Source organism: Neofelis nebulosa, chromosome 14, assembly GCF_028018385.1.
Source record: "Neofelis nebulosa isolate mNeoNeb1 chromosome 14, mNeoNeb1.pri, whole genome shotgun sequence".
Lineage (NCBI taxonomy): Eukaryota > Metazoa > Chordata > Mammalia > Carnivora > Felidae > Neofelis > Neofelis nebulosa.
This window is the reverse complement of record NC_080795.1, coordinates 33,481,771-33,553,859: the sequence shown is the minus strand read 5'-3', so window position 1 is coordinate 33,553,859 and position 72,089 is coordinate 33,481,771. Positions and strand designations below refer to the sequence as shown.

Genomic DNA, 72,089 nt, shown 5'->3' with positions numbered 1-72,089 from the left:
TTTCTCAACCTTGGCATTATTGACATTTTGGGCTGGATGATTCTTTATTGTGGGAGACAGGGCTGTCCTATGGGTTGAAGGATCTGAGCAGAATCTCTGGCTTCTACCCTGTAGATAGCACCACCCATCTCCAATCCCGATCATTTGTGACACCAAAAATGTCTCCAGATATTTCCAAGTCTTCTTGAACATTTCCAATGTCTTCTCAATCACCCCTGATTGAGATCATAAATCACTGATTCGGAAAACCTAATACATTTGTAATTATATATTTATTTGTGTGATTATAAATAATTATTGCCTCATCCACTTGGTTAGAAATTCCACAGGGGTAGGGACCCACACTTTTCTAAAATATGACCAATTTCTGTTCCAGACACATAGTAGCCACTCTTTAAATATACATTGATTTAATTAATATATAATGATATGGCTAGTTTTGAGTTGTTGCAATAATTCTAAGAGACCCAGGATTAATTAATGTCTATGTCACATTTCATGAGAAAAATGATTATTCTGGCTACACAACAAAAATGGTATTTACAAACTCTAACAGTATCTTAAAACATGACATTTTGGGAGACATGCCATAACTTTTTTCTTATATTATGACTTGAAAACTTACATACGTAAGATTTTTATATTATTTCAAAACTTGATTTGAACTTTAATCTATGTTATATTTCTCCATAAAGTATATCTAAATATTTGTGGCTGTTAATGTTTGTTTATTAATGCTGGTGTCAGATAGATGGCTCAGTTTTCTTAGCGCATTTTATTGTTAAATTTAATACAATTTTTAAAAATTTAAATTGCAAAATTAATACTTTAAAAAAATAAAAGTTCAAACCATACAAAGGAAAGCTCCTTTTCTATAAGTCAGTGCTCTCACCATAGTTAAAAGTGATTGCTTAAAGATTATATATTCATTCATGGACACACACACACAAATATGTATATACATTTGTTTTGTTATTGTGTTTAAGGAATGTTTTTGCTTAGGGGCGCCTGGGTGGCTCAGTTGGTTAAAGCGTCTGACTTCAGCTCAGGTCATGATCTTGAGGTTCGTGAGTTCAAGCCCTGCATCAGGCTCTCTGCTGTCAGTGCGGAGCCCCCTTTGGACCCTCTGCCCCACTCTCTCTCTGTCCCTCCCACTCTTGTACATGCTCACTCTCTCTCAAAACTAATTTAAAAAAAGGAAATGTTTTTGCTTAAATGGTATGAAACCATACTTATTATTTTTCTGCAATTTGCTTCCTTCACCTAACAATATTTCCAGGATCCACATAGACTTACCTGATTCTTTTAACCTGATGCATACTAGTTTGTGGTATGGACTCCCTGTAGTTTTTCGTTGTTCTTGTTTTTTTGTCACAGTGATAAGATCAAGCATTCAGATATTATCAAAGTTTCTTCCCCTTACACACAAATTTCCTGACACTTCTTTCCATTTAATTAGCAACATCCAATTCCTTGGAGGAGTGCTAATACATCTAAATGAACCAAACAATCCATTTCTTGAATTTTAAGTTTCTAAGTAAGCCTTGGAAAATCATGGCCCAAAAAAATCATTTTAGAGGTCATTTTTTTTCTCTTGGCAAAAGAAAGGGTGTTTCGTTTTTACTTTTGTGTTTAGTTTTGATACCCAAAGGTAAAATTGGACCAGAGCTGAGGAAAAGAACAAAAAGCCATAAGCGATAGCCTGGAGAGAGAAGAACTGAAGAGTCAGAATGTCCATTCCGCCTCTATCCCCACTCCCAGCAGCACAGATTATGTGGCTAGCACTGGGAATGGAAGGGGTTTGAAGGTCAGGTGTCCATGTAGGTCTTTGAGAATAGAGCATTTCGACTAAGCACTATTAAATTGATGGAGGGAAGAAAGTTCCAATGGTCCATTACCTCATAACAAATTACTATGAAACTTCAATGGCTTAAAACCAATCTCTGTTATCTCTCACAGTTTCTGCAGATCAAGAATTCAAGAAGGTTTTGGGTGGATGCTTCTGCCTCAGGAACCTCCTATTTAGCTGCAATCAGACAGTGGCTTGAGTGTAATGGTCAGGTGTATCAGCTGGGGCTGGCCAGGTACCTGGTCTCTTGTATGCAGTCTCAGGGCCTCCCTTTATGGTCTCTGCTACATATGTGCTAGTTTGGGCTTCCTTGAAGCACAGTGGCCTCAGGTCAACCAGACACCTTACATGGCAGCTCAGAACTCCAAAGGCAAGTAAACGTCCAGAGAGAATGAGGCAGAAATGCATGACATTTTTATAACTTGGCTCGGAAGTTGCACATGGTATCATTCTTACCACACTCTCCTGGTTGAGGTGGTTACAAAGTCCTGCCCAGGCTTAAGGGGAAAGGACAGAGACCCACCTGACCACTTAGTGAGAGGAATGTCAAAGTCCCATTGTAAGTAGGACATGTGAGTTGGGAGATATGGCCCAGCCCGTGGTTATCTTTTGAAAATGCAACCTGCCACAGGGGAGAACAATACAGCTGCAGGCGCTCCGATAAATTTTGTGGCATCTGAAAGTGGAGAGAACTTGCTCCCCACTTCCCATATGGGACCTGAGAGGCAGTAAGCCCCTCTCAGCTCTCTTCCCTATCACAGCAAATGCAATAGCAGTTGGGTAAAAATGATAAGTGTAGTTCCAGGAAGAGAGGGGGCCTGAGGTAGCCCCCGTCAGACCTCCTGCTGCCTGTAGTGGGGAGGTGAAAGAGCTGAATTTTCACGTTCCTCAAAAGACAGGAAAATATGCTAAGACGGAGGGAGAGAGAGAGAGCATGAGCACAAGAGAGAATTCACATTGTAAAGGGGCATCTTGGAGTGCCTGGGTGGCTCAGTCGGTTAAGCGTCTGACTTCGGCTCAGGTCATGATCTCTGGTTTGTGAGTTCGAGCCCCGCATCAGGCTCTGTTCAGACAGCTCAGAGCCTGGAGCCTGCTTTGGATTCTGTGTCTCCCCCTCCTCCACCCTCCCTGCTCGTGCTCTGTCTCTGTCTCTCATTAATAAATAAACGTTAAAAAAAAATTTTTTAAATAATAATAATAAAGGCGCATCTTGGTTGTGAAGAAGGAGTGGCATTCTCCACAGAAGGCAGTTCCACCTTTAAACTAGAAGCAGATCCAGTCACAACCATCTTTGGGAAGGTTAGTGTGCTGGGGGCGGGGGAGGGTGTGGGAAAAAGGTGAAGTTTGAGAAGCAGGTATATCAGATTTGCATGCCTTGAGGATGGTGTCACACCCTTCGGCAGATGCCAGTGTATCAGACACCAAGCCATGGCAACCCCACCCCCATTGGGAAGCTCTCTTAGTAGCCTGGGAATTTACACAACATTCCAGTGAAAAGAAAAAAGTCCTGAGTTGACCAAGTTTGTGTGAAAATGGCCAGATTAAGTTTTCTGCCATCGGACTAAATGGGAGTTCAATGTATACTATTTATTTTGAGTTATAGAAAAATAAAGAATGCTACCAATTTTGTTTTCATATCTGCACTCCTCGTTCACAAAAATCATATCCATTATAGAAATATTCCAGGGGCACCTGTGTGGTTCAGTCAGTTAAGTGTTCGACTTCTGCTCAGGTCATGATCTTACCACTTGAGAGTTCAAGCCCTGTGTCGGGCTCTGTGCTGACAGCTCAGAGCCTGGAGCCTGCTTTGGATTCTGTGTGTCCCTCCCTCTCTGCCCCTCTCTGACTCTCTCTGTCTCTCTCTGTCTCTCTCTCTCTCTCAAAAATGAATAAATATTAAAAGAAGTTTTAAAAAAAGGATATCAGTTCCATCGCCAGTAAAGCAGCAATTTTTTTTTACAGCAGATTGCTGTAGGTTTGGCTTTCTATTAAATGCTCTCAGTGGGTAAGTCTCCCCCACTCATCACCATCAAAAATTTTGGCTATGGTTATCACTGATAATTTAAACAGGGACTGGCAGGAACAAATATGATCCATTTTAATCAAGAGTTAGAGAAATAAGGAGGCCAGGAGAGAAGAAGCGACACCAAGGATCTCATCACCTCCAATTGTGATTAGAGGTAACACAGTTCATCCTTACAGAATTTCAGTTACTTGACAGATTTCATCTGCCAGTATCATTTATCCTCTACTTCTCAAGTGTGAGTTTACACATCTGTCAGTCCAAGTAAAATGAATTCACCTAATAAGTGTTATACCTAATTCTACTTGATGTATAAAGCCTATTTCATTATTAGATGTCAGTAAGGTTTAAATAATACCATGATATTGTCATTGAAATGTTCAGATTTCACTTCTTTTTTGACTCAGACCAGTCCTGGGGAATGGAGCAGTATTGCTCTCTCAGACATGAAATAGCACCACAGTAGACATTGAGTTTTAAAAATCTTGAACAAATGATGGTAACAAAAAGGGAAAATGCACACCAGCATTTTTCTCTAAGGAGTACTAAAAATCTAGATAATTTTTTCATTGAATCTGAGATTTAAACTTAGAACTGAATAAAATTAAGGAATAGATACACCTTGGAAGAAAAAGAGATGGGAGGAAAAAATAGATCATAAAAGTATCCTCAAGGCTGTTTGAGACTGTTGTGATTACAAAATGTGTTCTGTTTCGCTAAATCATTAAGCATAGTAAAATTTTCATACACATAGTCTCACAGGGGAAAAAATGCAAGACTAGTGAAATAAATGAAAGGGAAATCCATATGAAAACTTAAATTGTTTTTCATTCTTATTTATTTCACATTGGCAATTGACTAATCAAAGAGGATGAGCATATTATAGTTTCCTGCCAGACTAGTAATTTAACTTTTTTCTGACTTTGTATTATGTGTGTGTTTCTAATGAGGGGGGCTCTTAGCATTGCAAAAGGGTATTAACAATGCAAGACCTTATCAGATTGAATAGACCTAGATGATCCCTTCTGTTCTCAGGGCTCATTCTTAGACACTCTTCAGCTCTCAGTTGAGATGTGTTCAGTAGCTATCGTATGTCAATGTGTACTGAGCACTCACTACTGGGTTCGTAATTTACATGTGCCATTGTATTTAATTCTCATGACAATTTTATGACTTGGGCACCAATATTAACCCCATTTTAGAGTATAGTAAAGAGTAAAGAGTTTAGAGTATAGAGTATAGAGTATAGAGGCATGATTTGCTAAAGTCACATGTCCTAATCTGTTACACTGTATGTATGGAATTAAAATACAGGTAGCCTGGTTCCAAGGCCAATGCTGACCCAGGGTGTGATTAATCCTAGTCCAGGTTATGGCCTTCTTGCATGCCCATATGAATCCTAGGGCTTCCCTCATCCTTGCACTTTCAATATGGCACCATGGCTGCCTGTTCCATTGCCCATCTCTCACTCTAGATTGCAAGCAACTTGAAGGCATAATTTTTAAAATTTTTTTATTTTGATTTTTATTTTAATGAGCAAACCTAACTCACAGATGTTTCCTGAATGAAGAAGGCAGTACACCAACATAAAAGAAATATTAAAATTCTATTGCTAAGAGTCCATTAAGATTCAAAAGAAGACCACATGTTAATAAATGAAAGAAAAGAATGACATCTTACATAACATATGAATATTCTTCGCAGTTTAGCTCTAGCAGAATTTTACATACTTGACAAATATCTTTTGCTATAACTTGGGCTTTAGAATCGTGATTATTGACGTCAGAAAAAACTACCTATAAATCTCAAAGCATTACCTATGACAATGCCTCCTCAGAGTACTACTTCTGACAATGCCTCCTCAAAGGGATCATAAGAATCACCTGGGAGCCTTTTAAAAATACATATATTGGGGCACTTGGGTGGTTCAGTCGGTTGGGCGTCTGATTTCAACTCAGGTCATGATCTCACATCCATGAGTTTGAGCCCTACGTCAGGCTCTGTCCTGACAGCTCAGAACTTAGAGTCTGCTTCAGAGTCTGTGTCTCCCTCTCTCTCTGCCCCTCCCCCCACTCACGCTCTGTCTCTCTCTCTCAAAAATAAAATAAAATCATAAATATTTTAAAAATACGTGTATCCTACAGACACTTTTCCAAAGAAGACATCCAGATGGCTAACAGACACATGGAAAGATGCTCAACATGACTCATCATCAGGGAAATACAAATCAAAACCACTATGAGATACCACCTCACACATGTCAGAATGGCTAACATTAACAACTCCGGAAACCATGGATGTTGGTGAGAATGCAGAGAAAGGGGAACCTTTTCACACTGTTGGTGGGAGTGCAAACTGGTGCAGCCGCTCTGGAAAAGAGTATGGAGGCTCCTCAAGAAATTAAAAATAGAACTACTCTACAACCCAGCAATTGCATGAGTAGGTATTTATCCAAAGGATACAAAAATGCTGATTTGGAGGGGCATATGCACCCCAATGTTTATAGCAGCACTATCAACAATAACCAAATTATGAAAAGAGCCCAAATGTCCACTGACTGACAAATGGATAAAGAAGTGTGGTATATATATACAATGGAATATTACCTGGTGATCAAAAAGAATGAAATCTTGCCTTTTGCAACAACATGGTTGGAGCTACAGGGTATTATGCTAAGTGAAACAAGTCAGTCAGAGAAAGATAAATACCATATGATTTCACTCATATGTGGAATTTAAGAAACAAAACAGACGAACATAGGGGAAAGGGAAGGAAAAATAAGATAAAGAGAGAGAAAGAGGCAAACTATAAGAGACTCTTAAATACAGAAAACAAACTGAGGATTGCTGGAAAGGTATGGGGGGGGGGGTGGGCTAAATGGAAGATGGCCTAAATGGGTGATGGACATTAAGGAGGGTGCTTGTTGGGATGAGCGCTGGGTGTTATATGTAAGTGATGAATCACAAAATTCTGCTCCTGAAATCATAATTACATTATATGTTAACTAACTTGTATTTAAATAAAATTAATTAATTTTTTAGTAATAAAGATTTAAAAAATAAAAATACATATATCCTGGCCTTACCTTCAGAGATTCTGATTCTTTAGAAATGAAGTGGAACCAAGGAGTTTGCATTTGGGGATTAGTTGTGTTGGCTGATTTAAGAGAGTTCTACCCCACTCAGTTACATTGTGCTCCTTTCCCTCCCCTAGTTTTTAAGGAATGCTGAGGAAAATCAGGCCAAGCTGAAAGATCATCTGGCTACTGACCCTGTCCTGGCTTATATTTGTAATGTTGCTCTTTCCCTGTGCAAGGATTCCCAAACAACCACAGTTAGCTCCTTGTGCTGAGGATTAGTAAATGCTGAAAAAATTTTAAATACTATATTGAAATGTATTAGGAACCTAATATTTAATTTTGTAATTGATTAAAATTATGGTTGAGATTATTGACTCAAATTAAAAGACATGTTTTGGTAGCTTTTTTAGCAATTAAATTAACAATTTAACAATTGCTTTTCAAGCAATTAAATTAATTAACACTGTAGCTTTTTAAGCAATTAAAACAAGTTAAGTAATTAATTTCCACTAAATAACAAAGATACTAACATTATGGAGTTGGTCTCAGACACCAGCTTATTTTTTTTCACACACATTTGCTCATCATAATCCTGTGAGCTAGGCATTATTATGACATTTTGTTGATTAGAAAACCAACTTTCAAGGCAGCTGAATAACTTAAGATTCTGGCCAGGGGAAGGCACAGCTTAGGTGTGGGTCCAGATTTCTGATTCCAGAGCTATTTTCCTTTACCAGACTAACGGAGACATTTCTCTCTTCTTCAGTGAAAAATGCATTACACTCAGGGTTTTTTCTAATGTATTACCAATTTTTCATAACATTTTCGGTAACCTTACTTTTTAGTAGACAGTCTTTTTTGTTAGAATTACTCCACAGCCCCCACACTGAGTAGGCAGTGAAAATTGGCAGCACAGTCCGGAGTCTGATTTAGTCAAACATCAATCCACTTGTAAAAGTCCTTGGAAAAGAAAAAAAAAAAAAAGTCTTTAACACTTTGCCAAGCAGTAGAGAGGAGACTGGCTTAAAGGTTATATGAGCTTTCTCATATAGTTCAGAACATATAGTTCCCATAGTTCAGAACATTCTAGTTCACAGCTTCAAACATCATTACTCATTTTTTTTCTCTCGTTTGATCACTTTTAATACACAGGGAGATGAATTTTCCCCCATAAGACACGTTAAAGTGCTGAGTAGCTCTCCAGGTAGCCCTCAGTTGCATGAGTCCTGTCATCTTGGGTTAAACATCCTTCTCACCTGACTCAGGATGCTGCCACCAGAAAGGGGGACATTTCTAGTCTCTGACCAGGCAGCTTCTCTCTCATGACAGCTATGGCCCCTCCACACCTGCTTCAGCCCCTCTACCAATCCTCATTTAAGAATTCTCTTGGCTGAGCAGACTTGAAAAAATGCTCTCAAAATATTTGACTAAGCACTTCTGACCAATGTTATAAAATCTAAATGGTATGAGGTGGCTTAGTGACAAAGTCCTTTTCCAGCTTCACCCCATTTTCCATTTGCATTCACTCATTTATGTACTCATTCATTTATTCAACACATGCTTTTTCAAATTTTAAATTCCAGTACAGTTAACATAAAGTGTTCTTTTCAGATATATAATATAGTGACTCAATACTTCCAGACATCACCGCTCATCGTGCTCATCATGACCAGCGCACTCCTTAATCCCCATCACCTATTTTACCCATCCTCTCAAACACATGTTTTTTAAGAGGCAGCTGTGTGCCAAGCACAAACATTAGGAGGATTAACTATTTACTGTCTGCCCTCAAGAAGCTGCCCGAGAGACAATTTGTAAAAGCAGCCTGATCAATCCAGTAATTCTGCCTGTGCAGGGTACCGGGGAGGCACAGTGGAGGTTCCTCTACCCCAGCGACGGTTGGGGACCGTTGCTGGACAAAGAGAAGCTTCCTGGGGAGGTTACTTCTTAATTGATTCTGGTAAGATGCATGGAGGAATCAGAATGAGGTGAGAGAGAGTAGCAGAACAAGACTTGCTGAGAGGTATTCTCCACAGTGAGGACATCATGAGCAAAGACTTTGAAGAAGAAAACTGCGCACATGTGCGTATGCATGTGTCAGTACATGTGAGTGTGTCTGCGTGTGTGCATGTGAGTGTGTGGGGATGTGTGCATGAGATAGGTACTGAAGTTGACCCAGTGTGTCATCAGGGAGCAGAACATAAAAATCTAGAATAGAGAAACACATTCACAGCTCCCGTTTCTTTCTATTTACTGATAGAAAATCCTGAGGTGTACAAAGATGTGCCCACTTCCTAAAGGCTGAAAATAAAGAACAACACTACCCAAATCCTTGGCCACTCTTAACCAAAGGCCTTTCCTTTGGGCTTTTGTTTATTTAGTTGTGAAATCAAAAAGGTAGGGCTTAAGAGTAGTGGAGCATAAAGGCTCTTGAGATTAAGTGCCTTAGTCTGGATCCTGACCTTTGGCGAGTTCTGTAAACTGAGGCCAGTTACTTCACTCCCTGTGCCTCCGTTTCTTTGTAACATGAAGAAGACAATGAGTTATATCTCAAAGCTGTTGTATTCATTAAATACACATAAAGAACCTAAAACCTTACCTTGCAGGAAAGAAGCACTCAGTGAATCTTATCACTATAGTTACTATTGTCATAAAGAACAATAACCTAGAACTCTCTAGTGCTCTAGGATATTTACTGCTTGATTCACACTGTAATGAGGTTTAACACAGGTTTAGACAAAGAAACAGACTTTTAGGGTTAGGGTATCCTACATCTACCAAGTATAGCTACGTAAGCATTTTGTGTCTGTTTTCTTGTATTTAAAATTTTAAATGTAATTCATAATTCCACAATTCATAATGCCCATATGTAATCCATTCAGTTATTCTCACGGTTAAATAAAAAGAAGTACTTAAATGGCCCTGGAACATATGGTACATGTATCTGATATGAATATTGAAAAAAAAATTAATTACATTGCCTTTTTGTGCAAATGTAAATGCTTAGTATTTACTTCAGAGGAGAGGAAATACAAAGATAGAGCATGTGGGACTTTTTGATGATGGGGGGACAAGAAGTTAATAAGCATTTTTTTAAAGCAAGCAAAGTGAAAGCACTTTTACAACCTCTTGTGAAATTTGAGGTTGTTATCTAGATATTTAATAACAGACTTAAGACTGAGGGTTTTATGGATATTAGTGACATCAAAATTATGCATACAGAATGCAGGAATAACGATATCAAGACTATCAGACGTGATGCCTCAGGATGTACATCTCGGGGTGGAGAAGACATCCTCTTCCAGTACAATGCAAGAGTATGAAAAGGTGCACAGTAAACTAAAAAGAGGGGTGGCCAAAGAGATACTCTTAGAAATATAGGGACGTCTGGGTGGCTCAGTTGGTTAAGCGTCTGACTTCAGCTCTGGTCATGATCTCAGGATTTATGGGTTCGAGCCCTGCGTTGGGCTCTGTGCTGACAGCTCAGAGCCTGGAGCCTGCTTCAGATTCTGTGTCTCCCTCTCTCTCTCTCTCTGCCCCTCTCCTACTCACTCTCTGTGTCTCTCTCTCTCAAAAATAAATAAACATTTTTAAAAAATTTTTAAAGAAATACAATACTAACCATGATCCAATAAACATATTAAGAAAAAGTCATTTTGTAAATAGGATAGAATTATCTATTGAACTGAACCAATGCATGTACTTATGTACATGATTAAGCTAAAAACAGAGTCTTTTAAGCTGGGTCTGAGTAGAAAGAAAAATAATCATGACAAGGCTTTCCCTGTGCTGTCACTGAGTGTGTGTGGGTGACAACATGCTGGAAGGATGATGACTGACAGCATTAATTGCCAATCTGTTCCATTTCCATGCCTCAGTCTTCTCTTTACCCTAGGCACTCCTTCCGTTCCATTTCCTTGCTTACCTTTTCTTTCAAGAGGCATACAACCAAGCAGACTAGGACAATATTATCCTGTTCTCTTACACATACATAGAGGTAGCCTCCAACCTGCCCAGCCACAACAACGGGGTGACTTTTATGTTTAATCGATAAAAATCTAGGGAATAAATTAATAAATATTTTCTGTCTTTCCAAGAAGTTTAAGGGCTGGGACTCATGGTGACAGCAAAGAAATATGACATTTCCTTGACTTCATGATGCTCTCACTTATAAAGAACATCATAATTTTATGTCAACTGAGAAAGGAGAAACACTTGCAACTAACCAATGAAACAATGCCATACTGATTGCATGAATGAATGAGCTGGCCATACCAATTCTCATTGCATTGAAGTTTCTTTCATCTTCTGGGAGGGAATTGGCAATGTCTCCTTTCTTTGATCGCCTTGCTTGGCATATGATAAAAGGTTCTTTGGCCCACAATTTAGTACAAAATATAACAAAACTTCAACCACTTGTCACCATCTTTTTTTCCTTAGATCATTTAAAATGCTTCACTGTTGCTTTGTAAGAAAATATGAAATTGTAGTCATCACTCCAATCACTAATATCTATTTCACTGCCATTAAATTTATGTCCTACCTCTCTATTTCTGTGCATTTCTACATAGACATAATTTTTGGTTCATTGCTGAATTATAATGTCATCTTTCTATAAACATTTTAAGTGACAATTAAATGGAACATCTGTATTATTAACCATGCTATAACTATGTGTATTAATAACCATTAACAATCTCAGCTAATGTGATAATACCGTCAGAAGCTGCAACCAAGTTTATCCATGTGAGCCCAAGTTCACCAATCACAACTCTGCCACACCAGTGATGGTTGATGGCAAGATGCATCCAGCTTTCAATGATGTTAAAATATAGGGGCAAAAGTTCCACCTTAGAATAGATGAAATGCAATAATAAGTCTTTATCCCTGTCTTCCAAATGTTTGTGTATCATAATTTGGAGATAAGACATAGAAATATAGTAAGATAACCACCAGTATATGACTCATATAACTGTCAAAGGACCGTCACAGACAATAAATACTCTAGGTCTTCAAGGCAGAAAGATAATACTTAGTGTCATTTCAGTTTCCTTTCAAAAGGAAAGATGAAGACCCAATTCTCCTTGATATCAAACCTTGCAGTTTTATCCCCACATGCTAAAATATTGTATAGTAATGATTTATACAAGGAAATCTGAGTCCTCCGCCTTAATTCACAGGCATTCCAAGAGGCATGGAGAGTTATAGCACAGTTAAAAGGACAGCACACATTGACCGTACAAGCATTAAAGCAGCAAATCAAGAAGAATGGGGAGTGGACATCCCGGCCTGTCTTCGCATAGACCTCAGCCACACTGGCCCTGGTACTATCTCCCTTATGCTTGGCATACATGTGGATCTGCACATATTTATGCTCAAACCATTATCCCTACCTCAAATAATTTCGCCAAGCCTCAAGCCACCAGTATTTTAAAGGCTCAGCTCAAATTCTTGATAGGAATAATGAGGTTTGAAGATTATTGGCTGACAGGGGGACAGTCAGAAGCACTGGAAGAGAACGGGTTTCGAGGGATGGAGAACTGACTGATGGACTATTACTGGTGTTATCAACCAGAGGACATTTGATATTACGGGGGGGGAGCTCTGCAACTATCCTTCCTCTTCCTATTCAAGTCCTACAAACTGTTTCCATAAGTAGCGAACGTTTTGAAGATGTAAACTAAAGGTTATACATATTCCTTAAATCTGAGCATAGTATCTTGTGGGTCACAATTATTCAGAAAGATGTATATAGATGGCACGTGTTATGGGTTGTATTGTGTTTCTCCAAACAATATGTTGAAGTCCTAACCTCACTTTATAGCCTTACTTGGAAATATGATCTTTACACAGGTAACCATGTTTATATGAGGTCATTAGGGTAAGCCCTAATCAAATATGACTGGTGTCATTATAAAACAGGGAATTTGGACACAGAAATGGACACACCTTGGAGAGATTACATAAAGACACACTGGGGGTGCCATGTGAAAACAGAGGTTAGAGTGATGGATGTACTTACTTCCTGAGGCGTGTCAAGGATTGCTGGCAGACCCCCAAAGCAAAGAAGGACAAGGAAGGATTTTCCCCTACATTGTCAGAGGGAACATGGCCCTATTGATGTCTTGCATTCAGACAAAAACATCCAAAACTGTAAGACAATACTTATCTGTTGTTTTAAGCCACCCGGTTTGTAGTACAGCCCTAAGAAAGAGCTCAATATGATGTCTTTTACTCAGTGGGTTCTTAAGAATGAGCAAATGCCAACACTTCATCATTTCCTCAAAATATTTTTAAACATAGGGGAAAAGTGTGGAAAGGAAGAGTCAAAATACATCTATTTCTTTTTTATAGGCAACAAGCACTGCAATAGACACCAACATTTTTGCCTGTGCTTAGTTTCCAATAGCTACCATAGGAAGTGTTGATGTAAATTTGGCTAACTGACTGTTTCCCATTGGAATGCGATCAAAACAAAAACAATGCTGGATCACACAAAGTATCTCAAGTGTTGCTCCAGCTTTCCAAGGGAGAAAGTTGATTTGTCTTTCAGTGGTTAAGGGGCTCTTTCAAACGTCTATAATTGCTAATGTACAAAGATCAGAATCATGTAGCAAGAATTCTGTGTTTGGGAATCCTGGATATGGCCACCTGTTGGCCCTCTGGAAATAATTTTCTTTTATTTTAATTGAAAAGCTTGTGTCTGAAACCAAACATCCAACCTCTAAAGCTACTGGTTTTCTTCTTAAGGTATCTGTACACTCTTATTATTATACTCAAATACTTCTAAAGTTTCTGAAATCAATCCAAAACTCATTAAACATTTCTATCCTCCAAAGAAATACAACATCTGAATCATATAGTTTGCAAATCACAGAAATCACTATGCTTAAAATACATTCAAATGTAAAGTTTCATTTTAATCTACAGATAACCAATTTTTCCAATGACAGTTTCAAGATCTATTGACTCATACACTCATCTCCATAATTAACTAATTAACTGAGCACCAGTTTCTTTTTAAAAAGGAAATATTATCATTCAAATATTTGTTAAGATGACATTTTAATCAGACTTCCTGAAAAGTATTCCAAAGTCAACTGACATTATTTGTTAGCTGACATTTCAAAGTAGAAATGTATTTTAGTGTTACAGAATTACTTGGAATAGAGTCTTTATTTTTAAATTCTCCTATTTGATTTTTTGAGTGATCTAAAACAACCGGAGCTACTTCTCTATGAGGTTTAACAGAATGCTAAACAAAATTTAGCTTGTGTTTTAATCCTGATTAAAAACAAAGTGGCAGTCTGTCTCTAATAGTCTCAATCCAGGGCCCCTTTTGGTTCCTCTCAAATTTGTCACTATTCAGAAAATTAGAGCTTTCATTTTCTGTTCTGTTCTCACCTAAAAAAATCTCCTGAAATTTCTAGATTACTATTACATTTGAGCCCACATCCTTTCTCCATTCAACATATTTGCCTTTGTTCCAAAAACCCCTTGTGATATGGAAGTCACCTAGACACGGAAGCCTGTAGACACGGTTAGAAGGGAACAAAATAGTCTGTAATGTAACAGATAGTAAGAAAGTCTTCTTTATCCAAAATTGCCCCTTTACTCCCAACAGCTCTTTTTAGAAGTTCTTGTAAAGTAACAGAGGCAATGTGTTGCTACTTGGCCCTGTGTCCTCTTACAGCTCTAATAAATATTTCAGTGATGCAGAGGAATGGGGTGTAATCACTTGCTTTCTTCTTATGAGCTAATTTGTAGGTCCTCCTTCTATGCTAAGTACCTTTCAGCAAATACTGCAAGATCTGTGCACAGGTTTGCATCTCGTGGGAAATTTCACTTGTTTCTCAAAAGATAATAAGCCTCCCTGAAAGACCCCTCCATTTGGAAAGCCAGGTTACCTGTACAACATAAACATAGAGATAGTATTTTCTAAGTTGCTGACTCAATTTTTAAAGGTCATTGGATGGGTTTTAATCTTCGTGATTTTTAAAAAAAATTTTTTTTTTTAACATTTATTTATTTTTGAGACAGAGAGAGACAAAGCATGAACAGGGGAGGGTCAGAGAGAGGGAGACACACAATCTGAAACAGGCTCCAGGCTCTGAGCTGTCTGCACAGAGTTGGACGCGGGGCTCGAACTCACGGACGGCGAGATCATGACCTGAGCCGAAGTCGGCCACTTAACCGACTGAGCCACCCGGGCGCCCCCTTCGTGATTTTTAAAGTCAGTGGGTTGTAAGTAATTCAGATGTGTTCCGTTTTGAGACTGTTTCCACATTCATTAAAATTGATTCTCCCTCTGAGTCAGATTAGTACTTGCTTTGTTCCTACTGAAACCAACATTTTGGACTCAGCGAGTTTTCTTTCACCTTGTCTTCAAGAACTTTGCGAGGAAACAGTTGCCTGCTCTGTGCCCAGCATTCCAATTCCACAAGACTGTGTGTGACACATTGCTTATGTGCATCTGTCCAAGTCAGGATTAAAGCTGAGATCTGAAACTCATATCACAGTTCAAAATGTCAGTTTTCCCCAGAAGAGTGAAGAGTCATGGTCTTGGAGAGATGGACACAAGGGAGGCAGAGGACTAGGGCTCCTTCTCCAGAAGTCTCGAGTTTTATTCCAACAACAGCCAAACTCTATCCTGGACAGGTGAGTAAAGTTAACTGCAAATCGGAACAAAACAAAATTTTTGTTTGCCACTCGCCCTTCCTTCTTTATGAGTGCCTCTACATTTAAGCCCTATTTATAGACTGACCATAATGGCAAAAATTATCAAACAAATGAATACTGATTTTTATCCAACCCATCTCTTCTCTGAGAGGCTTTACTATTTAGCTATATTGTTTAAAATTGGATATTCTGTGGCTGCCTACCTGTGAAGTATTTCTGTGACCACATGAACAACGGTATAACTTTTGCTTTGAAACATGCCCAGGGCAAATTGTTAGCAGTCATAATGTATGGCCCAGAACTTTGGAGACTTAGTCACTACTGACCCACACATTGGAACAGAGGGAGAGCTGTTTTCTGAGGAAGATTTGACACCGCCTCTGGTTGGTGGGTACTTCTGTTGCCCACCTTTCTGCTACCATTCTGTGGGGTGGTAGCCATTCATGTCAGGTATTCCTAGTAGTGAGAAAACTTCACCCCTACCGTCTGCCTCTTGATCAATAATCAATTACCTATCTGCTCTTCAGGATCTTGGCAGAGATGACAACTTCAGCCTTCACTTGCACAACTCCTCAATAAGAGCCTCATTATGAAAGTTAGTACTTATAAAGAAAGGCCTGAAAGCTAGTACTTAGAGAGAAATACCTGGCAGACATATATTCGATTCTCTAGTTATTCTGTTTTCTCTGGACTAAAACAGACAATGTAAATAAAAACAACCAATCCTTGAGCACTCAGGCATTTACCTAATTGTGTGTTTATAGCAGTGTCATATCTTGCTATTGATTATTGTCATTTTACAGAAGTGGCACATCTAGTACATGAACTAGGATTCATATCAATGTATCTGATCCCAAACTAAGTTCCCTTTGTAATCACAGTAAAGTGTTCCTTACCAAAGAACTATATGCTTAAATTGTGTGCTTTGGACCTTTATGAATTATTTTGCTTCACTGTAAAACTGGCAATGTTGATGATGGTTGTTATACAAATGAAGACCCATCAGAAATTATTCCCAGTTCTTTTGTTCAGAAAAGACTGAGACTCCTTAGACTAATTCTTTTTGTTTTATCTCAAGAACACCGAATTCTACGTAATTGGTTCTGTTTCCTTGTTTGCTTTGGCCACTAGGAAGCACAGAGACAACCTTTAGCAACTATACATATGCATTTTCATACACCGCTCTTACCACATATTTATTTTTTTCCTGCCTACATTTCCCTTGCCCTCATTCTCTCATTCATTTATTTTAGCTACTTTCTATTGGGTGTATTTTTTAAACCTGCTCAAATCCTTGGTGAAAATAGACAGAGTATGTTAAGTAAGTAAGTGCAATACATTCATTGTGATTCTAATTAATTTATTTGGCAAGAATTCATTAAGTGCATGTTATATTACCAGAACTATTGTAGGTACTGCATATTTACTGAGACCTCCAAAATAAAAACATTAACATTATCCCAGTGTTTGAAATATAACTTCTTATTCTACTATTCTATTTCTTATTCAGCTAGCCAGGCAGTGTCTAGCCCAAAATATAAAACTAAGACTCGCAGGAACATAGTGACTCTAGTATTCTGCTTTCTTGTACTACAATACTCAATGGCCTTTCAGTCTATCTCTTAACTATAGAATATTGTCAGTTTGAGTAGTTTCATGCATGAGACATGGAGACCAGTTACAAGCAAAACATATTCATAACCACAGCAATAGTAGTGCAAACCACCAACAGTTTCTTCAGCATCATTACAGATATTAATTAATCCTCAAAACTAATTTTTATGCCAGCACCCTTAGGCCTGAGAGGGGGGATGAGTTATACTTTATAGAACACTTTTCATTAGACAAAAATGAAATGCAATAACAACACACAAATGAAAGCCAGAGTTGCCTGTTATGACTACGAATCCAATTCTACAGAGAAAAGAAGAAACAAACTAAGATCAGTCAGGATTACCCATAACACACACGTCTGCTTCAATTTTGTTATCCTTCGAGTTTATCTCACTCGTTGAGTGCTCTGGCCACTTTTGAAAAGGTGAATTAATTATTAAGCAATTTCTGTAAAGCTACTTAAGTCAGCTTTTTCTTTCCACCCCAAGAGTAATGATGCAAGCAAATGCATTCACAGAGTAGGATGCAATTGAAGCTTCAATTGATTTCAATTATTTGCTATATTTCAGCTAAAGTAGCAGTTTAGGATTCATTTTCCCGTTTAACTTTAATTTTCTACACAAAGGAGACATAGATATTTTAAACTTGACTATTTACTTGTAAAACATACATTCTAATGTTTTTACACCACAGCAACTATTATCCAATGTTTTTCTCTTAATAGAGACCCTTCTAATTAATGTGCTTATTGATCTTTCATAGTTACTTCCCGAGAAGATTGATACTTAATTCTGTCAAGGCAAAACAAAGTTCCTAAAAGATCTTGAATTGTTGCTCTCTGAACATATATTCAATCATTTTTAAGTGTTCTGACTGGTTGCCTGGTGTAATTATTTTAACATTGGATGAACTATATATTTATGTTAAGAAGAAACCTGAGATACACTTATAAGAGAAACTCAATTAAAAATCTTTTTTACTGATGTGCAGAATCCTGTGTCAAAGTCGTTGAATATTAAATTATGGCCCTGCTTAGGTTCTATTCAAGGTAGATTTGACCTTTCAAACCAAAGAATTTCTTTGCATGAATCATTTGTGCAACTCTGATCCATGTTAACAATAAACGAAAATTAAGAGAAGTATCACAGTTAATGTATATGCCATCTAGAGTGTTTTCTTGTGAGTCACAGACAACCCTTCCCAAAGTGGCTTAAACAGTAACAGCAAGTTGAATCAGTCACCAGGTACTGGTGCCTTCAGTGTTTCTATTCCATTTCCTGTTCTCCTTCATCTGTGTCTTCCTCTATATTTTAGCTTTATCTTCAGATGACTCCCTTCAAAGACGCAAATGGTTCATGCATTCCAGATGTCACATTGGCAATATATCACAATATTCAGGAAGAGATAATTTCTTTGAGTTACTCTCTGAAAAGCAAGCAAACCTCTTCTTCAAAAACAAAAAAAAACAACTTAAAAAAATGTTTATTTATTTTTGAGAGAGAGAGACAGAGCACAAGCAGGGGAGGGGAAGAAAGAGAAGGAGACAGAATCTGAAGCAGGCTCCAGGCTCTAAATTAGCACAGAGACCAATGCGGGGCTAGAACATACCTGAGCCATTGGAAGCTTAAAAGACTGAGCCACCCAGGCGCCACCAAGCAAATCTCTTCTTAATGAAAATTTTAATTGGGCCCCTTGCCCTTTGGGAATCAATCCGCGGGGTACAGAGAAATGTCGTATTCTGATTGGCCTACACCTGGGTTCCTTAGCCAATCATTGTGGCCAGAGGGGTGGGGCTGACCTGGGTTTGGACCAATCACAGCTCCCCACTGGACCTGGTAGAAAGGTAAACCCCACCTGAGCACAGGCTACTATGCTGAACAGGAGAGGAAGAATGGATGCCAGGGTAACAACCAGGTGACCACGTCAATTCCTAAACTTCTTTCAGAGTTCTCTTTTATTCACAGGGTAAGTGTGGGAGAATCATGTGAAACCCAAGAATGCACAAAAGCAGTTTTTAAAAATTGTTGTGGATAGAAGCCTAAAGATTATGGTGAGTCCCATTTTCCGATTTCTGAGACTTTATCCAAGTCTCAAACACTGAAATTTGCTTGAATTCTAGATCAGAGTAAATGTGGCTTTTCATAGTATTTTCTCACTATTTTTAAGAGAAATTTTGCATACAAGACTTTGCTGCAGACTGGCCCTCAGTCTGCCCGTTATTCCAGAAAACTCAGCAGGCCTGATGATTCCTACCTCCTTCACGACTTCCTTGAGGCAGCTGCTTCTCAGTGATGTCACTATGTGAGAATCCAAGGGCAAAGAGGCTGCTAAGTGAGCTGGAGTCTTCTCCCTGGCACAGAGTCAGGTAATTCATCCTTGTCACAAGCATGGAGACAAAGAGACCTGCTAAACTAGCAACTCCTTGTCTCACGTGGTGCTAGAAAATAAAGATAGATATGTTGAAGAATGCATCTGAGCAAATGAATAAGACTGGCGTCATGAGTTCATACGGGCAAATTATTTCTGATACAGAAACAGAGTCAACTGTACCACTAAACTCTATCATTGAATTTTCCTTCTTTTAATGATCGTCAGAAAAGACTGTAACACTAAGCATCTAGTGAAGGAATTCTCCTGAAAGGAAAAAAAGATGTCTTAAAGTAACCAAAATAGTCAATTTAGGAATTTAGAAATAATTTTATTTAGTGTGAGAAGTTATTCTTTTAAAACGATAGAATTCATAGTGTTTTCTACTTGAAACTTTTCATTTTAAATCTCTTAAAATTGAATTTCTAATAAAGGCTGCCAGCTTCACACACACACAAAAATCATCATATTCGACTAATCAAAGTCCTTTCAGTAGCCAGGTGACAAATCTGTTATTGCTTAGAGAAAGTCAGAGAAGTAATCCATTTTGATTTAAGCGAAGTTTCAGACTCTGTCCTACTTGGCATATACTGTAATAATCCGCTTCTAAAGTTCCATTGGCTGGAGAATGGAATCTGTCAATTCATTAATTTAGTCAGTCAACAAGCATTCTTTGTGTACTTACTGCATGCCAGACATGGTGCTTGGCACATTCTGAGCTTCCAACTTTACCACCAGCAGCACCAACTGAAGGTTGCAAGAAAAAGGATTGAGGAATAGAAGAAAATAGGAGAGGCACGTGGAGAGAAGGAAGAGAGAAAAAGAAGAAGAGCAGGAGATAAGGACAAAGGGGAGATTTATCCATTGCTGGCCAGTTAATGTTGGTAGCTGGCTTCTGCCTTGGCCATGCTCTTATTTAGTGAGAATGAAGGGGAGAAAAAGGGAGAGGCAAATGAGGAGAGAAAACTCCCAAGGGCTCTCTACCATCTTTACTCGATCAGCCTCAGTGCTGTTCTTAATTATCACACCATCCCACCACCAACCCTATATTCAGTGGCAGGACTCTAACACTGCTTCCCTTATATCAGAATGCTGGAGACAGCTCTAATGCCTTGAAACCACCAAGGATGAAACAGAAGATGTGGTCTTGGCTCCCTACGATGTAACTCTGAATGAATATTCTGGTAACAGAGCCTCTGTTACCACCTACAGTAGTTCCGTAGGATTAGTTTTTTAATTCACTGACTCATGCATTGATGACCTACTAGGATTAGTCATTATTCTAGGCTGTGGGAAGCAATGATTACGTACTAGCCGGGGGACATATATAATATACAAGGAAATTAACAAGAAAGTATCAAATAGTAAATTTTTTGAGCTATACAAGGAATTAAAACAGGAAAACAGAATAGAACGACTAGGTGGCTAATTTGCATTGGGTGTCAGGAAAGATCTAATAGTTAAGGTGAGTCTACTAGGCAGGGATAACCAGTGACATTTGTTTTTGAGTGTCCAAAGAACAAGAAGGAACGGTCTTGCTAAAATCAGAAAGAATAGCATCTAAGTGAGGAAATGAGTGTCAATGCCCTAAGGTGGAAACATATCTGACTTATTCAAGGATCTCAAGTAAAACCAGTGTGACTGGAGCACAGAGGCTGAGGGGAAAGGGGTGATAGAAAGCTGAGGGCACAGCACAAAAGGGATTGTGGGAGAGTAATTTTGGGTTTCAGTTTTACTCCTGGGGTAAGAGGAAGTTATTTTTGAGTCAGAATATTGCAATACACCGACATTATATGCTGCTAGCATCATCAGAACACATTGCAAATCTATTACATGCTAAATAAATTTGTGAACTTTTCTGGGATCCAAACCATCGTGAGAAAGATTATGTCCATGAGAAAATGCTTTCTGAATTCCAGCACAATCTCTTCAGATCCAATTCATTTGTAACCTGGGTGGGGATCTTCCCTTGGCTTGGGCATTGTTCCAATATTACATCACTGTTTACTTGTATTCTTGATTAAAAATTGGGAAAGGGAACAACTATAGACTATTTGAATCTCCTAGGCCTCAAGAAGAATCTAGTTTATCATTTCTCTCTTTTCCAACGTGCATAGAATCTGGCTACTGGCAGAATACATTTGAGAGTAGTCATTTACATTAAGTCTTCTTTAATTTGTTTTAAAATGTTTTCTGACAAAAAGAAAAAAAAAATATTTCATACCATCTTGCCTTTAGTTTTAATTAGATGACTTTTGCCTTGAATTTTTTCATAAACCCTTTTGACTTACAAAGCAATAATAATAAATCATCACCACTTTGAAAATTTCATTAGGAAGCAAAATGTGAAAAGCAATTATATATTTAGTAATTTGTGAAAATAACCAGTTATTTTATTTGGGGAAACATATCTTGTTTTTTAGGATGAAGAGATCACTCTAGTATATGTCATGGGCTTCATCAATAATTTGAAACAAATTTAGGACTTAGATAAATATATAAATGTAAAATGGCTTACCAGGTGAATACCACAGACCCACAAATCCAAATTGATCAAGTAATATGATGAAATTAAAATATGATTTTCCAGTTATGAATACTCATCACACATAAAACTGCCATAATGTTTTCAAAAAATGTTATATTATGGAAATTTCAAACATACCCAAAAGAGTAAATAAGATAGTCAACCACTCAGCTTCACCAATTATCAACATTTTGTCCATTCTGCTTTATTATTTAGCCCTACTTCTGACATTTTTAAGAGCTGAAAAAAATTATATGCATAAACTGGTAGTTATTCTGATGTTAACTGCAAGAGCATTCTTGTTTCTAACACTATGTACCTTTTTATATTTTCTTATTTTTATCACGAGTATTAGATCTGGTTTTCTTTAGTAAAAATTTAGGTAAATTTAAGTAAAAATCTATCATATTTTTTTTCACAGCATCACATCTCTGAGTGCCTGTGGGAATTCAATAAGAGATAAGTACTAGTTGTTTAGATGTTTCCAGATTTTCTGTTTCAGAACCATAGTGGTAATGGAGAGGGACTGGCAAATGAGCAAAGGAGTGAGATAATAGCTGATAAGGACAAAACAGGAACTGCTTTTTTGCTTGATGATACTTGATGAGTTTAGACTGAATGTTAATGATAGGAGAGGAATCAGGATCTGGGAATCACTGTAAAAGAATAAATTTCTTCCTGGGCTTGTGCCTAATGAATCTTAGACTTGTTTCCCCTACTGTAGAATCCAGTCTTATACATCTCCATTTCTACAACCATTCTTTTATTTAAGGTTTTTATTTCCCCCATGCATTTCTGTGACTGCCTCTTCCTTTCCTAACTCCATTACATTTTCCATTTTATCTACCTGCAGTCGAAGAAATATTTCTAAAACTCAGGTATGAACATGTCGGAATTCTCCAGTGGTTCTTCACTGACTTTAGGATTAGGCTGATTCTTTAGTATGAACTAGGTGAACATTTTAAACCCAACTCCAGCTTACCTCTTTGCCACCATAGTATTTTGAACTTGTTGCATGAACTAAGATGACTGCTATAGGTATCCCTTCCTGGTGAAAACTAACTTCACGCCATCTATTCCTCAAAGTATCCTCTCATTTAGAGTCCTGAATTTCATCTGTATGAAGTGTTCCTCCCCTCCTCCCATAGCACCAACCAGGTTGTGTTGTAAAGTCTGTTGACATCTTCATTTCCCAACTAGACAAAAACTCCCTGAGGCCACCTACTATGTTTTGCTCCTCGTTACATCCTCAGTGTGTTTGCTACTGCTCAGTATACGTGTTCAATAAATGTTGGCTGTAAGGGTGCCTGGTAGCTCAGTCAGTTAAGCATCTTAGGTCATGGCTTAGGTCATGGTCTTGTGGTTTGTCAGTTTGAGCTCCACATGAGACTGTCTGCTCTCAGCACAGAGCCTGCTTCAGACCCTCTCTCTGTCCCCTCTCTCTCTGCCCCTCCCCTAGGGCTCTCTCTCTCTCTCTCAAAAATGAATAAACACTTAAAAACAAAAAAACCCTAAATATTGGTTTTAGAAATGGCTGACTGAATGAATGAAAAATACGCAATTCTGCTTTTTTTAGTAAAATAATTCTTCCAGAAAGAAAAGGAAAGAATCATCATTTGGAGTGTAGTTTGCTATATATAATAAACCATGGTAGAAAATTTCGTCTAGTCAAATATAAAATTCTAGAGCTATTTTCACAAATATATTAATATTATTACTATATTCTTAATTTTCTACCTATTTTCTTAAATATATTTATAATTCTAGATATGTAATTTGATTTTTTTTTAATGTTTATTTTTATTTTTGAGAGAGAGGGAGAGAGACGGAACGTGAGTGGGGGAGGGGCAGAGGGAGAGGGAGACGCAGAATCCGAAGCAGGCTCCAGGCTCTGTCTGAGCTGTCAGCACAGAGCCTAATGCGGGGCTTGAACTCTTGAACTGCGAGGTCATGACCTGAGCCGAAGTCGGATGCTTAACTGACTGAGCCACCCAGGTGCCCCTAGATCTATAATTTTAAAATATTATTATTCATTGTTATCAAATCCACATTAACAATACACCTCAGTGGGGCTTCAATGGCACATCTTTGCTGTGAGCCAAATGTGGGTCCTCCACCTTCCCTCACCAAATGGATTACTGTACTTTGTTAGCAGCAGCCTGAATAGCTCTATGTTCCCTAAGAGACTCCAAGAAAATGAGAATGGATGAGAGAAAGTTGAGTCTATTTTTCCCCTCAAGAAAACAAGCAGACATTCCCCCAAAACCTGATAAACACAGGTTACTTAGGTTTTTGATGGGATTTATTGATTTATTTGTGTTATGTTTCAATGTCTTATGCAATTTTAAGTTATTTGTGTTCCATACACTCAAGCCTTTCAGAAACAGATGGAACATAAATTTAAAATAAATAAAAGTACAATTTGATCTGTATATAGCCACAGAATTGTCAACACTTATGCCACATAATATGTTGGTACATTTGTTTCATGTTTATGAAATGAAATTGATCGATTTTGTCACCTACAGGATAAATATATTTATAAGAGATTTATTTATAAGAGACTTAAACCTTATTACCTAAATGGAGAATGTGCCTGAATGCTCCATTTAAATAGCTCTGAGCTTAATGCAGTGCATATTAGAGAAAAGATATGAAAAATTATGCCCCTTTTAAGTGCCTGGGGGAATATACAATCCTTCCAAGTACAGTTAAGAATAATTTGTCTAAAAGGTTGTAATTCAAGCTATAATTTATTTTTACTTCCAGATTTTTGCTATCATTTTCTTTATATTGGTTCTTCTGCCAAAAAAAAAATTGCATCTCTAACAATATGTATTTTTAATAAGGCTATGGAAGGGCACCTGAGTGGCTCAGTGGGTTGAGTGTCCAACTCCTGCTCAGGTCACGATCTCGCAGTTTGTGGGTTGAGCCTTGCATCAGGCTCTGTGCTGACAGCTCAGGGCCTGCAGCCTATTTTGGATCCTGTGTCTCCCTCTCTCTCTGCTTCTTCTCTGCTCGCACTCTTTCTCTCTCTCAAAAATGAATAAATATTTTTTAAAAATTAAAAAAATATAAAAATAAAGCTATAGAAGAATTTTCAGCTTTAAAACACGTAAGATTTTGTAAAGGTCCTCCAGTCTTATTAAGAATAATGTGGGAAATTATGTGATTCAGATTCAGATTCAACAAACATTTACTGAAAAGCTCCTATATGCCAACCATTCTGCCAAGTGTTTTATCATGATATCTCATTTGATCTCTGTAACAATTTGATGAGGAAGGTATTATTAGTATCTCTGTTTTACAGATGGTAACTGAGACTCATGGAAATTGAGTAAATTACTTACATTACACAAATAGAATGGAAAATGTCTTGGAAACAGTGCGACACATGGTAGGCATTCAGTAAATGCTTGCTGAACCTGAAACAGCACTGCCTCTTAAGACAAATACTGTTTCTTTTCAGCATTCTTAGATCTTAAACTATACAAAATGAGTAAACATGAGGCTTGGCAAGTAGTCTGGCTTATTTATGTCTTTATTTTTTGTAAGTAATCTGTTATTTTATCTGAACAGAATATTGAACTGTCTGCTGGTTTTTAAAACTTTTCAAGCATGATTGAGGCCAAGCTTCTCAAATCCTATTGTATTATTAGCTCAACACATTTCTCTCCCTTATTATTTTACTGAGGTATCTAAGAGAAATTTTTTTTCAGCGGAAGCAGTTTGAGATTCTTTTAGTCAATCTAGAAAACCATCTTCTATGTTTAGTCGATGCTCATTGACATTGAAGTTTGGGCTTTGCAAATGACAAATTGCTTTAAAGTCAAGCTTTATGCTTTCTTGATCATTTCCTCCAGCACCTCACATAGTGCCTTGTACATCACAGATACTCAGTAAATACCAGATGGATGAAATAACGGATGAATAATTTTTGTATTGAATGCCACACACGTATAAAACCAGTTATTCTTCTCTGAAATGTTTCTGTGGATTGATTCAATATGGCTAGTTAGTTTGGCTAATGAAAATTTAAAATCTAATTCATAGTATAGCATTTTATATTTTCTATTGTTTTAATACAAGAGAAACGTCTTTGCAGTTTCTTCATCTACCCTCACAGTTTCTCCAGGAAGCTCTACGTAGTAGAAAGTACAGCAGTTCTTGAAGCCACTAACCCAACCTCCACTTGCAGTTCTGTAGATGCCCGTAGTTCTTCCTCACATCTCCACAGACTGCTAAGGCTTTTTCTTTGAGACAAATCCTGTCCCTGATGACTTCAAGCCATTAACCTGATGAGAAAAATCATATAAGAAACAATACATGATTAGCATGTTAAATAGATATTATTCTTCCGTTTACCATGAGCGAATGGGATAATTAGTATCAAGAAAGCACATTCTGAAGTTGAATATAGTCCTAAAACTTTATCTAATTGATGAACAAAATAATCAACTGGGGCTTAATGAGAGCATGGTAGAAAGCATTTCAAGTTCCATGGGACAAATGCATTATGCAGCAATATCCAATATGTCTTTGGAGCCTCACAAATAGTTTTTGTAATCACTTCCACTTTTACATTTAAAGGAAATGTGTTGTTAGTTATGGCAACTCCACCCTGGCTACCTTCCCAGAAAATTGTGTGCTAAATATATTCAGGCAAAAACAATGAAGACTTGTTCACATTTTGATATTGGAGTCCTTTTGTGGTTTTCAATGAACACCTTACTGACCTAATGATTTGGAGGACACATTTCTAAATTCTGCAGCTGAAAATGCTTCCATACTGGTCTATCACTTTATTTCCCTCTGGGATGAGGACATTTAAGTACCACTGGAAAAGAACTTTGCTGAATCCTGCACAAATATAAATCAGCTCTTTCTGAGGTTACCAACTTGCATCAATCAAAAACTGTTGGAATATAAATAAGTGTGATACTGGAGTATATGGGTAAAAAATAAAAAGCATGCTCCATTACAACCAGAATGCCCTTAATTAAAGAATATCTTTAATTTTACTTTTTAATATAAAACTATATTTTCTGGAGGTTGGATGATAACTATGTAGTAACTACTCAGTATTCTTATGTCAGGCTACTGTTTCAGAATGGATATTTAGAATTTTTATCCTTCTAGATTTGTCCTAGATAAATTTGTATTGAATTAGATGTTATATGCTCTTTTTTTTTTTTTTAATATTCCATCTCTGGCACAACCTCAAGTACCAATAACTGACTTTTTTTTTCTTTTTTAAGTTCATTTATTTATTTTGAAAGAGAGAGAGAGAGAGAGAGCATGAGCAGGGAAGGGGCAGAGAGAGAAAGAGAGAGATAGACAATCCCAAGTAAGCTCCACACTGTCAGCACAGAGGCTGAGCAGGGGCTCCATCTCACAAACTGCAAGATCCTGACCTGAGCCAAGATCAAGAGTTGGACTCTTAACCGACTGAGCCACCCAGGCACCTCTAGATGTTATATGCTCTTAATCCATCTACTCATAAAGTTATAGATTTGCAGAATGTTTAGGATGCATTGTACCTTAGAAATCTATTATCAGGGCACCTGGGTGGCTCAGTCAGTTAAGCAACTGACTCCTGATTTCAGCTCAGCTCATGATCTGGTGGTTCAGGCCTCAGGTCAGACTCTGTGCTGACAGTGCAGAGCCTGTCTGAGAATCTCTCTCTTTGTCTCTGTACCTCCATTGCTCGGGTGCACGCACGCACTCTTTCTCTCTCAAGATGAATAAATAAATCTTAAAAAAAAAATCAATTAGATCATCTGGAGTTTTTTTTTCCATTGATCACAAAACCGATAGAAGAAATGAAGGGTGAGTCACCACAGGGTATTGGAGGGGCTAGTTTAACTAGGATAGTAAGGTTAGGTCTTTATAAAATGGCATCTTTTCAGCTGAGACTTCAAATGAGAGGGAAAAGCCATTTGAAAATCTCAGGGAAAAGCATCCCAAAGAGATGGAATGGCAAGTATAAAGTCCTTGAAGCACAAAAAAGGGAGCGTACTAGAATGAAGTAAAGTAGGAAAAGGGCAATGAGTTCAAAAGGGCAGGCCAAAACCAGACTACAAAGGGCCTTAAGAAGAGGGTAAAGAATTTGGATTTCCTTGGCAATTCCATGGGACGTCATCTGAGAGTTTCAGGGAAGGGAGTAACAGGGTCTGATTTATGCTTTAGGTTGAAAACTCTGGTGTCTGTGTGAACAATAAGCAACAAAGTAGCCAGAACAGAGGCAGGAAGACAAGTTGAGATGTTAATACAGTAGTTCAGGAAAGATAGAATAATGACTTGGACAAGGGTTGCATTGAAAGTATTGGAGATAGAAGAATCTGATGAGATTTCTAAGTGTTTGATTTGAGCGAGTAACTGGATGGGAGGTGATGCCATTTGCTGTTCTTGAGAGAGCTGAGCAAAGAGAAGATTGAAGAGATAAGCTTAATTGGTCTTGCTGATCATATTAAAGTTTAAGGTACCGCTTGGACATCCAACTGGCAAAATTGAATAGACAGTAGAGGCTGTGCTTCAGGGTAGATGTCTGGAGTAGGGGTAAAAAATTGGGAGTGTTCATCATGTGGGTAGCCTTTACAGCTGCCTAAATGAGATCACGTAGGTAGAAAGTGTAGCTAGAGGAGAAATGGACAATAATTAAGTCTATGGGGAACCCAGTAGGAGGTCTGGTAGAGAAAAAATAGCCAGCAGATGAGGCAAATATGGGATAGGCAGTGAACTGGGAGGAAAGCGCAGTGTTGTATCATTGAAGCCAACTGAAGTAAGCATTGAATCAAACAAAACAAAAAACGGCAAAAAGAAGGAGCGATCCATTGCATAAAATGTATCAAAATGCCAAGTAAGATGAGAACAAAGAAGAGAAAGTTTGCTTTGGTTATATCAGGTGCTTTGTAGTCTTAAATAGTATCATTTCAATGGAGACAAAAAGCTGATTGGAGACAGCAAAGGAGCGAAGGGAATGAAGAAGTGGAGATAGCAAGTAGAGAGCCCTTTGAGGAGATTTGTTGTGAACGAAGACACAGACCTGTAGCTGAACTGGTTGACATAACTTGCCACGTGTGAACAGATAGTAAGCAAGCACATCCTTGCTTTGGACCTCAGATGTTCTGACTCTGAAGCAAATATAGCATGTCTTAATTAGTACCAAAAGACCATTTTAAAAGTATTTTCTTAATATTTTTTCTTTAATTTTCATCTTTAACTAAATATTGCTATAGTCAATTAGGCAGCTGCCTAACACGGAGATGCTGTGAGAGCTGATTCTTAAATAAGAGGTCTGAGAATACTAGATAGCTGTCAGGGGCCCAACGAATACTGAAGTATGGCGCAGATTTTGTCACTGAAGAGATCCACATCTGTCACAAACAAGAAGTAACTGTACATTGTATACTTTTGGGGTCCCATTTCAGAAGAGAAATAGTTCCTATTTTCCAACCGCATTATTGTATAGAAAGAGTAGAGCCAAATGTGATTTCATCATGCTTCATCTGAAAGCTTATCTATGACACATCAAGAAAATGATTTCACTTTGGTTGGTATTTAAGTCAGCCAGTATGTATAATATAGGAAATGAATGTCACATGAAGTAGGACCGACTCAGCATAATTAAATCCATTGCCATTTAAGTGTGGGGATGTGGTTCCTGAGGCAAAATTTGAAAGTAGGCTTTTTAAGACTGCGTGTGATCTTATAGATAATAAAAGTTGGAAGGGAAGAAGGGAAGGGAGGAAGGAAACCAAAGAAGTGAACAATTATTGATCAGTCATGTGCTTAGCACTATGCTAAGTACTTTAAAATGCATTCATTTTGCATTTTTTAGTTTTAACAAAAGGTCTTTTATGGTTATTATCTGGATGGCAAAAATTGAGGCTCAGGAAAGCTAGTTCCCTAATATAACATATCAGGGAAACAATGCATGCTCTAACTAAATTCCAGCTCCAGCCATTAAATATAATACCATCATCTGTGCTAGCAAAAACTTCATCACATAACTATAACATATCACTTTATTTCTTACTTAGGTTTATTTTGAAGAAGAGAAGTAATGCAATTATGTAGGAATTCTTAGAATTCTGCGAAATACCATTCCATTCCATCTTAGCTATGACTGTATGTCACATGTCATTCATATGAGCTTGACACATGGGGGAAGAAATCCCTGCACCTCTGGTTCAAAATGCATTTGTGATCCATTTACAAAGTCTTTCAGGAATACAGAAATAAAAACTACATAGTTTTGCCGCTATATTACTGGAAGAGACACATATAAGTGGTCTCTTGTTTAGATTTTTAAATCCATAAAAGATTTCTCCTGTGCACTCCTGGAAGACTGGAAGCCTTTAACTGAGAGTCCAGCACCTAATAGGAGGGGCTCAATAAATATTCACAGATAAATCGACCTCTGTGTATGTCAGGCACTTTGGATTATAAGAAGGAAAGTAAAAACTTAGGCTTCCTGAAGCAAAGGGAAGGTAAGAATTCACACAAAGGGACAGAGATGGAGACCCAGAGCTGCAAACAGCTCTGGGGACCAACTTCTCCCTCCTTTCTTCTAGCCTTCAAGGTCTTTGTCTCATAGATCCTGTGTGCTGTTTTCTTCCTTTTTCTCTATTAGACAATCCTCTTTGTAGTCCTTTAGTTTAGTTTGTAAGGAAGTCTGCCTGATAGACTCACCTACTCATTATTATCTCTTTTGGGCAGAAATTTATATTCTAGGCCATTTCTTGCTCCAAATTTGAGTGTGTTCCCTGATCCATCCAATAAGTGCTCGTTGGTAACTCAAAATACAATGAAGTGCTGCTTTTTGGACCAATGCATTAGTTCCTATGATCTTTTACTTAAGGATCAAATTTGACTTGTATCAATAGCGTAGACTTTGGCTATATCTCTGCCCAGGTCATTTCAGAACAAGTCTAACACTTTGCTTCCTGTCCTTGAAGAGCAAAGAAAAATTATATGAAATATTGACAGAATTTTTTTTAAGATTTTATTTTTGAGTAATCTCTATACCCAATGTGGGGCTCGAACTTACAACCCCAAGAATAAGAGTCACATGCTCTAATGACTGAGCCAGTCAGGACCTTTCATTGAGAATTCTTTTTAAAAGAAATATAACAGAAATCCAGATGTGCCAGAATATCAAACACTGAAGAAAGAAGTTTGATCAATACCAAAAAAAAAGAAATAATCCAATTAAAAATGGGCAGAGGACCTGAATAGACATTTTTCAAAAAAAGACATATAGATGGCCAATAGACACATAAAAAAATGTTCAACATTCAACATACAAGTCAAAACCGTAATAAGATCTCACCTTATGCCAGTCAGCACGGTTTGTATCAAAAAGTCAAGAAATAACAAGCGTTGGCAATGATGAAAAGGGAATCCTGGTGCACTATTGGAAACAATGTGAATTGGTGCAGTCACTTAGAAAACAGGGTAGAAGTTGGTTATTCAAGAAGTTAAAGATGGAAATACCATACAACACAGTAATTCTACTTATGGGTATGTAACAAAGAAAACAAAAACACTAATTAAAAAAGATATATACACTACTATGTTTAGTGCAGTGTTATTTACAATCGCGAAGATAATGGAAGCAACCTCAGTGTCCATTGATAAGTGAATGCACAAAGAAGATGCAGCATATATATACAATGCAATATTACTCAGCCATAAAAAAGAATGAAATCTTGCCACTTGCAACATGTATGGACCCAGAGAGCATGTTAAGTGAAATAAGTCAAACAGAAAAGACAATTACCATACGATTTCACTTATATGTGGAATCTAAAAAAACAAAACAACTTGTGATGAGCACTGAGTATTGTATGAAAGTGATGAATCACTGAATTCTACTCCTGAAACTAATATTGCATTGTATGTTAACTAACTAAAATTCTTTTAAATGTTTATTTATTTATGAGGCAATGTTTATTTAAATGTTTATTTCTTTATTTTTGAGAGAGAGGCAGAGATTGAGAGCATGAGTGGAGGAGGAGCAGAGAGAGAGGGAGAGAGAGGAATACAGAATTCCAAGCAGGCTCTGCACTGTCAGCGCAGAGCCCAACATGGGGCTCAAACCCATGAACTGTGAGATCATGACCTGAGCCAAAACCAAGAGTTGGATGCTCAACAAACTGGGCACCCCTTAACTAACTAGAATTTAAATAAATATTTGAAAATAAAAATAAATAAATAAATAAATAAATAAATAAATAACAAAACAAAGAGAATGGAAATAGACTCATGAATACAGAGAACCTACTGGTGGTTGCCAGAGTGGTGAGGTAGCAGTGAGGGGATGGATGAAATAGGTGAAGGGAATTTTGTACAAACTTCTAGTCATAAAATAAGTCAATCACAGGGATGAAAAGTATAGCACAGGGAATATAGTCAATAATATTATAATAACTCTGCACAATGGTAGATGGTAACTACACTTACTGTGGTGAGCATTTCATAATATATAGAATTGTTGAATCACTATGTGGTACACCTGAAGTTAATATAATGTTGTATGTCAACTATACTGAAATTTTAAAAAAAAGAAAGTAGTTTGAAAGTGAGTTGTTTCTTCTCAAAGATTAGAGTTGACACAAACCAAATTCATGCACCACTTACTTTGTATGAAAAATATTTTTGACAGCTAACTAAGTGGTTAGGACTTTATTTTTAAAGTTAGTTATTTTATAAGTTAGGACTTATAAACTTTAAAGATTATAGAAATTTGATACACTGGTAGTAGTAGGTTACATTCTGAGACATATAGAAATAGCTTTGCCCTCATGGTAAAAGAATGTGCCTTGTAATTAGGCTCCAGAATAACAAACATGCCAGTGAAAGACAGAATATGGGAAAGAAATTCATTGTTTCACCCCAAAAATGAAGCTGTTAATAAGATACATTTTAAGACATCAGGGATATGAGTATAGCTTGATAAGTGTTTATATTGGTTTTTCAATTTGGCACCTACATATATGCTGTAAAAATTTTGACTTCTTGTCAAAGGCAAATTTACATACAATCTAAGCACATAAAGGATCTAGATTGCACATTCCCCCCACTTTAAAATGTTTATTTATTTTGAGAGAGAGAGAGTGAGCACGTGTGTGCATGTGAGCAGGGGAGTGGCAGAGAGAGAAAGGGAGAGAGAGAATCCCAAGCAGGCTCCATGCTGTCATCACTGAGGCTCAATCTCACAAACTGTGAGATCATGACCTGAGCCAAAATCGAAAGTCAGACACTTAAATGACTGAGCCACTCAGACACTCCTCTCCCTTCTTTTAAAGTGATGAAAACTTGCTATATATATTCCATAAAATCCTTTAGCAGGAAGTAATAATAAATAAAGTATAGGCCCATAAATAGGAAATATTCAGGAGATCTTGAAGAATATAATTTCACTTTCCCATATAACACACATCTTATGTAAAAGGATACTGGAATGGTGTTATGGATTAAATTGTGTCTCCTCCCCCTCAACAAAAGATATGTTGGAGTCTTAAACCTCCATTACTCAGAATGTGATCTTACTGGAAAATAAGGTAGGTGCAGATATAATTAGTTAGGATGAAGTCATACTGGAGCAGTGTGGGCCCCTAATCCAATATGACTGATGTTCTTATAAAAGGGAGAAATTTGGACACAGACACACACAGAGAACCCCCATGGAGATTGGAGTTATACCACCTCAAGTCAAGGAACTACCAGAAGCTAGGAGAGGGGCCTAGAACAGATTCTTCATTAGCTCCTTCAGAGACCCAGACAACACCTTGACCTTAGACTTCCAGGCTCTGGGGCTGTGAGGCAATGAAGTGTTGTTTAAGCCCTTCAGTTTGTGGTACTGCGTTACATTCAAAGAATCCACAAGAATGTTAAGCTTGCATGCTGTGAAGGAGCAGAGTTGGACAATACCCAACACGTCTGTTAGAATGAACTCATTTATATAAAAGCTGAAAATCTGCTGTTGAAAAAGACACAGGAACACTGACTTCACTGGGATTCAAGTCTATAAAAACATGTAAACTGAGTGGCACATGACTAAAAACAGACTGAATCATGAAAGGGAAGGCACCACAAGGTAAAACAGAGTCTGGATCCTGAGCTGCCCATTGCTTGAAGGCCAAATGGCCCCGGTGCTGTGGAAGCATTCTAGAAACGTGTGTGTGTGTGTGTGTGTGTGTGTGTGTGGTGAAAACCTGTGCCTCTCATCGTTTTGGAGCACAGACAGCTCTTTAGTGGGTGGGACATTGCAATAGTGTGTAAGAGAAAGTGAGCACCTTTTTTCCTGACAGCATCACAACCTGTATGGGTTGAAGGAGGCCCACATTAAGGCCATGCAACTATCAGAGCTTAAACTGAAAGTCCCGGCAAGGTTGACAATTCTCCAGTTATGTGAGTGGTTCCCAGCCCCAGGTGCAGTGGCAGCTGTCCCATTTCCTCACTGGTAGCAGGGTGATAGGACACAGAGTCAGAGACCTCAGGGCTCCATTCATAACCTATGGAGGTTTCCCAGAAGGGATTTCTGGTTTCCCATTCCACTAACAAACAATAATAGTAAATTATGCCTAAGGAAATTTTTTTTTTCAAATAAATTTAGGTACTCCTCAGATCTGCAGAAATACTTGGAGAGAAAGAATCTATCTCAGACCAAACTTTCTGCATGTCTGTCAGTTAAGATTGGAGCATCAAAAAATTTAAACTTTAATGTATATGTTTCCTGATTTATATACAAATTTGGATATAGCAATCTTACTACTATATGTTTAAAGTCAGTTTATTATCTTTTATACAGATATAAAATTAATTATTTGAAGGAAAGTAACATTAAAAAAAAACATGTTACAACCTAATGGCTATAGCAACTATTTTATTTACTCAGTAGATTAGGCCGAAAGGCAGGCAAATGAAAACGAAACGAAGCAAATACACTAAAGGCTTCCTCACTGGCATAATGGAAAAGGCTATGGAAACGCTTGAGAATGCTCCCCACAAAGTGTTGCTTGAGCTCTATTAGATCAGCTAGAAAAAAAAAATGGTGGAGTCTGCCAAGCTCTGACAGCTTTCTCTATTAGAAGGAAGTGTCAGAGACTCGTGTCTTCACAAACTCATTCCAGGACTGTCATTCCACAGTTAAAGGACCATTTATCTGCTGGATAGTGTCCATCTTGGAGATGTCACTGTGGGTGTTCCTTGAGCTATACCTGGAAGAATCAGATATTCCACTGGGCTTGCAGCATGACCAATGTTTGTTCTGAAGTGAAAAGCCTCAACGTGGTTGTTGGAAGTAGCCATATATTTACCTATGTGGTTCCACATTTCCATAAGCCTGGAAAAAATCCAATTGTTACATCATGAAATGGATTGCTGCATGGTTCAATCACTGAATTTTTAATAGCCTTAGGTAACATTTATTGAGCATTTGCCATGAGCAAGGAATAGTGTTAAGAATTTTATCTAGATTATCTTTTTTTTTTAGATTTTTAAAATTTATTTTGAAAGAGAGACAGAGACAGAAAGAGTGTGAATGGGGGAGAGGCAGAGAGAGAGGGAGAGAGAGAGACAATCCCAGGCAGGCTCCGCACTATCGGTGCAGAGCCTGATGTGGTGCTTTAACTCACGAACCATGATCATGACCTGAACAGAAGTCGGATGCTTAACCAACTGAGCCACCCAGGTGTCTCCTAGATTATTTGTTTCAATCCTAAAAATAACTTTAACAAATAGGTACCCTTGTTATCTCCATCAAATGCATGAGGAAACTAAAGCCCATGGCAGCCAAGTATCTTAACTATCATCTCACAGGGAGCGATAGCAGAGCTGGTGGTCACACTTTGGCAACCGGGCCAACCTTACACTCTTAGCTCCATCTTACGCTATCTGAGTCAGCCAGATGGAAGCTGATCCTCAAGTAAGGTCGCGGCTTCAGTTTTGTTTGATGGGAAAATAGATCTTATTTTGAGTATTTTTATAAGAGCAACCATCTATTGATTGCTTTCTATGAGCCAGACTACACGAATGCTCTTTGTACATATCCCGTTTACTTCTGACCTCAACCCTCTACCATGTAGTATTACACATTTTATACACAAAGGAACGGGACTGAATCACTAAGCACTTTTTTCAAAGTCACACAGTTGGAATAGAAGTCTCTCAGCCCAACTCTAAAGGCTATAAACTACCTGCTCTAAACTTTCTTCTTTTATTCAAAGAATTTTATTTTTATTTGTTTGGTACTTTTTCTATTAATCCCTGCTGGTAATAATGATGCCTATGAAATATCTTTTTCCTCAAAGCTGATATTTATGTTTTCATGTCATATCAAGACTAAGATAAGCTAAGAAAGTGTGCTCAGTAGTAATTTCCCACAGAATGGTCGATAAGTAAAACAAGTAAAAACTGTCATTCTGAAACAGATATATCATCTCCCCTTTTAAAAAAAATGAAGGGAAAAATGAGAGAAAAGGGGAAGAAATCCTGAGTGTTTGGAGCTTGTCTCCAATATCACCTTGCCTAGGAGCTGTGGAATCATTCTGCTGGTTCCAATGGGAAGACCATGAATGTGACTTATTTGATCAATAATCACTTTTAAAATATACCTTTCAGTGCATTTTGCAGAAGGTAATGCAGTAAGGAAGCAATTGGATTTTATTTTATGGTTACATAAGGGTTCTTCTAGACTTTGAAGCAAATGGGGCAAAGGCTTGCTCTTCATCCATCTAGTCTGTATTGGTTTCTGTACTTAAAAATGACTTCACAGAATGATCACAGCACAAATTCTTGGAGGCATTATCCAAGAATGCGATATAGATGGTATCCTCGGCATCGGGGATCAGAAAGAGAGGAAGGGCGACAGATGAAGTCAGTCATAACTGTTTGAGAACAGTAGCCTGATCTGATTTGGACTCATACTAAAGACTTTTCATTTTTGGTCTCTTTTGGGGTCCATAGTTCTTCTAATTGTAGCTGATATTTTTTGAGTGCTTACTAAGCATGGTAGTATTTATCTTACATAGATTAGCTCACAAGAATCTTATGTGAAGGCTAGCATTATAATCCTCATTTTATAGATGAGGAAATAGAGATTTAAAGAGATTAAATAACTTGCCCCAATTCATGCAGCTAAGAGACAAAAAGCCAGGCAATGGATGTAGACAATCTAACTCCACACCCTGTTACGATCAACCACATTTGCCACACTTCTTTCTGGCTCCTGCTGGTGCCAAAATCTTGTTTAAGGCCCTATCCGACTTTTAAGTGAGATTTGCAAATATTTATTTGTGCAAAATATGCCTCTATTCAACCGACAGGGAAGAAATGAATAATAAAATAGTAGAGAATGTAAAAATAATTTACATTTGAATTTGTTTAATGTGATAAAATTTACCATTTTAATCACTTTCAAATTACAGTTCAGACATTCACATTGTCGTGACTGTCATCAGCATCCATCTCTAGAACTCTTCATTACATATGACTTTAAAATACATTCATTCATTCATTCATTCAGTAATAGCTATTCAAAATCTAGCTGAACCTCTGCTCTGAGCCAGACACTGTATTAGACAAAGCCCGGCCCACTTCATATTCTCACATTCTCCCACAAGGCTGGCCAGCCAAGCCTGGTGAGTCCTTTTCCTTGCTGCTTGGACCCCAAACCCAGCAGTTTAGAGAAAGAACAGAGCTGGGGATAGGGAGTTGCTACAGTCAGAGATGGCCATGCACCATCAAGTATCATTCTTCACATTATAGAGTGGAAAGCATGAACACAAAACTTGTATTTGCATCCCCTTTTTGCCACATTTGTGGGCACTTAGATATGTTTCCTAGTTCCTCTGCGTCCCCAAGGCTTCATTTGTAACATGGAAATAATTTTTACTTTATTGCATTGAGAACAAGAGAGATAACACATGTATGGGGGAAGCTTTAAAAATAACTAGTGTGACAAGGAAAATAAACATTTATAATTCTCCCACCACCTTTATGAAAAAGGAGATCTTGAAACTGGAGGCACTTTCCTTTGCTGGCTTTTTGCATGCTTAAGTGTAGTATACTATCAAGAGATGGTTTTGTGTGCACTTGTGTGCAAGTGTGTGTTCGTGTTCACATGTGTATGCGTGCGTGCATACACATACGAGTGTGTACATGTGTGAATTAGGAGGGAGGAGGAGGGGAAGATAGAACTAAATTACTGGTTAGAAAGAGAGGAGAAAATGAGGCCCCAGGGAGGCTTCAGGGATAGGGGACCGCAGTCCAGGGAGATTCAGAGCCCTTGAGGAGAAAAAGGATAGAGTTGGTGAGTCCCTTTTTTCTTGCTATGCACTATAGGATAAAAAAATTTCACTTCTGTTCTCTCTTTGATAGCTTTAAATACTTGTATTTTCTCTTTATTTTTGAGATTATATGCAAGGGGAGTGACGTTGAAAAGATGTAGCACTAAATTCTACTTCATTATTGGCTCCTGAAAGAACCAGGTAGCTCACCAAAACGGCTGTAAATAATCTTATACATCATAAACACACGTATTGCCAGCCAGTGTGCATGCGTGTGTGTGTGTGTGTGTGTGTAACAAAAAATTGTTTTGGAGCTCTACATATATGTGTTCCATGTACAGATCTCAGTGTTGAAAGGCATCATTCTTCCTGCCAGAACTTTCTGAGAATAGACTCCAGACAAAGCATGCAGACTTGAAACCTTTTAGAACGTAGAAACCCAGGTGCAGTGAAGGGAGGGATAGAAAGGACTGGTGACTGAGTGTTGGAGAGACCTGTCCTGGGTGGGCATGTTGACCTCTGCCAAATGAGCCAGAATCATCCTTCTAAGAGGAGGACCAAGAACCACACCTTCTCTAAAAACACTGGGGACATTTCTGCTCCCAAAGACAAAGGCGAGTGGAGAAAATCTTCAGACACCTGGGGCCACCAGTTGGGACACCAGAAGCTAGAGGTTCCGGCCACCATAAAGGTGAGTATGCAGGAGGTGAATGCTACACTGGACCCACTCTCTCCACAGGTAACCATAGACTCCTGTCAGCTGAGAGCTGAAAGCTTGTTCCCAAACCCTTTCCAGGCATCTCTATTTACAAAACAAGTCCTTGATAGTGGGGCCATCAGGCTGATCTGCAGAATAGAAAATTCCATCAGATAGGCTGGATGTGACTTCAAGCCAATATGGTGTGGTCCTCTCCCCAAATCCCATAGAAGGACCATCCTGACCCTAGAGTTGCACACACATAAAGGAAATTGAATGATTATTGGAGGACCATGAAGCTTTCAGCATCAGAGTTTTCAGGGTTCTCTTTTGTTTCATTCCACCAAACCAATAGTTAAAAATACTAGGTGAGAGGTAATGATACTACCTTTATTAACATATTTAAGCTCTATATTCCCTTGTAATAAAGGTAGGGATCAGGGACAGAGAGAGGAAAAAGAGAAAAGGGAAGAAACACAAATTAAATTTCCTCTTTTGGGGAGCCTGGGTGGTTCAGTCTATTGAGCGCTGGATTCTTGATTTCTTTTTAGGTCATGATCAAGCCCCATGTTGGGCTCTGTGCTGTCAGTGTGGAGCCTGCTTGGGATTCTTTCTCTCCCACTCTCTCTCCCTCTGGGTCCCTCAAAATAAATAAATAAAGTTTAAATAAATAAATACATAAAATACTTCTTTTATATTAGATTTTACCAAGTGAGCTAAAGAAACCTCCTGAAGCCTTCAAAGGCAGCATATTGTTAGGTGTAATGTATACAGAAATTTTAAAATATTTTCCGACGGACCTTCTCCAATTGTGAAACCAATATTCTTTCTGTGCATTTTGTCTGCTATTGTGACCCTGGCAAAGGGTCCAGATGAATGTTGCTTCCAGAAGGAAACACAGTATAAGGGAAGCTCGTTTCTGACCAACATAAAGTGGTGAGGGGAAAGGGAGCAAAGTTGCAGGTACTGATGTCCCTGTTTCCTGCCCTCTCCACACACACACACAGTCTTTCAGGGTGAAATCTGGGTGATGAGGGAAAGCAAGGACTCCGGGACCTAGGATCAGAGGAGGTAGGCTGTCCCTGGGTGATTCCTCCTGTGTAATAGGAGAGTATAAGACTTTGCAACCAGAGGCAATGGTGGGAGCAGTTCAGCTATAGGCATCTCCAAAAACCAGGTGAAACATGTCAGCAGACACGGATTGGTGCAGGGCCAGCCACTCCACAGCAGAGACCAACAAGGTAATCTAGGGGACATCTTACCCATCCTGGCCTACTTTCCCGTACCTGGGCACTATCTGTGTGGGCTGATGTGGAGGAAGAGATAAGAAATATCAAAAACCTGCTTAAACCAGAGTATATTGCAATGCCATTTAGTGACAGGTTTGAGTTTTCAACCACCCTGCCACCATGAGCATGGTCCTAAGGAAGATGAGATGGGCCATAGCAAATAGAACTATGTTGTCTTTGCCCACCAGGTATGGAGGCATGTAGGGAACAAGGCTTCTTCTCACCCTCCACCCACTCCACTTATTTCAGATCTAAGACAAAGTTTACTCACCTCAGAAGGCTTTTCCTAATTCCACCCAACACACTTGTACCAAACACCGGCTACATACACAGTGCCCTGTGGTCGAACGCAGGCTGCCCTCCAGAAGCTTCCAATACTGTTAAGGAAACAGACACCATCACAGTTTTGGCACCAAGTGAAGGAGGTCATTAATGTCAGAAACCACAAAAACACAAACTCTCCTGGATGAGATGGAGTCAGTGATAAGAGCTGATGTTAGAGCCCGGCACCCAAGAATGGTTCAGATTTCACAATTAGGGATGGAAAGAAAGGACATTCTGGGCAAGGGGAATAATCACCAGGGCCCAGAGGCTGGGCCAGTAAACTTTTGGCTGTCCACAGTTTATTCTCATCTGGGTTTCCCATGTTAGGTACAGTATCTGTATTATTTTCCCATTGCTACTGTAACAAATTGCCACAACTTAAGGGGCTTCAAATAACACAGGTTTGTTGTTTTAACTTTCCAGGGGTCAGAAGTCCAAAATGAGTCTTACGAGACTAAAATTAAGGTGTCAGTGGGGCTGGTTCTATCTAGATGCTCAAGGGGAGATTCTGATTTTTGTCTTTTCCAGCTTCTAGAAGCTGTCAGCATCCCTCCACAGTACTCTAAACTCTGCTTCTGTGGTCCCATCTCCTTCTGCTTTTGACCTTCATGCCTCCCTCTTATAAGAACCCTTGTAATTACATTGGACCCACAGGATAATCTCTTCACCTCAAGATCTTTAATACGATCACATATGTAACGTTTATTTTACCATGTAAGGTAATGTATTCACAAGTTCTGGGGACAAGGAGGCAGGCATCTTTGGAAGGCAATCATTCTGCCTGCTATAATATCATGTATGTTTCCTCCCTTCTTCTAATGGAGTATGATAACTGAAATAGGACTTTTTTAGTAAAATGCAAAAGAGGAATTTGAATATATTTTTTAAAATGTAAACATGCTAATACCAGTTATGATATCCATTAAGGTGATACAGACTTTATTTAAAACTAATGATCGTCCTCAAAGAATAAATATAATCAGAATTCTCAATATTTGATATGAAATTATACTTCTCAAACTGGGGCTACCAGGATCCCAGGAGGTACACCTGATGACCAGAGGTGATAAGTTGCAAGATAAACATTGCGAGAGTGCTGATTTACTAATTATAAGCCAGTTAAAATATTTTATTTTATTTTTTTTAATTTTTTTTTCAACGTTTTTTATTTATTTTTGGGACAGAGAGAGACAGAGCATGAACAGGGGAGGTGCAGAGAGAGGGAGACACAGAATCGGAAACAGGCTCCAGGCTCCGAGCCATCAGCCCAGAGCCTGACGCGGGGCTCAAACTCACGGACCGCGAGATCGTGACCTGGCTGAAGTCGGATGCTTAACCGACTGCGCCACCCAGGCGCCCCTAGCCAGTTAAAATATTTTATAATTAAAGACGAAATGTGGGTATAATACAGAGGAGAATGTAGAATTTGAAAACATTTAATAACAAATGAGACTTTAAAGAAGCAATAGCATGTTTCAAAGTGTGCCTGAGTACTGCAGATATACTTCTTTGCTTTAAGGACTATTTTGATGGAACATTTGAAAAGCATTTGTATAAATTAAGATAACTTGTGGCACATTACAAATATGACAAAAACTTTCTCAAAAAAATCGAGAGAACAGTATCTCCTGGTTAAATTTAATTTTAGCCACGAGTGAAATAAATGTTTTCATTGCAGTATTTGGAGAGATCATCTGTTATGTACCAAGCACATAATAATTCACCTATATATAGAATTCAGTTGTTAATAAGTTTCTGATTCAGTATATAACTGAAAACCAATATGTAAAAATATGCACAAATTAAACTCTTCATTTTATATGTAGAAGAGGTCCACTCAGCAATTGACCTGGGGTAGGTTTACTTTTAATTTACAAACACAAGTCTAGTTAAGATTGGCTCTAGGGGTTCTATACCCAAATCAATAAACAGTGAGTTAGAGGAGAAGCCTCATTCCAGAAAACTAAGAAAAATTGATGCCACAGTTAACAGAGTAACACACACAAAATTTAAAAAGTATTTTTGAGCACCTCCTATACACCAGACATTACCTCATATAATAATCACAATCCTGAGTATTATCCTCTTTTGATAGCCAGGATCAGAGAGATGAGAAGTGCGGGGCCTTGAAATAAATCAGACTCCAAAGCTTGTGATCTTTCTGCTACATAAAACTCAGCGTGTTTCTTTAGTAAAGCAGGTGAGGGGTGTAAATGAGTTTAGAGACTTTTCTAACTCAAGTAACATAGGAGTTTTATTCCATGCAGTGTAGAACTTGAGGTTCATGTTAAATTTGGCTTTCCAGAATAACTCATCAGCCAAAAATCCATTGCATAGTCCAGGCACACAAGCTAAATCCAGAACTGCCATAGGAGTAGAAGATTTTTATTTCATATATTTACTTTTCTTCTTATCTGTAAGGGTATAATTTACCTTTCTAAGATTGAAATTACTCTTTTACTTGTGGGTACCACTTGAATTCCATTTTTTAAAAGATAAAATGGACTTTTGTTTTATTCCCAAGGAGTATATATTGATTCAGCATGTACACCTTTCTCCGCCTTGCTGCTTTTAGTGTAAACAGTTCTTCTTTCCCTTGCAGGATTCATTCTCATATGAGAATGAGATTCCTTCATTCTTCATCACTCATGAAGATTACATGAGTGTTCAGAAAGCACTTAAAACAGCACTTGGCAAATAGTAAAAGACCTTCCAGGTTTTTCCTTTTATGAAAACTCCTACAGTTATGAGTAGCCAATTATGATAGCTTATTATTAATGAATTAATATGTTATAAAAGTATACATTTGCTCTGCACACCTGGGTGGCTCAGTTAAGTGTCCAGCTCTTGGTTTCGGCTTAGGTCATGATCTCACGGTCTGTGGGTTCGAGCCCTACATTGGGCTCTGGGTTGACAGCACAGATTCTTTCGCCCCTCCCCTTGCTCATGCGCTCTCTCTCTCTCTCAAAACAAAGAAATAAACCTTTAAAAAAGTACACATTTGCTTTTCCATTATTACATATTGCCCAGTAGGAAATAAAATAGCCCCAAATTAAAGTCCAAATTTTATTAGAGAATATATCTAAAATACAATATTTATTAAGTTATGATATATTATTTGAATGGAAATATACTCTGTATCACAACTATAATTATACCAATTTTACAGACAATACTTCATTTATATCTCTGTAATTCAAAAGTCACTAAATTACAACATAATTCATATTTAACATTGCTACAAATATATAAGAATTTAAAATTTTCTCTTTAATATAACATCTTGGAATCATGAACATTTATTTTACCTGATTCACATTATACAGAATCATGACTATTTTACCTGATTTACATTACATAGCTCAATTTATCTCATGATAGGGATTTGCACTCATTCTATTTTCCTATGCTTTAAAACTAGCATTTTTGTGAACAATTGTCAATGCTCATCACCCTCTGTTCTATGAACAAAGTCAAGGTATTTTTTCCCCTATTCCTTGAACTATATTCTCCAGTACAGAAAGGCTACTACCATAAGCAAAGCACCCGTCACAGCAATTCTGTCAAGGATGACACCTGGTCAGGTTCTTCACATTTTACTAATAAGCACATAAGGTGAGAAATGAAAGGTCTAGAAAACCAGATGCAAAGCAGCCAAGGTCCAATTCAACAAGGTAGATTTGTGCTTAGCTAAAGGGAAACCCAGAGGTCCGTTCTTTGGTCCTGGGCTCCGGGATCATCTTATTTGAAGGAAGTAATTTTTCTGTTGTTCAGCGGCTGAGCTGGGCGCCAGTTGTCAACCATCAGTTCTTCTGGTTCGCCCTCCTTATTGAAATTAAGCTTACGGAATTTCAGCATCTAAAAGGCAAAATAAAATATTAAAAAACTAAAAGTCCAAGTTTCACAATACTATTCATTTATGTGCTTGTGTTACACCCTGAAATGCATTTTCCAATATTAAACTTCACTTTGATTTTCAATAAATGTATAATCACATAAACATATGTGTATACTTTTATTTTACTTTAAATGTTTTATTTATTTTTGAGAGAGTGCAAGTGGGGGAGGGGCACAGAAAGGGGGACAGAGGATCTGAAGCGGGCTCTGTGCAGAGAGCAGCGAGCCTGATGTGGGCTTGAACTCACGAACCATGAGATCACCACCTGAGCCCAAGTTGGATGCTCAAGTGACTGACCCACTCAGGTGCCCCTATATGCGTACGCTTATAGATAACAAATCAATTTCTAGAAAATGCACAAAAGATTGTTGGTGTCATTTGTAAGGAAATTTTCAGTGAGCTTGTTTTTCCCTCTTTTAATTTTAAAATCAAATATCAGGGGCGCCTGGGTGGCTCAGTCGGTTAAGCGGCTGACTTCAGCTCAGGTCATGATCTCACGGTCCGTGAGTTCGAGCCCCGCGTCGGGCTCTGTGCTGACAGCTCAGAGCCTGGAGCCTGTTTCAGATTCTGTGTCTCCCTCTCTCTCTGACCCTCCCCTGCTCATGCTCTGTCTCTCTCTGTCTCAAAAATAAATAAACGTTAAAAAAAAAAATTAAAAAAAAAATCAAATATCAAAAGCCTATAAAACACTTCTGAGATGTAAAATACTAACAGAAATTTTAGATCCCAATTAGAGTTCTGTTTTCTGCTCCAGGGAAGGTGACCTAAAGTGACCCAGGATCTGCAAACCCCAGGGGATAAGTGAGGGCTTGTATCTCTGCTTAAATGTATAGAAACACATAAATGAATTTTCCCAATCTGGGAAATCCTTGACATTGACTGATCTTTATTCCCTTTTAACCTTGTTTTAGCTCCCTGACCCAACGGTGTGAAACAGGCAGCCCTCAACCAGCCTCCTACTTCTTTGAGGCTATTTGTGCAAAGGGTACTTCCCTTTCCTTAAGCAAGTCTTGATCTAAATGAAGAAGGATTGTTTGGGCAGTAATAAAACAGCCCACAAATCAACAGCCTTTAACCTGATCTCTTTGGTCCAGTAATTATCCCTCAGCTACTGTAACATCAGTTAAATTACCCAGGATCCAAGTCCTTGTGGATCCTACTGAGGAATGTCCATTTTCTACATTTCAGCTGTGTGGGAATAGAGACAGACAGACAGTGGGTACTATTGGCGACTTAGAAGCTGCATTAATAACTTGAATTGCATAAACTATATTGTATGGGAGAAGTAAGAGTCTGTGTTAAAGGTTGTTAAAGCAACCTGGAGTGAGTTTTTGATACTTTTTTCTGCAAAGCATGGCTTTTACTTTTGCAAGATTTCGGAAAGGTATTCGGATACAAATAAAACTGCAGCAAGCTCTTAACGTGAGTGAGCAGTCAGCGGGGAGTTACCACTGATAATCTGTGTAACCTGGAGTATGAAATCTCATTGTCCTGGGCCTCAGTTTCCTCACAGTTTCCATAAAAGCATTTAAGTGACAGATACCCTTCTCATTTAATCCCCAGGATTATCCAACTTCACAGAGTAAACACTGCCTAAAGTTATGGCTAATAACAGCAAATATTTCTCAAAAGCTGTTTATCAGCTACACACTGCTATAGACACTAGTTCCACAGCTAGAAGCATCAAGAGCAGGATTAAGCCCGTAAACCCTGGGTCTGTCCAAATCCAAAAGCCAAGCTCCTCTGTCTGGATGAAATACTCTCCCTCACTTTAGGAAACTGACCTGCTCACTGCTAACGCTGATGGGCTCCTTGAGCACGATCCAGGTCACACATTCCAGAAGAGGAGGAGTGGTCAAGGAGCCTGGGTAGGTCCAGTAGTCCAAGCTTTCCGGAAGGAGGACACGAGGGTCAAAGTTAGCGAAGTCAGCACTCTTACCCTGGAATTAGGCAAACACACAGGTTATGTGTCGTGATCAGAATGGGAGGAAAGCAGGAAACAAATACTCCCTTCTGGTTGCCAGAAAACTTTTTTTTAATGTGATTTTTGAGAGAGAGAGAGAGACAGAGACAGAGAGAGAGAGAGAATGAGTAAGGGAGGGGCAGAGAGGGAGACACAGAATCTGAAGCAGGCTCCAGGCTCTGAGCTGTCAGCACGCAGCCTGATGCGGGGCTCAAACTCATAAACCATGAGATTAAGACCTGAGTTCAAGTTGGACGCTTAACCAGCTGAGCCACCCAGGCGCCCCTCCCCCCCCCTTTTAAGAGAGGTCCCATATTCACCAGAAAACAAAATAAAAAGAAATTAACAGATGACATTTGACTTGGAAATACAGACGAGCAGATATGAGCAAGGGAACCTGACGATACTATTTTCACATGTCCATTCTCATCTTGTCCTCCATAATTATCCCTTATAATTTCCTTCAAGTTATTAACTGATCACATCCAGTATTTAAAGTGAAATTGCTGCCACTTAAATAATGCAAATTTGAGGCTGCAGTCACCAAAATAGAGTATCCTTAACGAGGAGGTAATTGCCTTGCTATCATACCTGATGGCTGGATCAGAACTGAATAACTGCTTTCTTTTCTGGACACTACACTTTTAAAGCAACAGATGCAAACACCAATGAGTTACAAGCAGAGCGACAAAGTTGTTATGAAGAGAGAAAACTGTCCTAAGAGAATAAAACGAACAAAAGATAACTAGCCTCCGGGTAGGCAAAACCCTATTAGAGAAAATAGGTTCAAAAGAAAGGAAGATCGGGGCTCCTGGGCAGCTCAGTTGAGCAACCGGCTCTTGATTTCAGCTCAGGTCATGATCCCAGGATTGTGGGATGGAGCTCAGTGTTGGGCTCTGAGCTGAGTGTGGAGCCTGCTTAAGATTCTCTCTCAAAAAAAAAAAAAAAAAAAGAGGATCAGGTTTTTCATTTTGTGAGGTATAATTAATACATATTAGCTTCAGGTGCACAACATAATGATTTGATATTTGCATATATTGCAAAATGATCAACACAATAAGTCTAGTTAACATTCCATTACTATGCCTGGTTACTAATTTTTTTCTCTTATGATGAGAACTTTGAAGATCTACTCTCTTAGCAACTTTCAAATATGCAATGCAGTAGTAGTAACAACAGTTGCTATGCTGTACATTTTATCCCCAAAACTTATTTATTTTATTACTGGAAGTTTGTACCTTTTGACCCCCTTCAACTACTTCCCCCAACCTCTGATAACCCCCAATCTGTTTTGTGTCTATGCACCCATTGGTTTTTAGTTTGTTTATTTGTTTATTTTTCAGATTCTGCATATAAGTGAGATCATATGATATTTGTCTTTCACTATCTGACTCATTTCACTTAACTTAATGCCCTCAAGGTCCATCCATACTGTCGTAAATAGCAAGATTTCCTTCTTTTTTATGACTGGAAATATTCCACTGTGTACATATAACTACATTTCTTTATCCATTCATCCATTGTTGGACACTGGGCTATTTCTGTATCTTGGCTATTATAAATAATGCTGGAGTTAATGTGAAGGTACATATCTTTTCCAATTAGTGTTTTTGAATCAGGTTTATTCTCCATCATTCAAAGGGGTCAGATAGGAGTAACAAGTGAGCATTTCAGAAGATAAACATGACTTCAGTGAGGATGAGCTTTCTGAAGCCAGGCCTGCCACTGGGGATTGTATTTAGCAGATGTTCAATGACCTAAACATGCCTATGCTGTAGAATTTAAACTTGGGATGGATTAGTCTTCATGCTCAGCATTGTATCTCCTATGTCAACCAAGTGACTGAAATGGAGCAAGCACTTAACAAATACCTGCTGTGTGAATGAGTCAATAATTTGACCAGATGATCTTTCAGTTTCCTTTCAGTCATGAGATTCTCTGACTCTTATATATGAATGTTCAAATGATGGGGAAACAAGACTAAATAAAGGCAAGATTAAAATTATACTAGAATTAGGATCAACTTTTGGATAAAGAAAAGTTACATGAATATATAAGCAACATTTTACCTTCATTAACCGTTCATCCAAACACCACATGTCAAACTGAGACTATTCAATTTGATCAAAAGAATTTCCTAAAACCAGTGGGATATAAAACATAGGTACTCTATCGAGGTGGCAGAAAATGCAACTGTACCTTTGTTTTAATGGAATCCAGTGCATCAAGGACTTTTTGTAGGCCCGGCTTGGCATCACCAATCTATAGGAAAACATAATGTACAAGGCACCGTAATCTGGTTGGTACTACATCAGTTTTGATTTGGGCAGCTCTACCATAAAAGGTTTCCAAACGATGAACCAAAGTCTACCACTGGTACATGCCACCCATCCATCTTACTTTGATCACATTGGCACCATGAACTTCCCTACTGTCACTGACAACTTCTTTCTGCTTCCCCCCACCCCCACCGCCCAGTCCCCTGAATGTACTCTCTCAAATGTCACTAGTGACCTCCAACTGACCTCTAACTGCCAAAGCAAGGAACGCTGTTCAACCTTAATCTTGCAGGATTTTATACTATTGACTTCTCTCCTGTTTGAAATTCTCTCCTCCTTTGGTTTTCCCTCTGCCCTCCAGCCTCAGCAATCTCCCTTGAATTCTGTATTCCTTTTTAGTCATTTAATACCATCTTTCCCACTGCCTTAAACGTCTTACCTTCTGCAGTTTCTCAGGACTGCGTGATTAGCAGCTTTATCATCTCCCTCTTGGTGCTTTCCTTGGATGATTTCATATTCACTTGTAGCTTCTACCTTGACATATGATGTCAGGCCCCATGAATCTCCAGCCCAGACTTTTCTCAACTTGCTTTACAGCTGTCTAGAGGGCAGCTCAAACTGTATGCCCCACTGTTGCCTGAAATTCTCCAATATTGAGTCACTGCCCTTGAGCCCTCTAAAACTTGATCTAAATTTAGCTTTACCTGTCATGAAACACTACTATCTAGTTAATGGTGAATTTTAAAATAAAAACCAGTAGTCATCTGAAGTATACCTCTTTCTCATTTTACATTTCGCATGTATACATCCTTCACATTTACATCTAAATAGCACCTAATTAATACCTCTTGGATTGTTTGTTTTGTTTTGTTTTGATTTTTGCCCTCCATCTCTAGAGCCACTAGCAGATATGAAGGGGGACATAAGCCTGAAAATATTTTGGAGCCGAAGGCATTCCTTAGGCTCTTTGTAGAATGTCCTGTTTATTATGAATGTTCTGTCTGGTTAACCTTTCTCGAAAACAGGGAAAAAAAGAATTGGGCCATCAACTAACCTTTAAAAAAATACCCAAAACAGCCAGTCCATCAGGTTGCTGCACAGCTTTTCCAAAATCCCCATATTTGGTGTTCCAATGAACCAAGTGAAGCTAAAGCAGTCGGAGACAAAACCATAATGAATGATATACATCATTAATCCTCCAAATTTTATCCAGAGACAAAACCACAATAAATGATATACATCATAAAACCTGCCTATTGTACCCAGTGATCTTTTCTTTACAACTAAAAGGTTACTAAAGAAAGGGAAAATGTGGGTAATTTAAAATATAAGCTTTTCTTTCATTTTCATCCTAATTATCCACTATTTGACATAACAGCAAGTGACTTCATCACCTCTCAAAGAGTTACATATTTTTGAGGAAAGACACAAATGCTATTTTTAGATTTATGTTAAAACAGGATCCTCCAATTTGAATTCATTTAAGTTTTTGCAAACGATGTCCTTGAGTGTAGCAGAGAATGTTTTGCAGCATTAATTGTAATATCACAAATAAAAGTTATAAGAAGCAGATGTGAAGGTCCTTTGTAAAAAGAAAAAAAAGTGGTTCGCTTAGTTTGAGTCGAATTTACAAAACTATGTTTTTGAAATTAATGCTGAAAATCAATTTACATTTTTCCCTGGAAGGCAAAAAAGCATATCTTACCTCTGCAGCATATTTCTTTTTATCCACAGTATGCTCAGATCCTTGACCATCAGACGAACCCCAGTGAAAGTGAAACTGAATCAATCTGTATGTGCCAGTGAGGGGTCCTCCTTTCAGCACTAAAATGTAAAAAATATGTATATGTATGATATATGTATATTATACATGTGCCTATGTGTATATGAGTATGAGTGTATGAATGTATATACATACACACAACATACACAAAATCACATGTATATACACACGTATATGTACATATGCACATGAAACACACACTACTAAATATTATAATGTAATTCAATCCTGTTGCATAATTCTAAATTTATGCCTGTAGCAACATTTTCACTTTGTGAAAATTAAATCCAGACTCAAGTTTAGTCTACAGTCTAACAAAACCTTAGTCTGAACAAAATCATTTCAACTGGCTTTTCTCCTCACTTGTGTTGGCTTGAAGGATCGGTACTTTTCCCATCTGTCTTCTGAGCACAGTGATAACTTCTCTTCTGGGTTTGTTTGGACTCACAGGTTCTGGTTCAGAGAGAGGAAGTTTTAAGTGGAATTATTAAGTCCTCTGTGAATGACTGGGGAGGTGCCCTTGTATCTGCTTGTCGATGCAGGTCTGTGGCACACTCCAGAAAACATGGGGAGTTCTCTTCTCCACAGCCCCATGACTGACCTACCATCTACTTTGCTAACCCCAGATGCCAGAATTTGTGAAACAATAAGCATTCCATTGATCTTAGTATAAAACCCAATTTTCCTTACCCTGGCTTCCCAAATTCTTTAGAATTTGGATTTTCACTGCCACTAACTAGCTTTATCCCATTAAAATGTTTCATCGAACCTTTCTGATCTTAATTTCCTCATCTGTAAAGTGGATCCATTCAATTGTTTATCACTTCACTAACAATTTATTGATCACCTAACAGAGCACATAGTACTCTGTTGCCTCCAAAAACTTAAAATTCTAACTTTAATAACTGTCTTATGATTCTATTATTCTGGTATTAATATAACTTTGTTAGAGTAAAGCACGAGACAGAAGAATATGACTGGATGTCATCTCCAATACAGTCTATCTGTAGATACGGAGTTGTGTATTAGAGAGAATTAAAATAGTAGGAAATCAGTTTCCCCCAGCCTCTCCATAAAACCTTGTTAACTTGTATATATTCATGAAACTTACCAATATATTTAAAAGCTTTTAAAATTAGATTAGTTCTCCAACTTCAAATTTTATTTCTCTAGAACTAGGATTAAAACATCTGTTGCTATAAGTGCATTTTATTAGCTTTGGATTATAATTCTATACAATAATGAGCCCAAACTTACTCTGGCTTTGCAAAAAAAAACAAAAACAAAAACAAAAAAAAACAAAGCAACAAAGTTTGTAGAGTCAAGTTTGTTTAATTTCACCTAACTATGCATAGATGGTAGCAACAGCCATCCATCTATCCAAAGTAAAAAACAGAGCTGGCTGGAAGATATTTAGGCCCTTCTTAGCTCCTGATACAACCTCTGGTCCCCAGCACTGCCTTACAATAGGCCAAGGGGCGGGGGAGGGGGAAGAACCAATTATGTAAGCGATGTTACATCACAGACCTGCTAAGAAACATCAATTTGGGTACAGTCTGATAAAATCACATCTCTTGAAATTTAATGAATTATTGTTAAAGTTTTTTTTTATCTGATAATTCTGTAAGGAAATAATTAGCCTTATCCGCACCCCTCCACAAGGCTTTTTCAAAATGAAAAAATTCCCATTTTTCATAATAATATATTCTTAAAACAAAATATTTGTTCATGAAATAAACTGGTACTGAAATAATTCCTTTATAATAACTTTTTAAAGCTACCAACTGGCTGATCATAAAAAGCAAATGCCCTCTGTAACATCACTAGTTCTACCAAGTAGCAAAATAAATTAAATAAAACCATATTAAGCATCAAGATAACTTATCTTTCTAAATGTATCTCTTTTCCCTTGTGAACAATATCAGAATCTTCAATTTTAAAAATAATAAAACTTATTGCTGTTTCATATTCTTATTCACTCCCTTGCGGATCTTAACATTCCATCTTAATTTACTTATTTCAGAGAAGATTTAGAATTAGTCAAGAATGTATATGAGCTTTTATTAAACAAGCTTTGCTAATACTACAGAAAGAAAGAAAAAGAAGAAAGAAAGAAAGAAAGAAAGAAAGAAAGAAAGAAAGAAAGAAAGAAAGAAAGAAAGAAAAAAAGAAAGAAAAAAAGAAAGAAGAAAGAAAGAAAAAGATTCTTGGTTCAATGATTAAACATACTCAGTGCTAATCTATTATTACCAGACACCTGTTTTAGCTCCTGTTAAAATAAAACTATGTTGCCATGTAGATTAGAAGCCCTTGTACCTAGGAGAGGTTATTAAATTCTTAAAATTTAGTTGCTACAAAAAGAAACATTTCTGGTCTACTTCGGGAGTTGGTTATTTCAACAAATCCTTAGCGGGGAATTTAGTTAATGAAGTCGTCCCCAAAACATCGTTACAGCAAACTCTAATAAAGGTAGCATACATCTTATGTGCAACATAAAAAATAGACATTTGGTTGAAAAATAGGGAGCTTGCACTTTTTCCAGATCTACTTATTTATTTACTTATTTTGATTGCTACATACCATTTTCTGAACTATCCAAGTTTAAAACGAAGTCTGTCTGTCTGATGCAAAAATAATTTTTAAAAGTAGCAGAAACTGCTGACTGCGTATATTTTTCCTCTTTAAAATCCAGCCATGTTAGTGAGGGTTCTGAAGAGCCCATGATTTATTGTATCACAGAAATGTATTCCACAAGGGACAGAGAGTCATAAATTTTCTACCACAATATCTTTTCAAAATTCCCAAAACTTAATTTAAATCCAAATCTCAACACCAAGGGCTCTAGCCAATTTTAATTTTCATGATCAGCCATCAGTTATACATACTACATATATAAAACACAAAATAAATACTAAATACATTCTAATCTGTCTTCCTATACATATTACTTAGAGAAATTACGTAAACTATGTTATTTGTGAAAATTAAGACATCCAGTCCAATAATATACAAGACTATACAAATCAAAAACTGAAAATTTAACATTTTTAATTTTTTTCTTCCTACTCCCTTTATTATTACTTAACATAAAATGTATCCAAGCAACAAACTAAACACCTTAACGAATATCAATAATCTCTCTTAAATCCAAAATACAAATAAACCATTTCTAATAATCTTTAGTTTAAAATGCAAATTTAAGGGATCTCTTATTAATGAAGTACATGACTAAGTCTACTAAAAATGCAGCATTTCCAGGAGATAAACAATCTTCATTAAATTATGCATTACTATTTTGCTTTTGGAGCAGTAGTCAATAATCCTGGAGTTTACAACTAAAATCAAGAAAATGAATGAAGAAAAAGTCCCCACACTTTATTTCTTTTAAAATAGTGAGATGTTTAGCTGTCACTTACACTAAAGTAAACAACAACTAAAAATCAAGGGAACAGAAGTTTTTAGTTTCCGGTACATGGAAATTATATGAGAGTAAAAACAAGACCTAGGATCTGTGGTTTAACTAAAATGGATGGAGGAAGGTATGGGGGGGTGGATTTTTAGGAGCATCAAGATAAGAATGTATTGATTTCAAAGACAAAGAAAGTAGACAAGATGATAGCCCCAAAGAATAGAAAACATGAGCTAGTAAACATGGAAGAGCATTTTATTTCTCTTTAAGACCTCTTAAATGCTGTAAAACAAATAGAAAATATTCAAGGCACCTTCCATATCTCTGGTCCTCAGATTTCTATGTGCATCAGGATCATCTGTTAAAATGCAGATGCCCAAGGCAGATGCTGACTTTAATGACCGATATTTTCAGAGGGAACAGTGAGATGATTCTGGTACAGATCAAAGTCTAAGAATAGATGCTCCACAGTTTTTGTCAGGCAACAGGGAAAAGGCTCTGGATTTTTTTTTTTTTAATTTTTCAACGTTTTTTATTTATTTTTGGGACAGAGAGAGACAGAGCATGAACAGGGGAGGGGCAGAGAGAGAGGGAGACACAGAATCAGAAACAGGCTCCAGGCTCCGAGCCATCAGCCCAGAGCCTGACGTGGGGCTCAAACTCACGGACCGCGAGATTGTGACCTGGCTGAAGTCGGACGCTTAACCGACTGCGCCACCCAGGCGCCCCAAGGCTCTGGATTTTAAAAGGGTAAAGCACCACTTCAGTTTTCCCTTCTACTGTATGAACTATGGAAAATGGAAGTTTTATTAGAACATATAATACAGCAATGGGGGGGTTGTACCTGGGTGGCTCAGTCAGTTAAGCATCTGACTCTTGATTTCGGCTCAGGTTCAAGTCCTGAGTAGAGCTCTGCACTGACAGCGTGGAGCCTGCTTCGGTTTCTCTCTCTCTCTCTTTCTCTCTCTGCCCCTCCCCTGTTCATTCTCTCTCTCTCTCTCTCTCTCTCAAAATAAATAAACTTAAAAATATATATATAGCAATAGGGTATTTTTTGAAAATTTGATGTTAGGTATGTGTGTGTGTTCATTTAATAAATGCTTTTTGAAGACCCCACTAAATATAATCCACTAAGAAATACCTGTTGGCAATAAAAAGATGAACCAAACAATTGGAAAAAAAATCAAAAGGACAGGATTTTTTAGTTTTGTGTATATGGAAATTATAGGAGAGTAAAAAAAAAAAACAAAGGAAACTCTTTTGACATGAATATAATTAAATACAGTATTTAGGGGTGCCTGGGTGGCTCAGTCGGTTAAGCGTCCGACTTCGGCTCAGGTCACGACCTCGAGGTCCGTGAGTTCCAGCCCCTGTCGGGCTCTGTGCTGACCGCTCAGAGCCTGGAGCCTGTTTCAGATTCTGTGTCTCCCTCTCTCTCTGACCCTCCCCCGTTCATGCTCTGACTCTCTGTCTCAAAAATAAATAAACGTTAAAAAAAATACAGTATTTAGAATGCTTTGGTCAGTTTTATAAATACTTAGGTTTCTCTTACACCATTAACAGTATGCACAACGAACCCTTTCCCTTGTTACTGCTCTGATTCCTTTTAATTTAAAATTGTTCACGGAAGGACAATATTAAAGCTTCAAAAGCAAGTCCTTGAAAATCAAGCAAGACTCATGTATGCAGTTCTATTGTCATAGAGACAGTGGTCTGCCTGAAATGAGCACAGATAAATTGTCCATTTCCTTCCTTTTTTCTTGAAATAATATAGACAGATAAAAATATATCAATTTCTAAAGAAGAGAAATTATATGACAGTTGTATATGGATTGGCTCAATAATTTCAGGCATTGGTTTTTCAATATTTGCATCTAACATTGCAAGAAAGCAGGAGAGTTTTAAACTCATTAATAAAAGTTAATGAGTTAGCAGAAGTTAATAATTTGACTAGTATTCTTTTCTCCCAGATAAAGCTAGTAATAAAAGAATGCAAGCAGGGAGAGTTATTTTTTAATAAGTTTTTTAAAAGACCAACAGGATTAGCAATTTTTCATTAATTAAAGGTGGTTTATTTTTAAAGTAATTTAGAAGATTGGTGAGAACTTTTAGTTAAAGCTTTTAACTCCACATTTTTATTTTATTAACTCCACACCTAAAAAGAATTCTCTCAGGGCACCTGGGTGGCTCAGTCGGTTGAGCAACTGACTTGGGCTCAGGTCATGATCTCACAGCTCGTGAGTTCGAACCCCATGTCGGGCTCTGTGCTGACGGCTCAGAGCCTGCTTTGGATTCGGTGTCTCCTTCTCTCTGCCCTTAACCCACTCGCATTCTGTCTCTGTCTCTCTCAAAAATAAATAAACATTAAAAAGAATTCTTTCAAGCTTAAACATACTAAACATAATAAACATAAACATAATAAACTCAACCAGTTCAGTTAGTGATACCCTAGTATCAGATAATATTTAGGATATTTGAAAACTTAAATCTATGGGAAGTTCTAGAAGGCTGAAATCTCACTGAGGTAGAAATAAATAAATAAATAAATAAATCAGTAAAAGGAACTGAAGCATTTAGATGTAGAAAACAAGAGGTAAAAGATATCTAAAAATGTTAATACCATGAAAATAACTCTCAACAAAAAGAGATGTTAAGTTGTTGATTCAAAATATTGAATGACCAAAATATATATATATATATATATATTGAATGACCAAAAAATAAAATAAAATATTGAGTGACCAAAATGAATAAATTCTTTTTAGGCTTCAGTGTATAGAAAAGCATATCAATTTTTTAAAACATGGTACATATACACTAAATATTAATTGTGGTTATCATTCAAAGATTCTTATTCAACTTTTATTTTTAAGTGATGGTCATTTAGTCTCACCCCAACAAATTAGAAGGGACTAGCAAGTTAAACTCCTTAGCATTCTGTTTTCTCATAATTATTTTAAGTGAATTTGACTAGAGTATCTCCATCATTTGTTCTAACTTGAGAGTCTAGGATTCTTTTTTTAAAAAATCTAAAGGGTGCTTCTCTGCATGGTATGATTGTTTGATTTATTCTGTTTTTCCTTAATGCCAACATTTTAATATATTCTACATCCTGGAAAAAAAATTGCTTCCTGGTTTAACCCAAACAACTGACAGTGTTGAAGAGGTATGGGCAAAGTTACAAAGGGATCATTCATACATAAAGGAGAGCAAGCCTTTCTAACATTAACTCTTCCTTGTTTTTATGGCACCTCCTTGCCCGTCAGAGCACATACTGTTCTCTCTCAAATCCCCTGGTCTTTCCTACTTCTCTTTGCCTGGAGTCTCCTCCAAGTTCAAGCCTCAGCATAAGTTTTATTTACCCTGGAAAGTATTTCCTGACTTGCACAGAACGACTCCTAAGTCTCTTTCACGTTTCCATAGTTCCTTGGACTATGTCCTTGTTGCACTGACCAAAATCGCTGTCAGCTGTCACTGCTGTTTCTGTGCCTTTATACTTCAGGTATCCCCAGCGTGAAATCTAGGGATACAGGAAGGAGACTAGACCTCTACCTGCCTTCATGCATTTAACTGGTGTTAGGAATGGGTTTTTGTTGTTGTTTTGTTTTGTTTGTTTGTTTTGTTTTCATAAGAACTAAGTGAATAATGCATGTGTCTCTAAAGGCATGGGTTTGAGACCCTATCAAAACCACTGTTCTCACAATCTAAACGTGGCTTTAATAATATATGTGTTACTCACCAGGAGAAGTAGTTTTAAACAGCTCTCTAATCAGTTACTGCTTATTTAGAAATCCCTCAGAACCTGTCATTTTCGTGCTAAAACATGTAACTATATAATAACATCACATATAAAATCAGTACATACTTTAATATGATAAATGGGATGTTGAGGAAAATATAAAAATAAAAATTTTAAATCCCATCAGGTGGTGGCAGGTAATCTTCCAGTTCATTAAAAACTTCCTTCAGTAATCTTACCACAGGTGATCGCTACAGCAATTGCCTAATAAAAGCAGTCGGACGGTGTGTCGACATGAAAACAGCAATGGTCACTTGTTGGAGAATCGTGACGTGCCAAGTGCTGGGCTAAGGTGCTTTCTATCTACCGTCCATCAATCTTTCCTTTGTGGTAGATACTACTGCTTCTCCAATTTTGCAGCTAAGAAAACTAAAAATTAGAGACGTTAAGTTGCTATTGTTCCCAGGGCCACCGAGCTAGTTAGTGGCAGAGCTGGGACTTGAATCCACGGCTACCTGACCCCTTTCTATGTTCACAGTTGCTAGACTCAATGTCGAAATCCACTTTCCAGTAATAATATATTACTGAAATAATTATTTCATGATCAAATTTGTAAGGAATTATCTCATCCGGTTCTATTTGTTAGACATTTGTTTCCCCGTCACTCCAAATAAGCACCCAATTTCTATGTGGCATCCAATGAGGTATATGACTGGTGGCCAGTAGGGTCACTGAAAACTGACTTCACTGGCAACATTGAAACATACAGTCCTGTGTCTCTTTTTTTAACAGTTGATAGCTAAAGACTAAAATAGCTCTGGGGCGCCTGTAGGTGGCTCTGTCGGTTGAGCTTCTGACTTCAGCTCAGGTCATGACCTCACAGTTCGTGAGTTTGAGCCCCGCGTCGGGCTCTGTGCTGACAGCTCAGAGCCTGGAGCCTGCTTCAGATTCTGCATCAACCTCTCTCTCTGCCCCTCCCCTGCTCACACTCTGTCTCTCTCTCAAAAATAAATAAAGATTAAAATAAATTTTTTAAACTAAAACAGCTCAAGTTTTTTTTTTTAAATAAATAAACACGGAGTTTTGTAGCATCCTTTGTATATGTACAATAACACCAAGACTATGGCCTAGTCATATTGTAATCAAAATATGCAGTATCCTTTACAGGAAGGAAAGAAATTTCCCTTATTTTTAGCTTAATCACTTGAGCATTATTTCTTTGAAGTGGAAGGCTTACTTGGGAAGGTAGAATCATTGAAGTGTCTTCAATGAACATCCTCTACTAAATCTAATAATCAAAGTCTAATTAGCCATTATATTATGCCAGAATATGTGTTTGCACGTGTGTGTGTGTGTGTGTGTGTGTGTGTGTGTGTGTGTACTGGGGGGAGGTGCACAAAAGGAACAAGTAAGTTGAAAACATTTCTCAGATGATCTCCACATTATCCTCCATCAAATTGTCTTCCAGAGTCACTATTTCAGAAATCCAAGCATCAAAAAATAATTTAAAGAAAGTAGGAGAGAATTTTTTTTTTCCAAACTGGACTGAATAATTGACTAGCTACTAAAAAAAAAATGGTCAACTGGACTATAATGGCTATAATTACACACACTATATTAGTACTCTCGGTCATTACTCCAAAAATTTGACAGCGTTACGGGATGTCTTCTTGGTTTTCCTGTTTTCTCTTTTGCCCCTGCGCTCTCCCTGCTCCCACACCACCATCGCACATCATGTGTCTGCAGCACCATTCATTCAACGACCTTCAGAGGAAAGCACTCAGGAAAATAGGGCACTGGCAATTAAATCAACCAATGGGCAAAGAAAGCTGCTACCATGTCTGAATGGGATTGTTCTCCTGTTTCTAAATAAGAAAAAAGAAGCATTCAAAGTGCATCCTGTAAACAGCTCTACTACAGATAAATTATGGTCATTGGTTTTGTCAGCAATGGGCCAGGTCCGCCCACCAAGTCTAAAACCTCTTCATTTGTGGAATGAATTTCTGGGTGGATACCAAGATACACTGCCACCTTTATCACATTTGCATTCATAAATACAATGCTTCCAAATTTCAGTACTTTATTTTTTTTAATTTTTATTCATTTCAGTATTTTAAATAGCGAGGCTTTCTCCACTCTTCTCACTGCTACCTTCAAGACAGCACTAAGATGTACTTTTTTACTGAATAGGCATCAATTCTGAAAAAAAATATTTTAGAAAAAATCTCCAAAGTTCAGTTTTTGCAAATCGCATTGTTGCTGATCTTTACTGCCAGGGGACCTTGCCTTTTGTGACTTTTCACAAGCAGATTACAGTTATACAATGCCCTACATAGAAACCAGGAATTTTATAGGGGAGCCACAGCCCCAGGCCACTTCAAAGTAATTAGCCTACTTCTCAGAGCCTGGGACCTAATGAAGATTAGCAGAGTGGCATCTTAGAGTACGGAGACAAACAGGAGTATTAAGCCACTGCTCCTGATTCCTCCCATTAAGCTGGGAAAATAGCTACTGGGTAAGAGACACAAGTTATTTTTTAAACACTGACCTGCTTTGTCCTGGGAGTCATCAAATTCCACGTTGAAAGAGTGACCGTTGTTGATGATCCTCCGAGAAACCGCTTGCTCGTAGGAAGGAAACAAAGACTTCAGGCCAGGATCGTGAATGGCTGCTTTGGTGTCGATGTCAATAGGGGACTGGCGCTCTCCTTTGGCAATGGGGAAGTCCTTATGCCAGTGCTCCGGTCCTAGCATTGAGGAGAGATGTGTGAATCCCCCAGTGTGGGGAAGGGCACAACCAGATCCCTAGAAAAGGGGCGAAGATTCTGGAACCAATCTGCTCCGTTCCAATTTTGGTGGCACCACTCGGCTGAATAACTTATTTTGTGCCTCAGTCTCCTCATCTGTATTATGGGGTAATGACATCTACGTCCTAGAGTTTGTGAGATTTGGAATCAATACATGGAAAGGTCATAGAACAAAGAGTGAGTGCCATATAAATATTAGCTATTTTTATGCTCATTTTATTGAATTCGGCAACTGAAATTGGGCAAACACTATCATCGGGGCTCGTGGTTAGCATTTAGGATATTCAAGCTCATTTAAGACATTCGGGCAGGTCGGGATTCCTCCCTAGTGTCCTCCTACTGAATGTAAAGGCAGGGTCATTGCTCAGGCCTGGCACCTCTCTTTTAATGGTCAGGATTCCCCCTACCTGGGAAGTCCTATCCCACCTCTAGATGCGAAAGGTGCGCCAGACACATTTTTCTCTTGCATCTGCTGGCTCTGGAGAGCCCAGGTCAGTGGCCATGATAAAACCGAGTTCCTGGTGACCCTCTCACCTTAGGAGAGGAGACATGATGAGAGAACCCAGAAATCACCGCAATGGATTCAAACCAGCCCACGAAAATGCCCCCAGGACAGTTCGTGTTGAGCGCCTTAGCCACAGGTGCTAAGAGCGAAGTGTGTGCAGGGAAGGGGGTCCCCTAATTTTTCTGCAATCAACGATTAACATTTCCCTCCCCCTTAAAAAACCTTCCTCGCTACCTCCTAGGGCCGGTTAGGATAGCCTCCGGTTCGGGACCCGGGGGCAACTGAACTCGAGTCCCGACGCTGAGGCTGTGCTCCCCCTCCCTCGGGCCCTGCGCGCCACCGCCGTACGCGGGGATTCCTCGACAGTGGCCTCGGGGCTGGGGCAACCGGGCATCCAGCGCCGGGAAGCAGAGGGCGGGGCGGGCACGGGGGGCACACCGTGCCTCGGGTGTTCCCACTGGCCGCGGTAAACAGCAGGTGCGGGCGCTGCGGGGCCGGGGCCAAGATCCGGGCCAAGATCGGGGCCCCAGGCGCCGCCGCCGCGCCGCCCTCCGCCGGCACTCACCGTTGTGCTTGCCGTATCCCCAGTGATGGGCCATGGTCGCGCCGCTGGTCTGGGCAGGGCAGGAGTTGGCGCGGGTCTAGCAGTGGCTGCTCGGGCGCCTGCACGGTGTGTCCGCGGGTCGCGCCGTCACCGGCTTTTATAGGCTCCCGCCAACTTCGTGTTCGGGGGCGGCCCGGGGGAGGGAGCCCCGGGTGGACCTGGACGAGGGGAGGAGGAGGTGACGGGTGGAGGTGATCTCCCCGTGCTCGGGGCGGACCAGGCGGGCGAGGCACCAGGGGCGGGGAGAACGCCCTCTCGGCGGGCTCTGCTGGCTCAGGACCTCCTTTCTTGCCTCCCGGCTCCCCTCGGCCCGCGGCCCGGGCCCCGGGTCCCCGGGCTGGCAACAAGGCTCCGAGCTCTCCGCGCGCGTGGCGGCGGCGGCGGCGGCGGCGGCGGCGGCGTCTCCCGGGCTCCCGGGTGGGACTACGCGCACCCCACCCCCTCCTGGGCGCGAAGTCTGGCGACCCCGCCGACTGCTCTGGACGCGGGCCCCTGGTGCCTTTCATCCCCAATCCCCATTGTGATCGTAGCCCTGGCCTCAGAGCGCTCCCGCCCCGCCCCATCGGCTGCCCCGCGCCGGGGACTTCAGCCCCGAGGGCTTACTCCCCGGTGTTCCCGGCTCTAGACTAGCAGGCCAGGTTAGGAGCTATGACCTTGGGGCAAATAGGGATACGATCCTTGAGGCGCTGGGAGCCAGCAGCTTCGGGTGCTGAGAGCCACGCGCCCCCTACTGGACGACCGTGGAATAAAGTAAGAAAGATGAGCGAGTCTCGTGCCCTTAGTCCACACTGAGGAGAGCCCAGGAGATTGCATTTCCTTGCAACCGGTCAGGGTATCATATGAAGTGCTCATCTCCTACCTACCTCCTCCTCTTTAAAAAATTAACTTTGGAAGAGAGACTTCCTAGCTGAGTACACATTAGTTTAAAACATTTTCCCCAAAAACTTCTAAAACAAATCACTTTTCTAAGAGAAATTAGGTAAAACAAAGTATTCCTTGCAAAGAGGCAATTTCCTTGGTTGAAAAAGGAAACTTGGCATCTGGGATACCTAAGAAATAATTTAAAAAAAAAAACTGAGAAGACTTTTTGAGGCAAGGCAGCATTATGACTTGGTGGGCCCCCTTCTTCATAAACATACATACACACATACATAGTTATGGCTGTATTGATATGAAGAGTAATATCTTAACATTATGTATTTCAACATTTTCTTCCACCTAAGTGTTCCTTTTTATTTCTCCTACTTGAAAAGAAAACATTTTTGTGGACATCTAAAAGTGTTGTGCACTTGAAGCACTTGTCCTTACTGTACTTAAAGATAAGGAACTGTTTTTAGGCGGGGACAAAATTAATTTCCTTCAGGAGACTTGGCCACAGAGATGGGAGGAGGATTTTCTGTCTTGTGGGTCTCTGTGATCTTTGAGAGATCATATTAAAGTTAAAACTGAAGATGGGGCGCCTGGGTGGCTCAGTCGGTTAAGTGTCCGACTTCGGCTCAGGTCATGATCTCGCAGTGTGTGGGTTCGGGCCCCGCGTCCGGCTCTGTGCTGACAGCTGGGAGCCCGGAGCCTGCTTCGAATTCTGTGTCTCCCTCTCTCTCTCTGCCCCTACCCTGCTCATACTCTGTCTCTCTCTGTCTCTCAAAAATAAATAAATGTTAAAAACTGAAGAAGCAGGAAGAGTTTTACACAATTTTATCAGCCCTGGCATCATATTACTTTTACAGATAAAGGAATAAATTATAACATAGGTATAAATTTTTGTAGTGTTGATCTCAAAATCTTTGTTTACTATAGGGGTGCCTGGGTGGCTCAGTCCGTTAAGCATCAGAATCTTGATTTCAGCTCATGTCATGATCTCACAGTTGCTAAGATTGAGCCCTGCCTTGGGCTGTGCACTGATAGCAAGGAGCCTGCTTGGGATTCTCCGTCTCCCTCTCTCTCTGAGTCTCTTTCTCTCAAGATAAATAAATGAACTTTTAAAAAGTCTTATTTACTATATATTTCAGTTAATTCCACACAAACCAATATGATTCATGTTTATGTTTATTTGTTCTTGTCCTAAGAATCTAGAAAAGTGTGTACCTCTGGTTTTGGGGAGGGAGGGGTCTTTTGGTTGCTGTCACGGAGAATTCTTGGGCAAAAGAGAATGAGTCCCCTGAGGTTGAGAACTATATCACATTATTCACCTCTGTATCCTACGTAGCTACCACGTTTTTGTAACCTGAGCCCTAGGACACTACCAACTACCCAAGAATTCTCTTTGAAATTATATGGTCACTAATTCAAATGGAGGTAACCTCAGTTTCCCTTTACAGAAATCAATCACCTAACACATAACGTTGTGCTGAAGTTAGACTTGCTTTTGAGTCTGGGCTAGTTCACCAGCCCTCTGCCCTTGGACAAATTGCTTCCTCTTGCAAAAGTTCCATTTTTTCATCTGTAAAGCTAGGATATTAATAATGCCTACCTCACAGAGTTGTGGGGAGATCATTCATATAAAGGATTTAGCATAGTGCCAAAAATTAGAGCTTAATAAATGTTAGTTATCATTATTACTATCACATGTTTTTGAGCTCCTATTACATGCTTAATGTTTTTAGGTACTATTTAGGCTGTAAAAGCTTTGGTCATCTATCCATTCATTCATTCATCAAATCTATCCAGTACTATTATGTGCCAAGAATCAGTAGAGGGGTACAGCCCCAGATCAACAGGATCCCTGACCCCCTGGAGCTTACATGGGGATGGATAGGGATAGTATACAATAAACAAATTTTAAAAAAAGTGAATTTCCAACAGTGGTAATGACTATGAAGAAAATAAAACAGGAATGAGGTAGAAAATTATAAGGGAAGGGTTGTTACTGTAGATGCAGTCAGTGCTCATGGAAAACCTGTTGAAGGAAGTGCCATTTCAGGAACCATTAAGGAAAGACCTAGGGAAATGTATTTCAGGAAGAGCCAACAGTAAGTGTAAAGACCCTGCTGAGGACATTTCTAGAACAGAAAACTTGTGCTTAGAGCACTGTGAATGAGGAACAGACAAGTAGGTGAAGTTAGAGGCACGCAGGGGCTGCAGCCTGCAAAACCTTGCAGAACATGTTCCAGGGAAGGACTTTATACTCATTGCATGGGGAAGTCACTAGGAAGTTGTAAGAAAGGGAATGATAAAAACTGCAGCAATATCATATTTCAGAAGGAAAAGGAGTTCAGAGCTTATGTGGTCCAATTCTTTATAGATGAGGAAATCGGCATTAGTTCCCAGAATGCTGCTTGCTGTCCCCCCACCTTCCTTGCCTTCGACCCTCTGACAATGACCTTTCACAAAAAGATCCACACTTACTAAAGTAAGCCACTTCACTTTAATCCAGGCTCTGGCTTTCCTTTTGGCCTCTGAGTTTCTTGACATTCTTCTGCGGTGGGATGGGAGGAAGTGTCACACAGTAGCCCGGGGCCCAGTTTTGTGAGTTGGGATTTGGCTTCCAGGATTTACCCTCTCCGTAATCTTGGATGATTTATGTCACCTCCCCAAGCCTCAGTTTCCACATCTGAAATGTAAAAAGAGTACCCTGGGCTGTTGAAATGGTAAATGGACTAACTCCATTGCGATTTAGTCATGCAAATTAGCATGCAAGTTAGTCATGCAAATTAGCATGATGCCTGGTTAGCCATTAGCTGCTGCATTAGGATTCTTGTTCTTGCAGCAGAGACATAGAATTGTGCTATGGGAATCGGCTTTGTAAGAAGACAGACCTGAGTTCAGATTCGGGCTGCAACACTCACTTCTTATATCACTGTTAGCAAGCTAAGTAATTCCTCTGAGTTTCACTTACTTTTTTGTAAATTTGTGGGGGAATCCTAGCTCTGGAGCTTTATGACGAGAACTGATGTCTGGAAGGTACCACTTATGGCTCTGGCACTTTTAAAAAATTGAATAAATAATATAATTATCATGATAGTACTTCCCTTTGTAAAGTAATAGATTGGCTTTTCTGTTTCTCTAGCTTACATGAAGAAAAAAATCACATTCATTTAGTGAACATTTTTGGAGTCCCTACTCATAAAAATAACACCGAAAACTGATTACACTTCAAGCATGGTTCTACTTTACATAGTCCTACTTTACAGCAAGGGACACTGAGGCATAGATGTAAGTCATTTTGCCCCAGGTATCCACCAGGAAGTGATGGATCCAGGTGTGAAACCAAGAAGTCTTACTGCAGAGTCTGAGCTCTTAGCCATCTGCTACGAGGCCTCACTGAGGACCTGCTAAGCTCCTTTTCCGAGTGTATAAAAGGCTCCTTCCTCGAGGTGTTGTAGTAAAAACTCATTAAGATAATGTCTGCAATACTACTCTGTAAAGCAAAGTTACATCAACATACTGGCCATTTCTAGGGTTTTCTACCAAACCCCCTCTCACCAATAAAGTCACAGGAAATGGCACTAACTCTACATCTAATAAACAGATACGTTCACTTCCCTAAGTAAATTGCTTCTCAGATTTAAAACGTTAGCTCCTTAATGTGTCTTTGATAAATAGTAGCCTTTGAACTTTTCTCTAAGTAATTAAAATTTTTAAGAGTAGTTGGGGATTTCAAACATTGCTACCAAGCTTCCATTTCAACCAGAAATAGAAGGGAAATATTAAGTGGGACAATTACACTAAAAAACACAAATTAAACATTTTAAATATTTTATGTTCTGTGATCACTACCACATGCAGCACCAAGAAATATTCAATTTAATAAGAATAAAAGTTTATCTCATCGCAAAGCATTAGTTCTCAGCTGAGGGCAATTTTGCCCCACAGAGGATATGGACAATGTCTGGAAACATTTGATTTTCATAACAAGGGGGTATGTGCTCCTGACATCCAGGAATCCTGCTAAACATCTCACAGTGCACAATACAGCCCCTTATAACAAAGAATTATTCAATGTAAAATGTTAATAGTACCAAGATCATGAAACTCTGCCTTAAGAGTATCTATAAGGTTATGCTTTTGTGGAAGGTCTCAAAAAGGGTTATACGTGTGTTTAGCAACACGTGAGCCCTAGCAGTGCTTTGCCCATAATGTGCCCTCACTGATTCTGTGTTGATTAGACAATTGCACCTTAAGGGTATTGTTTATTCTCTTAGCTTCAGCATATTTCCAATGATGGCTTTCCTACCAAAATCATGATAGCTTGATTTTGTTCATAGTAGCTTTGTCACATGGTTGAACTTCTCTTTTGCTTATAAATCACCATCTTGTATGGGGAAATTTTTACTTCCTTTTAGAAACAAGAACAACTGAACATTTTCCATTCAGGAGGAATTGTAGGCATCACAAGCAAGTTTTTCCTCCTGATCAAGGGCAAGAGTCAGGATTCCCCAGTGTCATAATTGGAGGCAAAGCATACTTCCCCTCCCCAAATTATCCTACCTCCACCCTCAGCTAATCCCCACTTGGTGAAACAGTGGATGAAACACGGACCCAGGTCAGTGTGGAACCATAGAACAGAACAAAGTTGACCAGCTGTGCAGAGACGGTATAGCCCGATCTTGTTAGCAGAAGGTTTCAAACCAGCTATCTATATAGTGCAATGCATACACCCTGGGGTGCACATGATAGGCTACTCCATGGCAGGAAGACAATGTGGGCACTAATATCTGTAGTTATTTTTTCACCTTCTAAAAATGTCTACTTTGTTATATTTTGTAATATGTATAATAGCACAATATGTGTATATAATTCACTTTAAAAAATCCTATGTTGGTGGTTCATGCTCTAAAACTGTACCCTAGTGACCTGAATCACTCAAAAGGAGTGTGAAGTCCATTGTTGGCCTAAAGGCCCAGGTGACCCATAGCCTTGTTTTGTGGGTGGACTGTGCTCTTGGCTCTGTTATCTGTTCCTTCTTTCGAATGGCACGGATATCATTATTGAACATGTATTTCGTGCCCAGGGTACTGGGTACCGTGGTCATGCCTGATAAGCCCTTCCCTTCCGTGGTCACAGCCATGTTTAGTACAATTTATTTTCAATAATGTTTAGACATTGCCTTTTTTCTTTTTTTTTTTAATTTTTTAATGTTTATTAATTTTATTTTATTTATTTATTTTTTGAGAGAGAGAGAGAGAGTTGGGGAGGGTCAGAGAGAGAGGGTCGCAGAATCTGAAGCAGGCTCCAGGCTCTGAGCTGTCAGCACAGAGCCTGACGCGGGGCTCGAACTTATGAACTGTGAGATCGTGACTGAGCTAAAGTCTGGTGCTTAACTGACTGAGCCACCCAGGCACTCCTAGACATTGCCCTTTTCTATTCTATTTTTTTTCTTCTCCTTGATGCTTCTAGGTAGTTCTTTGACTTACTTTTCTTTCTTCCTTACTGGACACACCTTTGAAAAGCATGAAATCCTTTCTTTTTTTTTTTTTTTTAATTTTTTTTTTCAACGTTTTTTTTTATTTATTTATTTTTGGGACAGAGCGAGACAGAGCATGAACGGGGGAGGGGCAGAGAGAGAGGGAGACACAGAATCGGAAACAGGCTCCAGGCTCCGAGCCATCAGCCCAGAGCCTGACGTGGGGCTCGAACTCATGGACCGCGAGATCGTGACCTGGCTGAAGTCGGACGCTTAACCGACTGCGCCACCCAGGCGCCCCGCATGAAATCCTTTCAAAAGGAGGGTTTCTTTAGACACTTGTATATACTTTTAAAATTATATATCAGATACTGAGTGTTTTTGGCCAGCTAAAAGCAGCATCCTCTTAACAAGTTGCAGACTTTGTTCTTCACTCCTTGTGGTAATTTCATAATTCCTCTGAAATTCCCTGCTCCTCTGAGGGCCTAATCAATCTTTCATACCAATGAAGCTGCTACGAACAAGAGGCTTAGTACACCTCACAATCTTGACAACGGGCCCCTTTGAAGAAAAACCAAATTGGAAGAAATGAGACCTTCTCTGGTGAAATATTATTTTAAAAATCCTTTAAATAAAAAAAAAATTATAATAGGCAGTCTCAGGGATTTACATATCAAGTTATGAATTGAGCCACAAAGTACACCTCCCCGTCCCCCCCAACCACCACCAACAAACAAAATAGACCCTGAGTCTGATTTCTGGTAAATTCGCCATCTGCATAAAAGATTTCCTCAAAGAACTCTCATCTATGTTATAACGTAAGTTCTAGGAAGTAATTACAAGTACATGAGTACGTATGTGGTGTGGATGTCTGTGTTGTTTGAATAGGGCAGGAAATTTACTTGCATTGACCATCTATTATTGGTTGGGGTGGGGCAGAATGTGTTGATTAAAAATGTTTATTGAATTTTCAAAAGTATCACACGTTGCTTATCTCTGGCCATGCCACAAGGATTTGAGTTAGGAAGAGTTATCTTTATGTATGTACCATTGCTATGAGCATCTTCATACAAAGCTGAATGAAATGGAGGGCTAAAGTCACTGATGAGAAAATTAAGGCAAACGCATAAAAGTTCAAGCATGAACTCATAAAAGTGTGAATCATGCCAATCAGTATCACCAGAGACCAATGCCACAGGCTCATTGCCAACCTTCAACTCTTCAATTTGCACATTAGAAGCACGAGTGCTAAACAAGATAAATATCCGGGTGAAGGTTCTCCTTTTATATCTCTTAAAACACGTCTCTTCTACAAGAAGTTAAGCTCATTTTTAAAATTTAAATTTTCAAATGGTAAGTTTTGAATATATGTGATATGCAACTGCTTCTCCTTTCCCATGAATATTCTCTTTATCGAGAAGTCTGGGTTACACTAAAGAAACTCCTGCATTCCCCCAAGAACTCTTTAAGATGCCAGTCTCTGACATTCCCAGGATGAGAATGCAGGTCCCATCAACTCAAGGTCTTAAACTGACATTCAGTATTTTAAGATTCTTATTGTCCCATCCATCCATCCTTCCATCCTTCTTTCCATCCATCTGTTTCTCCCTTCGTCCACAAATACTTTTTGAGTACTGACTGGGTTCCAGGTACAATGTTAATACTGTGACTTTAGTAGTATAACAAGACAAAGTCCTTATCCTCTTAAAAACTCCCTACCCCAATTGCTTATCTTGCTTATCTCTGTTCATCTCTCTCTCTCTCTCTCTCTCTCTTACTTTCTATCTCTCCCTATCCCCCACATGCACATGTGATGCTATACATCAACATACATTACAAACAGAATATAAAAGTATTCTTGTTATTCCTATGATTGGTTCCTGATGTAAGAACCTGACCCCTAAATCATCACTGAGTAGCAGCTTCCTTATTGCTAATCTGCCTGCCCCTTTTCCCGCTTAGTTCTCAATTTCTCCCGGGACTGTACCCTGCCTTGCGCCTGCTCTGCTTGGCTTGTATAATCTTCCTACCCTTGCCAGGCCCTCTCTTTGGGGTCTCCAGTGACTGCCTTAGGTCCTCCATTAAACCAATCATACACAGGAGCAAAAGTGTGAATTCTAAAAGCCAAAGTTGCGTAGTATTTTCAAATACTTCCATTTGTAATATACTTTCATGGGAGTCAAGTGCCCTTGGGGGATGACTTCCCTTGAACAAATGTAGTTGGAACCATTCAAATTCCAAATGAGTTGAATGAGTATGATAGAAATGTATGGACATGTTGAAACAAAGAATATGTGCATTTAATGGCCAAAATGTTTTCCCTGAGTTTCCAGGCTTCTCTACCTGGAAAAGATTTAAATACAAGGGAGAATTTGATTTTCTGTTTACTGCACAGAGTTGATTCTCACCTGGCTAAAATTAGCTTTTAAATCACTGGGTTTTACGCCTCTGCAGTGCAGTTGGTCCCCTGTGACTGTACAGTTAGACTCGCGCTTACTCCTGCTGATTACCTGTGATATTATCTACCTGGTCAAGTTATCAGGTGGCTGCTATTAAACACCTTCAAATCTAAAGTAGTTCATTAGCTCTCTAGTCATTCATTCTCTTGATCTTAGATTTTATGCCTACCCTGTTGTATTTCCTTTTGTGTAATTGGAGTTGAGTCACCCCCAAATGGATAAACTCTTCTCCCAGGTTGACTTAATGCATCTTGTTCAGGACTTTGAGTTTATGACATGCCCCAACAAGACCCAAATTAATTTCATGGCAGGAGACTTTCTGTATTTGTAATTAGGATAGATTTTCCACTTCATGCAGCACTCCAAGGGACTCTATCCTTTTGAAAGTCAGTAAAACAAAACAAATGCTATAGTTTTCCCACCTCTCCTCTTTGGCTTATTTTCCTGATGTCTTGCCAATCATACCCTTCCTCAGGTAAGATACAGAGTTTCTGGAACAGAACCTTCCTCAGGAAAAATTCTCCGGTCCTCCTCCAAATCACCCCTTATAGCATCGTACTTGTTTTTAACGTGGCCACATCTTGTTCTTCTGCTACTTGGTATCGTGCAAGAGTCATTATCATTGTCAATGCCAAGCACAGAGGGGAATCCATTAGGGGATCCCTTTATAATAACTCCTTTACCATTATCTGAATTAAGATGTGGATTCATGATGTTATTAATAGATACATAAAGAAAAACATTATTTTAGGTATTGAATAAGCCATATTTCTTTTTCCTGGTTGAAACAAAATTAATTTATAGAAGAGAATAATTAGCCGCTACTGAGGGTTTTATTACATGCTACAATTATTATTCTAACAAGTTATAGGTACTAACTCACTTAATTCCTTAAAAAACTCTCTGAATAAGTACCATTATCATTCCTACTCACAGATGAGGAGACTGAGGCCAGAGAAATGAACTTGCCCGAGAACACATATCCAGCAAGTGTTATACGACGTGCACCGAGGCCTCCAGAAGACTGAACAGGGCTGTAAAATGTTTGTGTTTAAGTTTTGATTCAACAACTACAGCCTTTAATCTCTTAGGCCTCACTTGTGACTATTAAAATTCTCAAAAATAAGAATCCCTCACCATCTTTTGTAGATAGATACGAATGGTTCATATTAAACATTTGAGAAAAGGAAAAGGAGTGTTCAGGATTTAAAACAAAACTAAACAAAGCAAAAACAAGCAAACAAACAAAACCCTTCATTGCTCGGCAACCAACAGCAAGGCTTATTTCATAGTCGTGTTTGTTCATTGTTTTGCTGCCATCTAGTGACCCAAATGAGAATTAAATACAAACATGATTTTGCCTTCTCATTTGCATTTTAAATCTGTAAGTGCTACCTTAGGGGTAGTTTTTTTAAAAATCATTAAATTTTCGGGGCGCCTGGGTGGCTCAGTCGGTTGAGCGGCTGACTTTGGCTCAGGTCATGATCTCACGGTCCGTGAGTTCGAGCCCCGCGTCGGGCTCTGCTGACCACTCTGAGCCTGGAGCCTGTTTCTGATT

At 38.8% G+C, this 72,089-nt stretch overlaps 1 protein-coding gene across 1 annotated transcript; it reads right to left on the bottom strand.

Moving 5' to 3' along the window:
- Positions 1–43,795: 43,795 nt before the first annotated feature.
- Positions 43,796–61,849, bottom strand: CA2 (carbonic anhydrase 2). The gene is made up of 7 exons (XM_058698462.1): positions 61,691–61,849; positions 60,363–60,560; positions 50,589–50,707; positions 49,938–50,030; positions 48,804–48,866; positions 46,426–46,581; positions 43,796–44,601 (listed from the first exon to the last, which is right to left on the bottom strand). The coding sequence occupies exons 1-7, from the start codon at positions 61,722–61,724 to the stop codon at positions 44,485–44,487; spliced, it is 780 nt and encodes a 259-aa protein (XP_058554445.1). The 5' UTR covers positions 61,725–61,849; the 3' UTR covers positions 43,796–44,484.
- Positions 61,850–72,089: the final 10,240 nt, after the last annotated feature.

Excerpts from the sequence above, each read along its gene's own strand:
- CA2 (XM_058698462.1), bottom strand. The coding sequence starts at position 61,724 with ATGGCCCATCACTGGGGATACGGCAAGCACAACG. Across the intron at positions 50,031-50,588 it reads AAAAGAAATATGCTGCAGAG|CTTCACTTGGTTCATTGGAA; the intron begins GTAAGATATGCT and ends CGACTGCTTTAG. Across the intron at positions 46,582-48,803 it reads TGGATTCCATTAAAACAAAG|GGTAAGAGTGCTGACTTCGC; the intron begins GTACAGTTGCAT and ends GCCTAATTCCAG.